Source organism: Ovis canadensis, chromosome 14 (genome assembly GCF_042477335.2).
Source record: "Ovis canadensis isolate MfBH-ARS-UI-01 breed Bighorn chromosome 14, ARS-UI_OviCan_v2, whole genome shotgun sequence".
In the NCBI taxonomy this organism is placed as follows: domain Eukaryota; kingdom Metazoa; phylum Chordata; class Mammalia; order Artiodactyla; family Bovidae; genus Ovis; species Ovis canadensis.
The window spans coordinates 71795605-71867693 of record NC_091258.1 but is presented as its reverse complement, the minus strand read 5'-3'; the positions used below and the strand labels follow the sequence as shown (position 1 = coordinate 71867693).

Here is a 72089-nt window from a genome sequence, read left to right as displayed (position 1 = left end):
TCTATCAGATCTAGGCCCTTAAATCTATTTCTCACTTCCACTGTATAATCATAAGGGATTTGATTGAGGTCATACCTGAATGGTCTGGCAGTTTTCCCGTTTTTTTCAATTTAAGTCTGAATTTGGTAATAAGGAGTCCGTGATCTGAGCCACAGTCAGCTCCTGGTCTTGTTTTTGTTGACTGTATAGAGCTTCTCCATCTTTTGCTGCAGAGAATATAATCAATCTGATTTTGGTGTTGACCATCTGGTGATGTCCAAGTGTAGAGTCTTCTCTTGTGTTGTTGGAAGTGGGTGTTTACTATGACCAGTGCATGGTTACACAGTACTGTGAATTTACTCAAGGTCACTGCATTGTACCCGTGAACTGCATGTTCTGTGTATTTTAACTCAATAATTTCTACCAGAAAACCTGATGGGATATACCCAGGCTGAAGAATTTCCCAGTGGAAAAACTGGGAAATTTTTGAGCACCAAAAATGAAAATTACAGTAATAATTTATCACTGCAAATGAAAAGGAATTCTTGAATTCACAGTCAAAAGATGAAAAACTCTTCATTAGAGAGGAATGGCAATTAATACCCTTATGAGATAGGAGAATGCAGATTTGAAATGATCATTGGAGGATTGCTTCACATGAAATATCTACAGTGGATGCTAGAATAATTTGGTCAAAGTATTTAAGCTGTTCAGGCAACTTTAAGGTTTCACCCCAAGGATTATTTATCAATTACACTGGAGAAAATTCACCTCAAAAAGGAGTAAATCTACTATGCAATCATGACTAAATAATCAAACTCAACACCAATAACAGAAAATATCCCTAATCTGTACCTCTGAGGTGATGCAAAAGACATTTCCATAGACTTCTGGGTGAAACAGTTCTGCTCAAATGTTAAACCTGAGTCTCAAAATGAGGCATAGGATCAGAGAAATCTACACTGAAGTATGCTTTGCAAAACAGTGAGTGTGTATTCTTCAAAAATGTATCACTGAAGGAAAAAAAAATAAGAGCCACAAGTGTTCTAAATTAAAGAAACGAAAGAATAAAGACAATGGAATGCAATTCTCATATCATGACTAGATCCTAGATTTATGAAAGTAGATAGAAAAGACATCATTGTCTTACAGGGAGAAATCTGTGTATGGACTTGCTATTCAATGATACTGTTACATTAGCACTTATTTGTTAGCAAGATGCTAGTATTGATTGATATATAAGATGCCTCTATTGTGTTAGAGAATGACCTTGAAAGAAGAAAGTAAATATTCAGCTATCAAGGGCAAACTATCAAAAGGTATACAATTTATTCTCACATGAAACAACAAGCACATAAACAGATGAAAAAGAATTTGTGATAAAACAGCAATGTTTGCAAAGAAAATAGTAATGTTTGGTAAATCTAGATGAAAAGTATGGTGTACATTCAGGGTTTTGCAGGTCTATATTTCCTGCTGTATTTTTACATTTCCATATGTTTAAATTTTTCAAAATAAAAAGTGATCATTAAGTGAAAGGTGGGAGTATGTGCAGAAAGCAAAAAACAACTAAAGAGCCTCTTGATGAAAGTGAAAGAGGAAAATGAAAAAGTTGGTTTAAAACTCACCATTCAGAAAACTAAGAGCATGGCATCTGGTCCCATCACTTCATGGCAAATAGCTAGGGAAACAGTGGAAACAGTGACAGACTTTATTTGCGGCAGGAGGGGAGGGTGGGGGAGGGGCTCCAAAATCACTGCAGATGGTGACTGCAGCCATAAAATTAAAAGATGCTTGCTCCTTGGAAGAAAAGTTATAACCAACCTAGACAGCATATTGAAAAGCAGAGACATTACTTTGACAACAAAGGTCCGTCTAGTCACAGCTATTGTTTTTCCAGTAGTCATGTATAGATGTGAGAGGTGGACTATAAAGAAAGCTGAGCACCAAATAATTTATGCTTTTGAACTGTGGTGTTGCAGAAGACTCTTGAGAGTTCCTTGGACTGCAAGAAGAACCAATGAGTCCATCCTAAAGGAAATCAGTCCTGAAAATTCATTGGAAGGACTGATGCTGAAGCTGAAACTCCAATACTTTGGCCACCTGATGCAAAGAACTGACTCGTTAGAAAAGACCCTGATGCTAGGAAAGACTGAAGGCGGGAGGAGAAGGGGACAACAGGGGATGAGATGGTTGGATAGCATCACAGACTCAATGGACATGAGATTGAGTAAACTCCAGGAGTTGGTGATGGACAGGGAGGCCTGGTGTGCTGCAGTCCATGGGGTCACAAAGAGTTGGACACGACTGAGCAACTGAACTGAACTGGGAGTATGTTGATACACTGATGCTGGGACATTATTACATTTTACAGCCAGGTGTAAGAGCAGTTTGGCAATTATGCACCCACAGTGAGACTGTGCAGTCGTGGCAGTGAAGCAGTCCCATCCCTCAGAACCACTGAGACAGTCCATGTGTGCACAAGGCAACATGGCCAATGAGCCACATCCCATGATGCAACAGCTGACATTTGACTCTTTAAATGTATAAACAGGGCGTAGAGGTCTCATTAATAATCTCTACTGAAAAAAGAGAAACTTCCTACACTATTCATGTGGATGTAAACTGGGGCAGCCACTGCAAAAAACAGTATAGACAAGCCTTACAAAACCAAAACACAGACTTACTATATGATCTAGCAATTCCACACCTGGGAATATATATTTTTAAAAAGACAACACACACTAATTCAAAAAGTAACATGCACCCCACTGTTCACAGCAGCATTTTTTATAATAACCAAAATAAGGACTCAGACTGAGTTACTAACAGATGAATGGATAAAGAAGAGGTGGTGTATACACAATGGAATACTGCTCAGCCATTAAAGAGACTGAACTTTTGCCACTGTAACAACGTGGATGGACTTAGAAATTACTGTGCTTAGGAATTATTAAGTTTTTAAGTCACAGAAAAGCCAATATTATATGATATTACTGTTATGTGGAATCTAAAAACTGGAACAAACTAGTGAATATAATAAAAAAAAAGAGATTCATAGATATGGAAAATGAAGTAGTGGTTACCAGTGGGTAGAGGAAAGAGGGTAAGGGCAACAGGGGAATATGGGATTAAGAGATGCATGGTGGCACATATACACAATGGAGTATTACTCAGCCATTAAAAAGAATAAATTTGAATCAGTTCTAACGAGATGGATGAAACTGAAGCCGATTATACAGAGTGAAGTAAGCCAGAAAGAAAAACACCAATACAGTATACTGACACATATATATGGAATTTAGAAAGATGGTAATGATGACCCTGTATGCAAGACAGCAAAAGAGACACAGATGTATAGAACAGACTTCTGGACTCTGAGGGAGAGGGAGAGGGTGGGATGATTAGGGAGAATGGCATTGAAACATGTATACTATCATGTAAGAAACGAATCGCCAGTCTATGTTCGATACAGGATACAGGATGCTTGGGGCTGGTGCATGGGGATGATCCAGAGAGATGATATGGGGTGGGAGGTGGGAGGGGGGATTCAGGATTGGGAGCTTGTTTACACTCGTGGTGGATTCATGTCAATGTATGGCAAAACCAATAAAGTATTGTAAAGTAAAAGAAAGTAAAAATAAAATATTTTAAAAAAGAAAGAAAAAAAAGAGAGAGAGAGAGAGAGATGCATGGTTTTTCCAGTGTTCATGTATGGATGTGAGAGTTGGACTGTGAAGAAAGCTGAGCGCCGAAGAATTGATGCTTTTGAACTGTGGTGTTGGAGAAGACTCTTGAGAGTCCCTTGGACTGCAAGGAGATCCAACCAGTCCATTCTGAAGGCGATCAGCCCTGGGATTTCTTTGGAAGGAATGATGCTAAAGCTGAAACTCCAGTACTTTGGCCACCTCATGCGAAGAGTTGACTCAATGAAAAAGACTCTGATGCTGGGAGGGATTGGGGGCAGGAGGAAAAGGGGACAACAGAGGATGAGATGGCTGGATGGCATCAAGGACTCGATGGACGTGAGTCTGAGTGAACTCTGGGAGATGGTGATGAACAGGGAGGCCTGGCGTGCTGCGATTCATGGGGTCGCAAAGAGTCGGACACGACTGAGCGACTGAACTGAACTGAGGATATATTGTACAGCACAGGAACCATAGCTGATATATTATATTAACTATAAATGGAATATAAATTAAAAAATTGTGAACTTCAATGTTTTACCCAAACATACTATAAATCAACTATATTTCAATTTTTAAAATTAACTAAAAATATTAAAGTTGAAACACAAAATTTAAAAATGAGTAAATAAATAAATTCTTCTCTGGAGCATTCTGGAAAACATAAAGATGAAATACAGTGAATAGATTATTGTCTCAATGTTCTCATCAAGGTGGAGTAATAGTATTAGGTAAAATGACACTGCGATTCACTTTAAATGTATCTTACTTTCTAGGTTAATGCTAACACAAAATATATACACAAAGAAAAGATTACAAAGTAGAATTATATTTTAAAACTAATGGAAAAGAAGTTAATACAGATAAAACAAGAAAATAAAATCTATTGATAGACAGTTGTATCTATTATATTAAATGTAAGTAGATGAATTTCTTACTCAAAATTTTATTACTATACACAATAAACTGTGGAAAATACTGAAAGAGATGGGAATACCAGACCACCTAACCAGCCTCTTGAGAAATCTGTATGCAGGTCAGGAAGCAACAGTTAGAACTGGACATGGAACAACAGCCTGGTTCCAAATAGGAAAAGGAGTACGTCAAGGCTGTATATTGTCACCCTGCTTATTTAACTTATATGCAGAGTACATCATGAGAAATGCTGGACTGGAAGAAACACAAGCTGGAATCAAGACTGCCGGGAGAAATATCAATAACCTCAGATATGCAGATGACACCACCCTTATGGCAGAAAGTGAAGAGGAACTAAAACGCCTCTTGATGAAAGCAAAAGAGGAGAGCGAAAAAGTTGGCTTAAAGCTCAACATTCAGAAAATGAAGATCATGGCATGTCGGTCCCATCACTTCATGGGAAATAGACGGGGAAACAGTGGAAGCAGTGTCAGACTTTATTTTTGGGGGCTCCAAAATCACTGCAGATGGTGACTGCAGCCATGAAATTAAAAGATGCTTACTCCTTGGAAGAAAAGTTATGACCAACCTAGACAGCTTATTCAAAAGCTGAGACATTACTTTGCCGACTAAGGTTCATCTAGTCAAGGCTATGGTTTTTCCAGTGGTCATGTATGGATGTGAGAGTTGGACTGTGAAGAAGGCTGAGCGCCGAAGAATTGATGCTTTTGAACTGTGGTGTTGGAGAAGACTCTTGAGAGTCCCTTGGACTGCAAGGAGATCCAACCAGTCCATTCTGAAGGAGATCAGCCCTGGGATTTCTTTGGAAGGAATGATGCTAAAGCTGAAACTCCAATACTTTGGCCACTCTTCATGAGAAGAGTTGACTCATTGGCAAAGACTCTGATGCTGGGAGGGATTGGGGGCAGGAGGAGAAAGGGACGACCAAGCATGAGATGGCTGGATGGCATCAAGGACTCGATGGACGTGAGTCTGAGTGAACTCTGGGAGATGGTGATGAACAGGGAGGCCTGGCGTGCTGCAATTCATGGGGTCGCAAAGAGTCGGACACGACTGAGCGACTGAACTGAACTGAACTGATATTCAATAAATGGTTTTTCAAGAGATATGGTCAAATATTAGGACTAAGGTAGAAAAATGAAAAATGCACTTTATGGAATTTAAAAAAATTAGCATGGCAATAATTTTTTCAGATAAAATATACTTTAAGATTTATAACTGGCCAATATCACTGATGAACATAGATGCAAAAATCCTTAACAAAATTCTAGCAATCAGAATCCAACCACAAATTAAAAAGATCATACACCATGACCAAGTGGGCTTTATCCCAGGGATGCAAGGATTCATCAATATCTGCAAATCAATCAATGTAATATACCACATTAACTAATTGAAAAATAAAAGCCATATGATTATCTCAACAGATGCAGAGAAAGCCTTTGACAAAATTCAACATCCATTTATGATAAAAACTCTCCAGAAAGCGGGAATAGAAGGAACATACCTCAACATAATAAAAGCTATATATGACAAACCCACAGCAAACATCCTCAATGGTGAAAAATTGAAAGCATTTCCCCTAAAGTCAGGAACAAGACAAGGGTGCCCACTTTCACTGCTAATATTCAACATAGTTCTGGAAGTTTTGGCCACAGCAATCAGAGCAGAAAAAGAAATAAAAGGAATCCAAATTGGAAAAGAAGAAGTAAAACTCTCACTGTTTTGATGACATGATCCTCTACATAGAAAATCCTAAAGACTCCACCAGAAGATTACTAGAGCTAATCAATGAATATAGTAAAATTGTGGGATATAAAATCAACACACAGAAATCTCTTGCATTCCTATACACTAATAATGAGAAAGTAGAAAAAGAAATTAAGGAAACAATTCCATTCACCATTGCAATGAAAAGAATAAAATACTTAGGAATGTATCTACCTAAAGGAACTAAAGACCTATATATAGAAAACCATAAAACACTGATTTAAAAAAAAATCAAAGAGGACACTAATAGATGATAAAATATACCATATTCATGGACCAGAAGAATCAATATAGTGAAAATAAGTATACTACCCAAAGCAATCTACAGATTCAATGCAATCCCTATCAAGCTACCAGCGGTATTTTTCACAGAGCTAGAACAAATAATTTCACAATTTGCATGGAAATACAAAAAACCTCGAATAGCCAAAGCAATTTTGAGAAAGAAGAATGGAACTGGAGGAATCAACTTGCCTGACTTCAGGCTCTACTACAAAGCCACAGTCATCAAGACAATATGGTACTGGCACAAAGACAGAAGTATAGATCAATGGAACAAAATAGAAAGCCCAGAGATAAATTCACACACCTATGGACACCTTATCTTTGGCAAAGGAGGCAAGAATATACAATGGATTAAAGACAGTCTCTTTAACAAGTGGTGCTGGGAAAACTGGTCAACCACTTGTAAAAGAATGAAACTAGAACACTTTCTAACACCATACACTAAAATAAACTCAAAATGGATTAAAGATCTAAACATAAGACCAGAAACTATAAAACTCCTAGAGGAGAACATAGGCAAAACACTCTCTGACATAAATCACAGCAGGATCCTCTATGATCCACCTCCCAGAATACTGGAAATAAAAGCAAAAATAAACAAATGGGATCTAATTAAAATTAAAAGCTTCTGCGCAACAAAGGAAACTATAAACAAGGTGAAGTGGGAGAAAATAATAGCAAATGAAGCAACTGACAAACAACTAATCTCAAAAATATACAAGCCACTCCTGCAGCTCAATTCCAGAAAAATAAATGACCCATTCAAAAAATGGGCCAAAGAACTAAACAGACATTTCCCCAAAGAAGTCATACAGATGGCTAACAAACACATGAAAAGATGCTCAACATCACTCATTATCAGAGAAATGCAAATCAAAACCACAATGAGGTACCATTTCACACCAGTCAGAATGGCTCCAATCCAAACTAGTACAGCCACTATGGAGTACAGTGTGGAGATTCCTTAAAAAACTGGAAATTGAACTATCTTATGACCCAGCAATCCCACTGCTGGACATACACAATGAGGAAACCAGAATTGAAAGAGACACATGTACCCCAATGTTCATCGCAGCACTGTTTATAATAGCCAGGACATGGAAGCAACCTAGATGTCCATCAGCAGATGAATGGATAAGAAAGCTGTGGAACAAATGCACAATGGAGTATTACTCAGCCATTAAAAAGAATACATTTGAGACAGTTCTAATGAGGTGGATGAAACTGGAGCCGATTATACAGAGTGAAGTAAGCCAGAAAGAAAAACACCAATACAGTATACTAACACATATATATGGAATTTAGAAAGATGGTAATGATAACCCTGTATTCGAGATAGCAAAAGAGACACAAATGTACAGAACAGACTTTTGGACCCTGCAGGAGAGGGAGAGGTTGGGATGATTAGGGAGAATGGCATTGAAACATGTATACTATCATGTAAGAAATGAATCGCCAGTCTAGGTTCAATACAGGATACAGGATTCTTGGGGCTGGTGCACTGGGATGACCCAGAAAGATGATACGGTGCCCGGATCCAGCATGGGGAACCCCGCCCATGGCAAAGGTCATGAAGAAGGGGCCTGACATGCAAATGCAGGATCAGGCCTCGTGGCCCCCTCCTCCCGGAACTTCTCGAGCATCTACCCCAAAACCAGAATCTGTCTGTCTTATTATTTCATGACTTTCACCAACTCCTCTGACATTAACAGGGGGCTATCCCCAACCACCTTTCTCTGGAAAAAGTTAAATTAGAACTCCAGTTAATAGTCTCCTGCATATAAAAGGAGTGTCTCAGCTCAAACCCCTCTGATGGCTCTCTAACTTGTGTGACAGGTTTACCTGGACTTTTACAACTATGCATGTGATTGTTTACAGCCCCCCAACTGTGAGAGGCACGGGTAGCCTAAAACATAGAGCCTTTCAAAGCGTTAAAAGCTATTAGAATAGTGCTGGTGTAAGATTTCACTGTTGAGCCAATGCTTGCAGCCAAGTTCCCTTAGCTCTTATCCACTGTGCACCTGGGAGTGCATTAGTTAACATAGTTAGAATGTTAACAAGTGTAGCCTTGAAACTAACCACATCAGACCTTTGAGCTAATTGGTTTTTTCTTTGTTGTAACTCACTGCACCTTTGCTTCTTGAAAATGTAACTCTGTTTGATACTTTCTGAGGCTAATATAGACTAGAAATATAAAGAAAAAAAACACTTCAAGGGAAAATAAGTTTTCTGGTTGAGCAGCGTTTATCAAGAGGGTCATAAAATGCCTACAGGCCTCCAAGGCCAGAAGATAATATACTCAACATCGTTTGTGGGAAAGGTATGCAGAAAAAAGCCTGGTCTCAATAAGGGTCAGGGCTGCTGACTCTGCATGACTTTGTATTATCCATTGATCTATATGTACAACTAAAAGTATAAAAGTTTTTCTGGAAAATAAGAGATGAACCAGTTTCTCGGAAATCTGGCTCCCTCTGTGTCAATTCTCTCTCTCTCTTTCTCCCTCTCTCGTCCTTTTCAGGCTGAATTCCTGTCTGGAACACAAAAGCTCACCATGTCTACTAATTTTGCCTGGGCTTCTAAGACCCAAACGGGGAGGCGCTTTGCATCTCCGCTCCTTCGGGAGACTGGGAGGGTGCCTGTGGCCTAACGTAGATGGCGCAAATCTCTTGTCTCGAGACTTTATTGGCTTCTTGTGTAAATCAATGAATCTCAGCCCCTTTTTCTCTAGTACACTATTATCTTCTAATCTCTCTTTATATCTCTAAATAAATAAGTCTCTCCTCGCCAACGCCATCTCCACTTCGAATTACCCTGGATCCACTTGGGCTGGACCCTGACAATGTGGGGAGGGTGGTGGGAGGGGGGTTCAGGATTGAGAACTCATGTACACCCGTGGCAGATTCATGCCAATGTATGGCAAAACCAATACAGTATTTTAAAGTAAATAAATAAATCGCAAATTTAAAAAAAGATTTATAACTATTGTAGTTACTGCTATTTTAAATTTTTATTAAATACAACTTTCCAACATGTTATTGATAAATACCAAACATGACTGACTTTATACATATATAGGCATATATACATAGACACACAAAGATCACAAGCAGACATATATACACATTCTATAGTTAGGTATGTTTGTATATTCTTCTTCTTTTATGTGATCTGAAAGTGAAAGTGAAGTCGCTCAGTCGTGTCAGACTCTGTGACCACATGGACTGTAGCCTACCAGGCTCTTCTGTCCATGGGATTTTCCAGGCAATAGTACTGGAGTGGATTGCCATTTCCTTCTCCAGGGGATCTTCTCAAACCAGGGATTGAACCCGAGTCTCCTGCATTGTAGACAGACGCTTTACCGTCTGAGCCATCTAGTTTGTGGTAAATCATTAAATGTCTCATGAGCAGTATTTTTCTGTGGGGTGCAAGATGTCCATTTACCCAAAATAATTATTTTGTTTTCCAAACTGCTGAATTCTCAATACTTTCATTGATTTCAGAATGTCAATACAGGGAAAACCACAGACAAATCTGTCCTATAACTGAGGCAATATGCACTTTGCTCCATGAAAACTGAGGAGCAACAAACTCAACATACCCAAAATGGAGCCATGTCTTTCCCTTTCAATTGGCTCTTCCTCTGTTGTTCTGAATTTAATGGAAGTCTCCACCACAAACTAATTTCATGACTTTGGAGACATGAGTGTGCACCTGAAAACCTCTTTCTCCCCGAAATGTCCAAGTCACCTTCACAAAAGAGAAAATTCTGCCTTCTACACATCCCAGTTCAGTTCAGTTCAGTCACTCAGTCGTGTCTGACTCTTTGCAACCCCATGAATCGCAGCACGCCAGGCCTCCCTGTCCATCACCATCTCCTGGAATTCACTCAAACTCACATCTATCGAGTCCTTGATGCCATCCAGCCATCTCATCCTCTGTCGTCCCCTTCTCCTCCTGCCCCCAATCCCTCCCAGCACCGCAGTCTTTTCCAATAAGTCAACTCTTCGCATGAGGTGGCCAAAGTACTGGAGTTTCAGCTTTAGCATCATTCCTTCCAAAGAACACCCAGGACTGATCTCCTTTAGAATGGACTGGTTGGATCTCCTTGCAGTCCAAGGGACCCCCAAGAGTCTTCTCCAACACCGCAGTTCCAAAGCATCAATTCTTCAGCACTCAGCTTTCTTTACAGCCCAACTCTCGCATCCATACATGACCACTGGAAAAGCCATAGCCTTGACCAGACGGACCTTTGTTGGCAAAGTAATGTCTCTGTTTTTCAATATGCTATCTAGGTTGGTCATAACTTTTCTTCCAAGGAGTAAGCATCTTTTAATATCATCGCTGCAGTCACCATCTGCAGTGATTTGGGAGCCCCCAAAAATAAAGTCTGGCACTGTTTCCACTGTTTTCCCCATCTATTTCCCATGAAGTGATGGGACCAGATGCCATGATCTTCGTTTTCTGAATGTTGAGCTTTAAGCCAACTTTTTCAGTCTCCTCTTTCATTCTCATTAAGAGGCGTTTTAGTTCCTCTTCACTTTCTGCCATAAGAGTAGTGTCATCTGCATATCTGAGGTTATTGATATTTCTCCCAGCAATCTTCATTCCAGCTTGTGCCCAGCCCAGCGTTTCTCATGATGTACTCTGCATATACGTTAAATAAGCAAGGTGACAATATACAGCCTTGACGTACTCCTTTTCTTATTTGGAACCAGTTTGTTGTTCCATTTCCAGTTTTAACTGTTGCTTCCTGACCTGCATATAGGTTTCTGGTGGTCTGGTATTCCCATCTCTTTTAGAATTTTCCACAGTTTCTTGTGATCCACACAGTCAAAGGCTTTGGCGTAGTCAATAAAGCAGAAATAGATGTTTTTCTGGAACTCTCTTGCTTTTTCAATGATCCAGCAGATGCTGGCAATTTGATCTCTGGTTCCTCTGCCTTCTAAGACCAGCTTGAACATCTGGAAGTTCTACACATCCCAGTCCCATGCAAGTCACATCTTTTTCAACTGTCACTACCACATGATGTTGTTTAAACACATGGTAAAAAGTAATTTTATGCTCTAATTTGCACCACTTCAGTTCAATCTGGCCATTTATGCCTAAAATATTCAAACATGTTCACCTCCTCACAAAATATCATATTTGAAATAAATGTTTTCTCAAGGTATAATGGACAAAACTCAAGACTGGCTGCCAAAAATTTTATATAAGGACTAAATTTCCCCTTCAATACTATTGTTTTCAGTATCAGTAATGACCTTTCTTTCAGACACTATTCAATTCTCACATACCTTGTCTTGATATTCCGTGCCTACCTCATTTCTAGGAAATTTTACAGTGATATATTTAAGTAACACAGCTGCACACTTCTTCATAACATCCAGATTGTTTGAGGACCCAGTGTTTATTATTGTATCTATTCTAAACCTTTCTACCGCAAGCATTAGTAGACCATCTATTAAATGAGTATTTGCACAATAATTACATAATACTTCATTACAATTACTATCATAACTGTGTCTAATTTGAAATTCTTCAACTTGAATTGGGGGAGGGCTTAGTATGGGAATATCTGATATTATACTCAAGGCAGACAGAAATGTAAGTGCCTTGGGCCCCCAATATTGGGACTTGCATGTGAACTGAGGACAGTCTTGTGGAGTCAATTAGTTAGTGTCAGAGTTGAAGTGAGTTATAGGACACCCAGCTGGTTTCCAGAGAGTTGAACAATCTCTTTGCAGACTGGAGAAAACCCACTCTAATCTGGTGTCACAATTGTTGGGAATAAACACAAGTCACTAAAAACAGTGATAGGAAAGGAACACAACAAAACATACTGTGATAGTTACAAAGATGACTTGCAAAATGGAGACAGAAGGTGAAAAGGATGGAAAGTACATTATAGTGACACAGAAAGGTAGGTAACACCTCAACAAGCATTGGAGGAATTATTCCATTCCTCCCATAAAATACACTGAATATACTTTACATGCTGCGTCGAGCACTTGATCTGCTGGCAATGGACAGAACTCCATGAACAAGGCACACAACCCTTGTGCAGTTTATATTTTGTGGGCAAAGAGAAAGTATAGTAATGGAAAATAACCACCTAGAAGACAAGATAGGAAGAACTTCTCTGATATTAATTACAGTAATATTTTTTTGGATATGTCACCTAAGGGAAAAGGAACAAAAGCAATGATAAACAAATTGGACGCCTATTTAATTTTAAGGGGCTTTCCTGTTAGCTCAGTGGTAAAGAATCTACCTGGAAAAAAATTAAAAAATATGCTTTCCATGCAGGAGAAGCAAGTTCAATCCCTGGGTCTGGAAGATCCCCTGGAGAAGGAAATGGTACTCCACTCCAGTATTCCTGTTGCCTGGGAAATCCAATGAACAGAGGAGCCAGAATAACAACAATTAAACTTAAAGGCCATTTCACAGCAAAGGAAACCACTGAAAAATGAGAAGACAACCAATGGAATGGAAATAAATACCTGCAAACGATATGATATCCAAAAGACATGAACAGCTCATATAACTCAATAGTAAAAAACAAACAACCCCTCTGAAAAAATAAGTGGAAGGCCTAAATAGATATTTTTCCAAAGACATACAAATGCATAGCAAGCACATAAAAAGATACTAAACACAGCTAGTCATCAAAAATGCAAGTCAAACAAAAGTGAGATATTACCTCATAGCTGTCCGAATGGCTATCAACAGATATGTTGGCCAGTTTTTACAAGAAAAGAAAACCCTTGTGCATTGTGGTGGGAAATGCAAATTGGTGTAGCCGCTATGGAAAACAGTATGGAAGCTCCTCAGAAACACTCTAAATAGAATTACCATATGATCCAGCAATTCCACACCTGACTCTACATTAAGAAACTACTTCAAAAAGTAACTTGTAGGACTCTACGGCTGGTCTAGTGGTTAAGTCTTGGTGTTGCCACTGCAGAATGGGCATGAGTTTGATTCTTGGTCAGGGAAGTTCCACGTGCAGTGTGGTGCAGGGGAAAAAAAAGGCACCATGCACCCCAATGTTGAAAGTGGCATTTTTTAAATCAATAACCAAGATATGGACACAAATTGAGTTACCAGCAGATGAATGGGTAAAGAAGAGGTGATATATACACAACAGAATACTGTTCAGCTATTAAAGACAATGGAATTTGGCCATTGAAACGACATGGATAGGCCTAGAGGATATAATGCTTAAAGAGATAAATCAAACAGAAAAATAAATACTATACGATATTTGCTTCAGTGAGGAATCTAAAAATAGAATAAACTAAAGAAAGTAACAAAGAAGAAATAGATTGATAAATATAGAAAAACATCTAGTGGTTACAGTGGAGAAGGGGAAGGGGGTAAGGGCAAGAAAAGGTAAGGGATTAAGAGATGCAAACTACTGTGCATCAAATAAATCAGATATGAAGACATATGGCACAATACAGGAAACATGGCCAATCAATACATGAAGTAGAACCTTTAAAAACTGTGAATGACTATTCTGTATTCATCAAACATATAATACTGTAAATCAACTATATTTCAATCTTAGTTAACATGAAAAAAATTTTTAAGTTCAAATAAAGGTAAATTAAAAATTAAGAAAAAAGTAAATAAAACCCTCTTTGAAGCCTTCTGAAAAGAAATATGAGAAAGAGTGGATAGATTATTATCTCAATGTCCTGATAGTATCAGATAAAATGACACTGTGATTAACTTTGACTTTTTACTTTTATTTCATTTTTATAATTTTTACTGGAGTATAGTTGATTTACAATGTTGTGTTAGTTTCACATTATAGCAAAGTGAATTAGCTATACATATACATATATCCTAGCTTTAAAATGTATATAAATTTCTAAATGAAAGCCAACACATAATAAGTACACAGATTTCAAAGAAAAAAATTGTAAGATCGAATTATATTTGAAAATTAATGAATGAAATTGACATAGGTAAAATAAAAAATAAACTATTGATACACAAATGAATAAATTATTATATTAAACAAGTAGACTAATTTATTAATTGAAATTTTGTTATTGTATTCATCTAATTTCTTTAGGTGATATGGACAAATAATAGTATTAAAGTAGGAAAATAAAAATACACTATAAGGAATTCAAGCAGATATATACACATATTTGTAGGTATGTGTGTGACTGTATTTTCTTCTTGCTGCTTTGTGATCTAGTTTGTGGAAAATGTTTAAGTGTCTCATGTGAGTTAAAGATGGTGGTTTCTCTTTGGGGTACAAAGTTCAATCTATATAGACCCATTAGGTCAAAATAGTTATTTTATTTTTAGGCTGTTGAATTCTCAATACTCTTACTGGCTTCAGAATGTCGATACAAAGAAAGCCTCCATCACCTCCAATAGCTTTGATTGAAGTGATATTTCCTAAGGCCCACAACTTCACACTCCAAGATGTCTGGCTCTAGATGAGCAATCACACCATCGTGGTTATCTAGGTCATTAAGATCTTTTATGTTTTGCTACAAATAAAGCTAGTGGAAGTGATGCAATTCCAGTTGAGCTATTTCAAATCCTAGAAGATGAGGCTGTTAAAGTGCTGCACTCAATATGCCAGCAAATATGGGAAACTCAGCAGTGGCCACAGGACTGGAAAAGGTCAGTTTTCATTCCAATCTCAAAGAAGGGCAATGTCAAAGAATCTTTAAACTACTACACAATTGCACTCATTTCACATCCTAGCAAATTAATGCTCAAAATTCTTCAAGACACGCTTCAACTGTAAGTGAACCAAGAAATTCCAGATTTTCAAGCTGGATTTAGAAAAGGTAGAGGAACCAGACATGAAATTGCCAACTTTCTCTGAATCAAAGAAAAAGCAAGAGAATCCTAGAAAAACATCTCCTTCTCCTTCATGACTACACTAAAGCCTTTGACAGTGTGGTAAATTCAAAAAAAACTCTGGAAAATTCTTTAAGGAGATGGGACTACCAGACCACTTAACCTGCCTCCTGAGAAACCTGTATGGAGATCAAGAAGCAACAGCTAGAACTGGACATGGAAAAATGGACTGGTCCCAAATTGGGAAAGGAGTATGTCAAGGCTATGTATTGTCAGTCTGCTTATTTACTTACATGCAGAGTACATCATGCAAAATGCTGGGTTGGATGAAGCAAAAGCTGGAATCAAGATTGCTGGGAGAAATATCGATAAACTCAGATATGCAGATGACACCATCTTTATGGCTGAAACCAAAGAGGAATCAAAGAGCCTCTTGATGAAGGTAAAAGAGGAGAGTGAAAAATCTGGATTAAAACTCAACATTCAAAAAATGAAGATCATGGCATCAAGTCCCATCATTTCATGGCAAATAGATGGGGAAACGATGGAAACCATGACAGACTTTATTTTCTTGGGCTCCAAAATCACTGAAGATGGTGACTGCAGGCATAGAATTAAAAGACACTTGACCCTTGGAAGAAAACTATGACCAACCTAGACAGCATATTAAAAAGCAGACACATTACTTTCCCAACAAAGGTCTGTACAGACCAAGCTATGGTTTTTCCAGTAGTCATTTATGGATGTGAGAGTTGAACCACCACGAAGGCTGAACGCTGAAGAATTGATGGTTTTGAGCTGTGGTGTTGGAGAAGACTGTTGCGGGTCCCTTGGACTGCAAGGATATCAAACCAGTCAATTCCAAAGGAAAAAAATCCTGAATATTCATTCAGTCGCTCAGTCGTGTCCGACTCTTTGCGACCCCATGAATTGCAGCACACCAGGCCTCCCTGTCCATCACCAACTCCTAGAGTTTACTCAAACTCATGTCCATTGAGTCTGTGATGCCATCCAACCATCTCATCCTCTGTCATCCCCTTCTCCTCCTGCCCTCAATCTTTCCCAGCATCAGCGTCTTTTCCAATGAGTCAGCTCTTCTCATCAGGTGGCCAAAGTATTGCAGTTTCAGCTTCAACATCAGTCCTTCCAGTGAACACCCAGGACTGATCTCCTTTAGGATGGACTGGTTGGATCTTCTTGCAGTCCAAGGGACTCTCAAGAGCCTTCTCCAACACCACAGTACAAAAGCATCAATTCTTCGGTGCTCAGCTTTCTTTATAGTCCAACTCTCACATCCATACGTTACTACTGGTAAAACCACAGCCTTGACTAGACAGACCTTTGTTGACAAAGTAATGTCTCTGCTTTTTAATATGCTGTCTAGGTTGGTCATAACTTTCCTTCCAAGGAGTAAGCGCCTTTTAATTTCATGGCTCAATCAACATCTGCAGTGATTTTGGAGCCCAAAAAAATAAAGTCAGCCACTGTTTCCGTTATTTCCCCATCTATTTGCCATGAAGTGATGGGACCACATGAATATTCATTAGCAAGGCTTATACTGAAGCTGAAGCTTCAATACTTTCACCACATGATGTGAAAACCTGACTTATTAGACAAGACCCTACAGGAAAGATTGATGACAGGGCAAGAAGGGGACAATAGATGATAATATGGTTGGATGGCATCACTGACTCAATGGACATGAGTTTAAGCAATGTCCTAGAGGTGGTGAAGGACAGGGAAGCCTACAGGATTGCAGTCCATGGGGTGGCATTCAGACTTGACAGAGGGACTGAACAATGACAGTAAGGCAATACTCACTCTGCACCTTGAAAATTGAGGAGCCACAAACTCCATATGCACAGGATGGATCCCTTTCCCTTTCAAATGGTTCTTCCTCCGGTGCTCTGAATTTAATGGAAGTCTCCACTGCAAAGTAATTTCATAGCTTTGGATATGTGAGTATGCACCTGAAAACCTCTACTTACCAATATGGTCATCTTCACAAAAGAAAGAAAATTCTGCCTTCTACAGATCCAAGTTCCATGCAATTCTCAACTTTTTCAATTATCACAATCACATGATTTTTTAAAATATGGTAAAATATAATTTTATGCTTTCCTGTACACCACTTCACTTCAATCTTGCCATTTCTACTTGAAAAATCCTTAAACACACTCATCTCCCCACAAAACACTGTATTTCATCTAAACAATTGTTGTCATTCTAAGGATAAAATTGACAAAACTAATGACTACCTTCAAAAATCTTTATTCAAGGACTGAAATTCCCTTCTCCATTGTCTTCAGATTCAGTAATGACCTGCCACATGCTCTTCCATTTCCACCCACATTTTCCTAATATTCCATGCCTACTCCATTTCTAGCAAATTTACATTGATACATTTAAGTTACACCCTTCTACATGTGTCTATAAGAAGCAGACTGTTTGAGGACCTGATGTTTATTATTACATAAATTCTCAACTCTTCAATTGCAAGCACTAGTAGAACGTCCATTACAGAAGTATTTACATGATAATTGTATCATACTTCCTTGCAATTACTATCACAACATTGTTTAGTTTGAAGAAGATGCTCACCACATCCTGTTTACCATCCTCTGGTAAACCACTCACATTTTACCTAGGACTCTGAGGGATTCAGTGAATAAGCCAATGAATATAGTGCAAATACATACCATTTACACCTTTCTCTTAAGAGTAGGGGAGTTTGCATTCCTTTTCCCAGCAAAACAGAGCCTGGATACTCTGGAGTCACGACTCATAAGCAGAAAGGGACTGATAGCTGGGAAACATGAAATGACTACTGCAGACATGGTCGAAATGAACAAACCAGCACTGTTGGAAATACCCAAAATAATATAAGAGATGGAGGAAAGTGTATTAAAACTAATAAAAATGCCCATTAGGAGAAGGATGGTTTTAGTGGCTCTGGACTCAGCAGAGGATATGGAGGAGCCATTGATTCTATGAACATTTTGGACTCTTTGCTTGTGCCTGTACAGAGTGAAAACTGTGGAGCCACTGGCCAAGATCATGACCACAAAAGAAAAGACAACAGGCATGGACATCATTGCTGCATATGTTTCTCCATAACGATCATTAGGAACAGCAGAACAATGTTGGAAACTTTTTCTATTTGTGATGCTTTTGTTACTCAATATTCCAGTCACGAAAATAGGATAAATGATATTTAACATCATGTTCACGACCCAGCACAGGATAATTGAAGGAACAACACACTTGAGAGCTTTCACTTTAAGCTCTGCCCACCTGGAGTTCCTGGGACTGATCGTGATGGCCTGGAAGACACTCAAGATGCATGTGATGCCAATGGATGCTCCCCTGCCCACTCCGCGAAGATAAGCAAAAACTCTGCATGCAGACCCACTTTTCAGACAATTCCACCCAAAAGTTGTTATTGGACTGCAGAATCCAGTAGAAAACAGAATGAAGATGTTGGCTACAATAAGGTTCGTCACAATCAAATCAACAGTTTTCAGCCTATCCCCAGTACAACACAGGAAGAGATAACAGTAAAGAAGAGAGAAATTCCCCAGCATTCCAAATACTGCCTGTAATAATAAGATGGATCCTGCTGCCAAATCACCAGTAGCCATGCTCTCAGGTCTCAGTGACTGATGGTTGTCTTCTGAGCTGAAGGTCTTGAATGGGAAGATGAGGCATGGAACATAAATAGCAGGTCAACAAAAATCCAATGTTCTCCACTTATCAGCAATTCCTACTTTAAAAGAGTTAATGTTTTCCTGTCATATCAGTGCTTCCAAGAGTTGAATGAATAACCATTAGAAAACACTTGATTGAATGAATCACTGTTAAGAAAGGCACACAAATGAAAACATCTTTATTCCTCTCACATTCATGAGGCAGACAGTATTATCTCCTTTATAAAGATGAGGGAAACATCACCCAGAGAAGTTAAATGCTTAGTCTATATTCACTCATTGGTTGTGGGCAGATGGCTAGCGAGGATTTGAATCTGGCTGCCCTCGTAACAAGGAAGGTGCATTTGCACCAGAATACATGCAAATGCTAGTGACCTGTGTTCCTCAACTAAACCAGATCTTAGTTTAGTTTTACAACTTGTTGTTTCGGTTTAGTTTGGTAGTATTATATTTGAAAATTTAGGTACTGGGACTTCCCTGCTGGTTCAGTGGTTAAGATTTCACACTTCCATGCAGCATGTGCTGTTTAGATACCTGGTCAGGGAACAGGATCCTGCATACCTCATGGCAAAGCCTCCCAAAAGAGACATTCTAGGGTCAAGTATAAATTTTGAATAAAATTTTATAGATATTCACAAGGAATATAATACTGCTGGCAACTGGCCTGTGTTCAAGTTGGATTTAATGAATACAAGAATGGCTCAATATTAGTGCAGCAAAAAAGACTCATTTACTCTCAATCCAGGAAAAAGCACAACGGCACAAGTCATAGTTTCATGGAACAGCAGACAATGATACCTGATTAATAGTTCACTAAAGAAACAAAATTCGTATTCATATTAATTTCATGTGATATATATATTTATTTAGTAATATCTGCAGTGTTACCTCCAGGAGATCATCCCAACACAGGGATCGACCCCAGGTATCCTACATTGAAGGCAGATTCTTTACCATCTGAGCCACCAGGGAAGCCCAAAAATACTGGAGTGGGTAGCCTATCCCTTCTCCAGGAGATCTTCCTAACCCAGGAATCGATCCAGGGTCTCCTGCATTGCAGGCGGAATTCTTTACCAGCTGCTTTATCAGCTGCTAAAGAACATGCCTCCCAACACAGGAGACATGGTTTTGATCCCCGAGTGGGGAAGATCCCCTGGAAAAGGAAATGCCAAGCCACTCCAGTATACTTGCTTGGGAAATCCCATGGAAAGAAGAAACCTGGCGGTCTACACTGGACGAGGTCGCAAAAGAGTTGGACATGACCTAGCAACGAAACGACAACAAGTACAAGTATTACCAATAAGGCAAGATTTGTGAAAGATATGAAAATACAAGATACATGCAAAATCAACGTTTAGGTGAGCAACTTGTGTATGGTATAAAGAACATGTATTTTTTGAATGAGTATCATAATTTTGAAAAGAAGCAGAAATATGGTATCTGAATTGCATAACGTTCTATTTTTCTTACATGCTGATTCCTTAATTTAAGTGAAAAGGGTCTCTCCACAATCAACAGAGACGCAATAATTTAATCTTCTCAGCAATTCATACAACATCCAGAGTTAGAGGAGACATTTCTACTCCAGCAGTGGCTGCCCAGACACACTGTTACCGCACAAGGTCAGATGATTTCTATAGACTCATCCTACTCTTCATTAGAAGGATGAACTATGTATGTGCTCACCTGTGAAACCTGAAATGTAGGCATAGGATTCCTGGAAAGTAGACTGAACATTGTATTAATTGGGGAAATACAGTCCTTAGTTTTATAAAATAACACACTAGTATTAAACCAGAACAATCTCTGTCAGTGAGTTATATATGCATCACATTAGGATCCATTAGGAATTGGTGAAAGATCTAGCACCCAGTCACTCCTTTCCACCTCAGCTCAGACTCAGGATTTATCCCACCTTCCTGCAGGGCTTTGGTGCTGGATCAGGCTCACACAAGGGAGAATCCCTTTGTCCAATATATTCACTTACATGATTCCTGATACAGATCCTTCCTTTACAGATTCTATCTCCCTGAAAAATACAGAAAAAAACTCAGTGACTTTTTCCTGCTTCTTGGATGGTGGGCTCAGAATGAAAGTCAAAGCAATCAGTATCTGTGCGGGAGGGCTAGCTGGACCCTGAGATATGAGTTTGTGATCCTGTGACCTCACCTCCCCTCAGAACTGCAATTATCATGTCACCTGTAGCAGCGCTGGCAGGAGGAACAGACTTGGGAGCTGTGATTATTTTTGAAAATATTTTTGCAGTCGCTAATTAGCAATGACAATATAAGTTTCTATCTAATATGTCTTAAGAGACTTTGGATTGTTTGTGACAGATGCTTACATGTGAGCGTGCTAAGCCATTTCAGTTGTCTCTAACTCTTTGAGACCCAGTGGAGTGTAGCCCTCCCAGGCTCCTCTGTTCATGACATTCTCCAGGCAAGAATACTGGAGTGGGTTGCCAGGCCCTCTACTTTCCACGATCCCAGGAGGCACACAGGGCTCACATGCAGGGAGCAGGAAGAACTTAGGACTGACGTGTAAGAAACTGGCTGAACATCTATGTCTCAATGGAGGTTTTGCCTCACTGAGAAATTCTACCCAGGACAGTTCTTTCCCAATTTCATACACTGAGCTGGTCCATCAATTAAACTGTGACAAAGAAATGGAATTTGTCCTCATATCTCAGGTTTTCAAAAGGGAAACAAGTAATAAGAAGGACATGATTTCAACAATCTACATTAGACATCAGTGTACTCATTTGTACACATCAGTATCAATGAATATGTAATTTGTTAGGAAAATAAACTTTCCTGATATACACCTTCAGTAATTTTGGAAGCAGATGTAGATACTACCCACAGAAGGAGATATAGCTTGAAAACAGAACCATGCAAACAAAAGAATAAGGATCAGGTGGTTTAACAAGGAGATTCTACTATTTCCATAAATGTTAGATAAGTCAATGCTACTTACTCAATTCAAGACCATAGAGAGGTCAGCACAGTTATCTACACTTACTTTTGTGCAAACTTTTCGTTAAGAAATTAGGATTGCATTTTTAATTAAGAAATACATTGCCATAGGGTCAAGAAAATATATATATATATATATATATATATATATATATATATATATATAATGAATTGAATCTAATTTTTCAGGTTTTCCTTACACATATACTAAATCTTTGATCCAGGTTCATTCCATATTCCCTCTCAATTGTCAAGTCAGTTGTTAGAGCCATAATGGAGGACAATCCATTCTACACAAACACACAGAAACGCTCACATGCAAGCTCATTTACATGCAGGGATGCAAGAATATCCACACACTCAAATATATACTTGCACACATTCAGATATTTAGGCACACACATAATCACTCTCATCCGCATACAGTTTCAACTGCACACTCACAACCATGAATGCACACACTGCACACATGAAAATTACCTCTCACATACACAAGTACTCATAAATCTAAACACACATCAACTCAAAATTACACTCTTTCATGAAACCACAGTCACCACATACGTACTTCAGTAATAAGAAGGACGGTTGTATCTTCAAACTTCTGGATGCCTCAAAATGGGAGCTTTCCTACACTTTACAGTGCTTCCAACCCTGGACAATTACAAAGACAATATTTACTACAATACACAACATCTAAAATAGCAGACAACAGTCCGACCTGTCGTCAAGACACACTCTGGGAACTTGGAGTCCTTGGGGTAGTGACAGTGTGTGGGTGTGTCACTGAGTGGAGTAGGAATAGGCCAGAGGGAAAAGCAGCCATGAGGATAAGAGGGTGACGGCGTGAACCTGGGGCCCAGCGTTATAGAGAGGGCAGGGGAAGAAAGGGGGCAGAGAGAAGAAAGCCACAGGGAGTTTAAAACATTTTTGTGGTCAGATTAGCTAAACAGAGTATGTTAAAAATTCATTTTTATACCAATTGTGATATAATATCAGGTTTACTCCTTTGAAGGGCTTTCCTGGAAGCTCAGTGATAAAGAATCCACCTGCCAAGCAGAAAACATGGGTTCGATCGCTGGGTCAGGCAGATCCCCTGGAAGAGGAAATGGCAACCCACTCCATCAGTTGTGAGAATAAATGGGAATTTTCCCTAATTTTTAAAAAGGCTTTTTCTTTTCAATTTATTTAAGTTGTAGGATAATTGCTTTACAATATTGTGTTGGTTTATGCCATACATCAAGATGAATCAGCCATAGATATACATATGTCCTCTCCCTCTTGAATCTCCCTCCCACTACCCACCCCAACACAACACTCTAGTTTCTCACAGAGCAACAGGTTGGAGCTTATTTTATTGCTTATTATTCTGTTTTTATTGCTGATGTAACAAACTTCCATGAAACTAGCACCTGAAATAACACTCACTCATCTTCTGACAGGTCAGTTAGTCAGAAGGCCAGAATCGAGTGGTCTGCTCTCCTGGGCTCTTAACTGGAGCCTCTCCGTGAGAGTTACTTCCAGGTTGATACATGTCTTTGCAAGAATTCTTCACAATTGCTTCTACATGGCTTCTTCTATCTGAAAGTCAACATCAGCAAAGTGACACCCTCCCCTTCCTCTTTTCAATCTCTTCCTCTTCAGTGGCATCTAACTGGCCTTTCTGTTCTTTAGGGTCATGTAACTACAACGAGTCTACACAAATAATGCCGAATATTTCCCGATTTTAAAGTCATATGATTAATAACCTTACGTGCATCTGCAAAGGCCCTTTTGCCTGTAATGTGACATGAACCACCAAGGGATGATGCCATGGGATAATGAGCTGCCTACAGCTCTACGACAACAGTGGATTCTGTTCAATGAAAAACATTTTTGTGGTCAGACCCAAAAAACTATTGCAAGTGGTCACATCTTGGGATAGTTTCACACAAAAAAAACAAACATTACTTATAACCTTTTCAATACTGTATCAGTTCAGCTCAGTTCAGTCGCTCAGCCGTGTCCAACTCTTTGCAACCCCATGAATTGCAGCACACCAGGACTCCCTGTCCATCACCAACTCCGAAAGTTCACTCAAACTCACGTCCATTGAGTCAGTGATGCCATCCAGCCATCTCATCCTCTGTCGTCCCCTTGTCCTCCTGCCCCTAATCCCTCCCAGCATCAGAGTCTTTTCCAATGAGTCAACTCTTCTCATGAGGTGGACAAAGTACTGGAGTTTCAGCTTTAGCATCATTCCTTCCAAAGAACACCCAGGATTGATCTCCTTTAGAATGGACTGGTTGGATCTCCTTGCAGTCCAAGGGACTCTCAAGAGTCTTCTCCAACACCACAGTTCAAAAGCATTAATTCTTCGGCGCTCAGCTTTCTTCACAGTCCAACTCTCACATCCATACATGACTACTGGAAAAACAATAGCCTTGACTAGACGGACCTTTGTCAGCAAAGTAATGTCTCTGCTTTTTAATATGCTATCTAGGTTGGCCATAACTTTCCTTCCAAGGAGTAAGCATCTTTTAATTTCATGGTTGCAATCACCATCTGCAGTGATTTTTGGAGCCCCCAAAAATAAAGTCTGACACTGTTTCCACTGTTTCCCCATCTATTTGCCATGAAGTGATGGGACCAGTTGCCATGATCTTCTTTTTCTGAATGTTGAGCTTTAAGCCAACTTTTTCACTCTCCTCTTTCACTTTCATCAAGAGGCTTTTTAGTTCTTCTTCACTTTCTGCCATAAGGGTGGTGTCATCTGCATATCTGAGGTTATTGATATTTCTCCCGGCAATCTTGATTCCAGTTTGTGCTTATAGTTATACTTTATTTCTTACGTAAACCGGGTGTTAAATTTTAAAAACTCTATAATTAAGTAAGAGGAATTTCATAAAATCAGTTTGGGGCATAAAAGTTGCTGAATCATAGTACAGCAAAGGGGTCAGGTCTCCTGTTTCCAACACTGGAGCCCAGGACCAGTAAAGAGATGCTCCTGGCAGGTCCACACTAGTCACTGTTCCTGCTCGAAATTTCCAGAGAGGAGTAAAATCCTGATGCTGTGTTATCATTCACCTTCTACCAAGGGACCTACTGTATGTTAAAACATTATTAGGAGGTTTGGGTGAGGGCATTCCATGTGGCTTGCAGGATCTTAGGTCCCTAACTAGGGGCCAAACAGCTGTCCCCTGCAATGAAAGCATGGAGTCTTAACCACTGGACCACCAAGGAAGTCCCAGGAGTATTTGGTATCAGCAGAATTTTAGTTATATGGGGAAAATGGAAAAGATGACCCACAAGGGACTTGTGACTCCACTGAAAATGAGAGTATGAATTGTCGGGGATGAAATAGTGACTCCCAATTTGCCCTGATACGTCCATCCCTTTATCTCTATATTGACCCTAAAATCTACTTTTATCACCCAAAGACTTTCACCCCAGTACTTCCTAGGTCTCTATCCATCTTTTAGCACCTGTCCCATCACCTTGCAAGGCCAGGATTTAAATTTTCTTCTCTAACCTCCACCTGCTCAAAATTCTCCAAACCAGGCTTCAATGAACCAGGCTACATGAACCGTGAACTTCTAGATGTTCAAGCTGGATTTAGAAAAGGCAGAAGAATCAGAAATCCAATTGCAAACATCCACTGGATCATCAAAAAAGCAAGAGAGTTACAGAAAAACATCTATTTCTGCTTTACTGACTATGCCAAAGACTTTGACTGTGGAGATCACAACAAACTGTGGAAAATTCTGAAAGAGATGGGAATACCAGACCACCTGCCCTGCCTGCTGAGAAATCTGTATGCAAGACAAGAAGCAACAATTAGAACCAGACACAGAACAACATACTGGTGCCAAATTGGAAAGGAGTATGTCAAGGCTGTATATTGTTGATTTGTATTTAAGTTATATGCAGAGTACATCACGCGAAATGCTGGGTTAGACGAAACACAGGCTGGAATCAAAATTGCAGGGAGAGGTATCAATAACCTCAGATATGCAGATGACACCACCCTTATGACAGAAAGTGAAGAGGAGCTAAAAAGCCTCTTGATGAAAGTGAAAGAGGAGAGTGAAAAAGTTGGCTTAAAGCTCAACATTCAGAAAACGAAGATCATGGCATCGGGTCCCATCACTTCATGGCAAATAGATGGGAAAACAATGGAAACAGTGACAGAGTTTATTTTGGAGGCCTTCAAATCACTGCAGGTGGTGACTGCAGCCATGAAATTACAAGATACTTGCTCCATGGAAGAAAAGCTATAACCAACTTGGACAGCATATTAAAAAGCAGAGACATTACTTTGCCAAGAGACGTCTGTCTAGTCAAAGCTATGATTTTTCCAGTAATCAGGTATGGATGCGAGAGTTTAACTATAAACAAAACTAAGTGCCGAAGAATTGACGCCTTTGAACTGTGGTGTTGGAGAAGACTCTTGAGAGTCCCTTGGACTGCAAGAAGATCCAACCAGTCCACACTAAAGGAAATCAGACCACCTGATTATTCATTAAAAGTTCCGAATATTCATTAAAAGGACTAATACTGAAGATGAAACTCAATACTTCGGCCACCTGATGAGAAGACCCTGATGCTGGGAAAGATTTAAGGTAGGAGGAGAAGGGGATGACAGAGGTTGAGATGGTTGGATGGCATCACCGACTTGATGGACATGAGTTTCAGTACACTCCAGGTTACAGTGAAGGACAGGGAAGCCTGGCGTGCTGCCGTCCATGGGGTCGCAGAGAGTCGGACACAGCTGAGTGACTGAACTGAACTGAATCTCTACCTGAATTCCATTTCGTCACCCCACCTCCATTCTAGCCCTCCTTGGAATCCTCTCCCTCTGACAACTCTTTACCCTCACAGTCCATGCACCCCAACTGGCTACTTCTTGACTTCAGGGCCTCCCTCTTCCTCATGGGTCTATATTTTCCTCTATCCCACTCACCTCAACCCAATTCCCATTCCCTCTGCACACCATCCTCTAGAAACCTTCCACTGTGAGTCAAATTTCTGGGGACTTTCCTTTAAAGAAGCAAGCTGAATGTTTAGACAAAATACTTTTTCCAAAATCTTCACAATCATGGAAACTTTCTCAGTTTTTCTTGCTTCTCTTGGTGCCAGGGTACATCATCACCAAATTCCCAGACATCATTTAGAAACATAGAACAAAGAAACCGTCCACTATGACCATGTAGGAAAGTGATAATCCAGCGAGCCTCGCTTGCTCAAGCTCTAATATTTGAAAGAAAGACCTGTCTTCAGCATTGCCTCACTCCTGGGAGACAGCCTCTGAAGTCTGGACTATTCTCCTGATAAGAGTGTTTTGATATACTTGAGGCATTGGTCCATACAAGACCAGTGGGACCAGAAAGTTAATCCTAACAATGCCATTTATGGTGAAGAGCTATTTCCGCTCTGGAGGGATAGGGTCTGAGTAGCTGATGTCAGTCACACGGGGCCTCAGGGCTACCTGCATGACCCCCAAGAAAACCCTGCACCCTGGCTTTGGTGAACTTCCTAGGCTGGCAACACTTAATGTATACTGTTACATGTTGTTCAGGGCAAACTCACAACACCCCCATGTCACTCCCCTGGGAAAGGACATGTGGAATCTTAAGCCCAGTTTCTTGTGGACTTTGCCCCATGCACCTTTTCCCTTTGCTTATTCTAACCTGCATCCTTTCACTGCAATAAAAAGTAACCTTGAGTGTAACCACTTCTGAAACTTAGAGTCCTTCTATGATTTATCAACCTTGAGGATGGCCTTGGAGACCCCTGACTGAATCATGTTAAAGAATATAACAAAAAATTCTCTGATGATCACTTTGCTGTGAAACTAACACAATAAATCACCTATACTTAAAAAAATAAAAATCAAATTGAAAAAAATTGAATAAAATTGAAATCAAATTGAAAAATAATCTCCAACTAATAAATAGTGATGATTCAGATAAAATTGTAGATCTACTTTTATTGGACTAAATATAGACCCCTGATAGAGGAAAGAAATTTGATTAGAAAGTAAGTCCATGAAGACAATATTTGTGTAAAAATTTAACCAAAATGGACTATGTTAAAGAATTCATTTTTATGCCATTTCAAGGAAAACTTCAGGGATACTCTAAAACCACATTTTTAAAAAGGGTATACCTAAAGCTAAAGAAAATTATTACACATCAGTATCAAAATGCCATCAGTTGTGGGATGACAAATGAGAATCTTACTTAATTTTATTGTTTGTATATTATTATGTTTCCATGGGAATCAGATTTCTATTATGCTGTAACAAACTGACATGATATCAGCTGCCTAAAACAACACATTCATTTTCTCACATGTCAGTAAGTCAAAAGTCAAAGTGTCTGCTCCCCTGGACTCTTGCTTTCAAACTGGGGTATAGTTGACTTACAATCTTGTGCTGGTTTCAGGTGTACAGTAAGTGAATCATTACATATATACATATATCTTACCTTTTAATGTGTAGTAAAGGACTTCCTTGGGGCTGTCCAGTGGTTAAGACTCCACACTTTGAGTACAGATGGTATAAATTCAACCCCATTAAGGAACTAAGATCCCAGAAGACAGATGGTGCACTCAAAAAAAAAACAAGTATGGTAAATTTCTAGGTAAAAGTTAACACATGGTAAGGAAACAAATTTTAAAGATAAAAATCAATTACTAAATAGAACTACATTTTTAAAGTAATGGAAAAGAAGTTCACATACATGAAACAAGAAAATAAACTTTATTGATATACAAATGTGTCAATTATTATATTAAATGTAAGTAGACTAATTTCTTAATCAAAATTTTGTTACTATACTCAATAAATATTTTTTCAAGAGATACAGCCAAATAATATGATTAAACTGGAATAATAAAAAGTACAGCTTATGAAATCTTAACTAAAAACAAGTACGGCAATATGCTCTTCAGATAACATACATATTAAGATTTATCACTAGTGTAGTTATAGCCATTTAAAATTGTTCTTATGTACAACTTTCCAATAACAAATATGTTTAATTCTATATGTATTAATATATACATACACATAGCTTCAAGAAAATAAATATACATGTTTATAGATATCTGTACATGTACTTTCTTTTCCTTGCTATGTGATCTAGTTTGTGGTAAATATTTAAGTGTTTCAAGTGAGGTGAAAATGTTGGCTTCTCTTGGGGTACAAGGTTCAATCTATATAACCATCAGGTTAAAATAAGTGTTTTGCTTTTAAATCTGTTGAATTCTTAATACTTTCCTTGGCTTCAGAATGTCAATACAGTAAAAAAAAACAATCTCTCCTAAAACTGAGACAAGACGCACTTTGCTCCTTGAAAATCAAGAACCATAAACTCTATACACACAGAATCAATCCACGTCTTTTCTCTCAAATGGGTTGCTCTGAATTTAATGGAAGTCTCCACCACAAACTAACCTCATAGAGTATTCACCTGCAAACATCTTCCATCCGAGTATGTCCAATTCACCTTCACTAAAGAGGGAAAACACTGACTTCTACACAACCCACGTCCATGCAACTCACATATTTTTCCATTGTCACAATCACGTGTAGTTATTTAGAAACTAGTAAAATGTAATGTTATGCTCTCCTTTACGCCACTTCAGTTCAATCTGGTCATTTCTATCTAAAAATATTTAAACATGCTCATCTCTCCACAAAACATCATATTCCATATAATGACTGTCTTCATTCTAAGAATATAATGTACAAAATTCATGACTGGCTTCCAAAAGCATTACTCAAGAACTGAATTTCCCCTCCAGCACTCTCATCTTCAGGTTTAGCAATGACTTGCCACATGCTGTTCCATTTTCATGCACCTTTTCTTAATATTCCAAGCCTACTTTATTTTTGGAATTTTACGGTTATAAATTAAAGTTACACACTCATACAATTCTCTATGACAATGAGATTGTTTGTGGACCTGACATTTGTTATGGCATAAATTCTGAACTCCTCAACAGCAAGCACTAGTAAAACTTACACTGCAGAAGTATTTACACAATAATTATAAAATACTTCATTAAAAGTACACCATGATATTGTTTACTTTGAAGGAGATGCTCACCACTACTGTTTACCATTCTCTGGTAAGCCACTCACAATTTTACCTAAGACTCCTGAGGGAAGTGAGGAAACAAGCCAATGAATATAGTTCAAATACATACCATTTACATCTTTCTCTTAAGGATAGGGGAGTTTGTATCCCTTTTCCCAGCAAAGCAAAGCCTGGGTATTCTGGAATCATGACTCATGAGCAGAAAGGGGCTGACAGTTAGGAAACATGCAGTGATTATTCCAGAGACGTTCAAAATGAACAAACTAGGATTCTTCAAATGACTCAAAACAATATAACAGATTGAGGGAAGGGTGTTAAATTTAACAAAGTGCTCACAACAAGAAGGACAGTTTTAAGGTGTCTCTGGACGCAGGGGAGGATATGGAGGAGACGCTGATGCTATGAATGCTTTGGACTCTCTACTTGTGCCTGTATAGGATGAAAACTGTGGAACCACTGGCCCACATCATGAGCACAAAACATAAGATCAGGGAATGATACCAATGCTGCATATAATGAGTCTCTGATTTGGTCATCACGAACAGCATAACAGTGTCCAAAACATTTTCTGTTTGTGAAGTTTTGTCGCTCAAATTTCCAGTCACATACATAGGATACACAACATTTACCAGCATGTTCACGATCTAGCACAGGATAATTGAAGGAGAAACCAGCTGCAGAGCTTTCACTTTAAGCTCTGCCCACCTGGAGGTCTGGGGACAGATGGTGATGGCCTGGAAGACACTCAAGAGGACAGTGGTGCCAATGGGCACACTCCTGCTCACTCCATGAACATATCGGGAAAATTCACATGTAAAGTCACTGTCCATGATGCGCCACTCAAAATTTGCCATTGTATTGTGGAAGCCACCAGAGAACAGAACCAAGATGTTGGCGACAATCAGATTCTTGACAATCAAATCTATGGTCCTCAGCCTATACCCAGTGCAATAAAGGAAGAGATAATGGAAGAGAGAAATTCCCCAGCATTCCAAATATAGTCTGTAATAGTAAGATCAATCCTTCTGACAAATCACCACCAGCTATGCTGTCAGGTCTCAATGACTGATGGTTTTCTTCTGAGCTAGAGGATTCAGAATGGGAATATGAGGCATGGAATACAGGTACCAGGTCAAGCGAAATCCAACTTTCTACCCTGGATTAATTACCTGAAGTTTTCCTGTCAAGTCAAAGCTTTCAAGGGTTCCACGTACAGCCATTAAAGAATACTTGTGATGTATGAATCACTGCTATGAAAGCCACACATGTGGTAATGTCTTTATTTCTCACAAATTCAAGAGACAGACACTACTATCTTCCTTAAAGTGATGAAGCAAATGTTGACACAGAGAGGTGAAGTGTTTGTTCTAAATTGATTCACTAATTGGGGGCACATGGCTAATAGGGATTCCTTGGCTGAGCTGGGGAATAGTGTGCTTAATCCAAAAAGCACTGAGTAACTAGTTAGTTACGTGTGTTCTGCAAATAAACAAGATCTAAATTTAGTTTTGTGTGTTGTCATTTCAATTTAGGTTGGTGGTAAGTTATTTTAAAATGTAGGTACTGAAAACTTTTGAGTTATTTATGAAGATTTATTATACACACAATTATAAAATCTGAATAAAGCTAAAAATCTTCAATTATCCAGGCCAGAACACTTCTCCAGGGGATCTTCCCAACCCAGGAGTCAAACCCAGGTCTCCCTCATTGCAGGCAGATTCTTTACCACTTGAGCCACAAGGGAAGCCCAACAATATTGGAGTGGGCAGCCTAACCTTCTCCAGCAGATCTTCCTGATTGAGGAACCCAACCGAGGTCTCCTGCATTGCAGGCAGATTCTTTACCAACTGAACTATTGGGGGATCCCTCAGTTCAGTTCAGTTCAGTCCAGTCGCTCAGTCATGTCCAACTCTTTGCGACCCCATGAATCACAGCACGCCAGGCCTCCCTGTCCATCACCAACTCCCAGAGTTCACTCAGACTCATGTCCATCGAGTCAGTGATGCCATCCAGCCATCCCATCCTCTGTCGTCCCCTTCTCCTCCTGCCCTCAACCCCTCCCAGCATCAAAGTCCTTTCCAATGAGTCAACACTTCGCATGAGGTGGCCGAAGTACTGGAGTTTTAGCTTTAGCATCATTCCTTCCAAAGAAATTCCAGGGCTGATCTCCTTCAGAATGGACTGGTTGGATCTCCCTGCAGTCCAAGGGACTCTCAAGAGTCTTCTCCAACACCACAGTTCAAACGCATCAATTCTTCGGCGCTCAGCTTTCTTCACAGTCCAACTCTCACATCCATACATGACTACTGGAAAAACCATAGCCTTGACTAGACGGACCTTAGTCGGCAGAGTAATGTCTCTGCTTTTCAATATGGTATCTAGGTTGGTCATAACTTTTCTTCCAAGGAGTAAGCATCTTTTAATTTCCTGGCTGCAGTCACCATCTTCAGTGATTTTGGAGCCCCCCAAAAATAAAATCTGACACTGTTTCCACTGTTTCCTGATCTATTTGCCATGAAGTGATGGGACCCGATGCCATGATCTTCGTTTTCTGAATGTTGAGCTTTAAGCCAACTTTTTCACTCTCCTCTTTCACTTTCATCAAGAGGCTTTTTAGTTCCTCTTCACTTTCTGTCATAAAGGTGGTGTCATCTGCATATCTGAGATTATTGATATTTCTCCCAGCAATCTTGATTCCAGCTTGTGTTTCTTCCGGGGGATCCCTACACACAAACAAATCTTTGACCCAGGTTCACTATACATCCACTCCCAATTGTTAAGTTAGTTGTCAGAGCCATAATGGTGGACCACCCATTCTACAAACACACACACACACACACACACAAAGTCATTACACAGACATGCAAGCATACACACATGGACATTCACATACTCAAAAATATAGTCACACACATTCACATATTTATGCATATACACACACACATCCTCATATAGTCTCAGTGGACATTGGCACTACTAATGCATGTACTGAACACATGAAAATTCCCATGCATGTATACAAACATTCACAGATACACAAACTTAGCATACCACACTTAAAAACACAATCACCATGCACGTGTGTGTCTCAGTGACATGATCTTCCATAGAAAAACAGTTCTATCTGCAAACTTCTGGATGCCTCTACACTCTCCAGTCCTTCCAACCCTGCAACAATCAAAATCACAATATTTAGTACAATACACAGCACCTAAAATGTGAGGTGAATATTGCCATCTGATGTCAAGACACAGTCTAGGCAACTTGTAGTGTTTGGATGTGTGACAGTAGAGTAGGAAGAGGCCACAGGGAAAAGGAGCCATGTGAATAAGATTGTAGTACAGTGAACCTGGAGGCCAGGGATTGTCAAGTGGGCAGGGGAAGAGAGAGGGCAGAGAGAGAGAAGGTAGAAGGAGTTAAATGTTGATTAAGCATTCAAGTGCAAGCCTCGGGATGAACATACAAGTGGGCAAAGTGGATAAGAAGTCACCATATGGGGAACTTGGTGATATGGGGTAAACAGAACAATAGGGATGAAAATTTCAGTGCGGATGAAGTGAAGTCACTCAGTCATGTCCAACTCTTTGCGACCCCATGGACTGTAGCTTACCACACTCCTCCATCCATGGGATTTTCCGGGCAAGAGTACTGGAGTGGATCGCCATTTCCTTTTCCAGAGGATCTTCCCAACCCAGGGATCGAACCTGGGTCTCCTGCATTGTAGACAGACGCTTTACCATCTGAGTCACCAGGGAAGTCAGTGGGGATGAAACATGGGCAAAAGTGAGCAAAAGTCAGTGGTAGGTGGGTTTATAAAACATGGTGCAGGGAGAAGATGACTTCACATAGAGTAGGCAGGTCCTGGTAGAGATAACAGTCCTAGTGAGATAGTGTGTGGAAAGGGGATGGGTCCGGGGGAAATAGTGGGACCAGGACATGAGAGGCCTGGAGAGGACAGGGGTATGAAGGAGCCCAAGAGCCCAGGACAAAAGGTCAGGACTACAAGGCAGAGGACCATGGATGCCGAGTGTGGACTGGGATTATATGTGGAATCTAAAAGTAATACAAATGAATCTATATATGAAACAGAAAAAAAAAAAACTCACAGACATAGAAAACAGACTTATGACTACCTAGGGGAAATGGGGAAGCAGAGTAAATTAAAATTTGAAATTAGCAAACTACTATGGAAACTCCTAGACACAAAACAGATAAGAAAGAAGGATTTACTGTATGGCATACAGAACTATAATCATTATGGAAAAAGACAATGAAAAATAATTTGAACAATATACATGTAGGAAAAATTGAATCATTTTGTTGTAAACCTGAAACAAACACACTATTATAAATCAACTGTATTTCAACCTACAAATTAAAAAGAATCTCCATGGAATAAATGTGATTTTTCAACAAATTTCTAGATCTATTCCTATGGGACTAAAAATATCTTCATTATAGACCAGTGATTAAGAAGAGCAATTTGATTAGAAAGTAAGTCCAGTATGACAATATTTCTTTCAATACTGAACCAAAACAGAACACTTTAAAAATTCATTTTAATGTCATTTCAGATATACTACTAAGGATACAGGATGCTTGGGGCTGGTGCACTGGGATAACCCAGAGGGATAGTATGGGGAGGGAGATGGGAGGGGGATTCAGGAATGGGAACTTATGTACACCCATGGTGGATTCATGTTGATGTATGGCAAAACCAATACAGTATTGTAAAGTTTAAAAAAAAATTTTAAAAAAAGAACACTCTAAAACTACATTTTAAAATAGAGTGAACTTCAACTGAAGAAAATTGTTACAGCCAAGAGTAAAATGCTATCAGTTACAGGAGATTAAGTGGGCATTTTACCTAATTTTATTTATCATTTATTTTATAATTCTATTCTTTTGGCTGCTGTTACAAACTTCCATGAAATTAGCAGCTAAAAACCATGGATTCATTTTCTCACAGGTAAGTTAGAAGGCCAAAATCAAGTGGTCTGCTCTTTTGGGCTCTTAATGGGAGTCTCTGGGGAAGAATTACTTCCTGGTCAATTCACGTCTTTATGAATTCTTCATAATCTCTATGTGAATCCCTCTATCTTGAAAGCAAGCATTAAAACACTGACCATGACCATCCACACCATTCTCCACTGCCTGGTCCTATTTTTTAATACAAGTATTACCAATAAGGCAAGATTTGTGAAAGATATGAAAATACAAGATACATGCAAAATCAGTGTTAAGGTGAGCAACTTGTGTATGGTATAAAGAACATACATTTTTTGAATGGGTATCGTAATTTTGAAAAGAAGCAGAAATATGGTACCTGAATTGCATAACGTTCTATTTTTCTTACATGCTGATTCCTTAATATAACTGAAAAGAGTCTCTCCACAATCAACAGACACACAATAATTTAATCTTCTCAGCAATTCATACAACATCCAGTGTTAGAGGAGACATTTCTACTCCAGCAGTGGCTGCCAGACACACTGTTACTGCACAAGCTCAGATAATTCCTATAGACTCATCATACTCTTCGTTACAAGGATGAACTATGTATGTGCTCACCTGTGAAACCTGAAATGCAGGCATAGGATTCCTGGAAAGTAGACTGAACATCATTAATTGGGGAAATACAGTCCTTCAATTCAGTTCAGCTCAGTCGCTCTGTCGTGTCCGACTCTTTGTGACCCCATGAATCGCAGCACGCCAGGCCTCCCTGTCCATCACCAACTCCCGGAGTTCACTCAGACTCACGTTCATCGAGTCAGTGATGCCATCCAGCCATCTCATCCTCTGTCATCCCCTTCTTCTCCTGCCCCTAACCTCTCCCAGCACCACAGTCTTTTCCAGTGAGTCAACTCTTCGCATGAGGTGGCCGAAGTACTGGAGTTTCAGCTTTAGCATCATTCCTTCCAAAGAAATTCCAGGGCTGATCTCCTTCAGAATGGACTGGTTGGATCTCCTTGCAGTCCAAGGGACTCTCAAGAGTCTTCTCCAACACCACAGTTCAAACGCATCAATTCTTTGGCGCTCAGCTTTCTTTATAGTCCACCTCTCACATCCATAGATGAGGTTTTGTAAAATATCATACTAGTATTAAACCACAACAATCTCTGTCAGTGAGAAAAGTACATACACTACATTAGGAGCCATTACAGACTGGTGAAAGGTCTAGGACCCCATCTCCCTTTTCTATCTCAGTTCAGACTCAGGATTTATCCCACCCTCCTGCAGGGCTTTGCTGCTGGACCAGGTTTATACACAGGAGATTTGCTTTGTCCAATAAGTTCCCTTACCAGATTCCTGATACAGAGCCTTCCTTTATAGATTCTACCTCCTTGATGAATATAGAGAAAACTCACTGACTTTTTCCTGATGCCTGGATAGTGGATTCAGTATGAAGGTCAAAGCAATTAGCCTGTGTGCAAGAGGGGTAGCTTGACCCTGAGATATGAGTTCGTGATCCTGTGACCTCACCTCCCCTCAGAACTGCAATTATCATGTCACGTATAACAGCTCTGGCAGGAACAGGCTTGGGAACTGGAGTTATGCATTTGTGAAAACATTTTGCCAGTTGCTAATTATCAAGGACAATTATTACTTTCTAGTTAATATGTCTTTACAGACTATTAGAGTGTTTATGACAGAGGCTCACTTTTCATGATCCCTGGAGGCAGACAAGGCTCACATGCAGGGAGCAGGAAGAATTTAGGACTAACATGCAATGGATGGTCAGCAAGTATGTGTCATGGTGAGGAGGTTCTATCTCACCAAGAAATTTTACCCAAAAGAGTTCTTTCCTAATTTCACACAGTGAGCCGCACCATCAGTTCCCTTACGAGCAATGAACTAGAATTTGTCTAAGTATTTGAGAAGGATCTAAAAATAGATACAGGTAACAAGAACATGATGCCAATGATCTACATCAGATATCACTGCACTCATTTGTACAACTCAATATCAATGAATATGTAAACTGTTAGGAAAATAAACTTTACTAATATTGATCCTCACTAGTGATAGTAAGCAGAAGCAGACTAATATCCACAGAAGAGAGAAGGCTCTAAAAGCGTTTCTTGCAAATAAAACTACCAGGATCAGATAGTTTAAAACAGAGACTCTACTATTCCTGTTACTGTCGTGTAAGCCAATAGTACTCAATTTAAGCCTATCAAGCGGTCAATAAAGACTTCCACATTTGCTTTTGTGCAAAATTTTGAGTAGGTAAATATGATTAACCCTTAAATTAAGAACTATAAGGCTTCCCTGGTGGTTGAGAATCACCTGCCAGCGCAGGGGACACGGCTTTAATCCCTAGGCCAGGAAGATTCCACACGCCCCAGGGCAGCAAAGCTCATGTACCACAACTCCTGAAGCCTGTGCACCTATAGCCTATGCCCTGCAACAAGAGAAGGCACTGTTGAGAAGCCCATACCCCACCACGAAGAGCAGTGCCTGATTACCCCAACTAGAGAAAGTGCAACATGCAGCAACAAAGACCCAGTGCAACCAAATATAAAGTAAAAAAAAAAAAAAAAAAAAAATTTTAAGCTGAGCTAGCTAGAATAGAAAGTAGAAAGAATATAGATAAAACAGACCTATATTTTTGTCAGCCACTTTGCTAATTAGAACAACATAAATTCAAGAATATTTCTGGAAAACTTTAAGGGAACTTCCAGTAGATATATAAAAACAAGGTGTGCCTTCTAAACCACTGCATAAATTAAAAGCTAAAAATGTATGATCTAGGTAATAGAAACTATAAAGGAAAATAAACTACCAGGAAACAGAGAGAATTTTAAAAAGAAGTAAAACAGAAGTGGGAGACACACAGTACAGGGTTGGGGCAGCAAATGCAAAGTGCAAAACTACCCATGAAAAGACAGAACTGACTGGAATAAATACAAAGGAAACAAAATCTAGTAACTGACTGGTTCTCAGAGACACTCACATCCTTAAAACTGTCCAGGGAAAATAACCTGTAATAGACAAAGTATATCAGGCCCAGGCAAATGTAGATAATTGGGAATCAAGAGGAATAATAGTAACAGGAACCAGTAAAAGAATTTAAGATGAGATCCAGTCCATCGGATAAAGTAAAAATTCATAGAATAACATGAGTTAGAAGTTACAGTGTGGTTGCTTTATGTAGCAAGTCAAAGGGAACCAAATCACATAAAACAAACACTTAAAAAAAAAAAAAGATGTTTGGCAGGAACACCACTGAGATAGACAATATTAAAAAACCACTGTAATTTTGTGACAATGTAGGAAAATACTGTATACATGGTCTAAATATTAAAACTAATACAGACTTCAGCAATATATCAAAGTAGTTAAAAGATGCACATATTGAAAATAATACATTCTTTTCAATTATTTATGTTTGCCTTAAAAGAGAAAATCATATAGGGAATCACAATGGAAAGTGTGATAAATTCCTCAGGACAGAATTTGGAATAACAAGAAAGACAGCAATCAAAAAGTTTCAAACAAAACAAAATTTAAAATTATCATAAATGCCTCCTATGTGAAGTAAGAACAAAATTAGCAAGTTCTGCCTATTTGTAAAATGACAACAAATATTTAAATGTGAAAAATTATGGTGAAGAAGCATGAATACAATCAGAATCAATGTCATTATTTCTATGATTACCAGGTAGAAACAAGAGGAGGATCATATCCAAGAGATCACTGGCCTACAGGAAAACTAAAAACATGTTCTGAAAGAGAATAATTTAATATTTTACATATATCTTATCCTTATCAAGCAATATACAGTTTTTATGCAATAATAGGCAAAATCTCATAAGCATACCAGTTAAAAATATATTTTAAAAAAGAAAGAAATAGTCCACATGGTTCAACATTCACCAGGTACAAAGGGCATCATTTCCACCTGAGGTCCGTCAGCCACCCAGTTCCTCTGTTCCTACTTTTGTGAATCCTTACAGAGATAGTGTGTGAAAATAGAAGCAAATATCACTTTAGATTTCCTCAAGGTCTGATCATTTGAAAATGCTTTAAATTTCTGTAGGGATGTGATCAAGGCAAAGGAAGACATGAACAAAAGTGTAGGTGTGAGGAGGGGCTTGACAGGAACAGCTGGTGAAATGCTGAAGAACTGCGGGGAGAATGTCACAACACAAAGCTCCTTCCGGTTATACAGGTTGCAAACTCAAACCAAGGATCTCCAGGGAGTCCCTCCCCAATCACGAACCCCACAGGCCTCCCAAAGCAAAGACTTCCATGAGCTCACCTGTCAGTCATGAGAATATGCTAACACCAATCTCATTCCATCGCCTGCCCCAGTAATAGTTCTAAATGCTGACTCCAGTACCCATCAGTGACCCTCCTCCAAGCCCCTAATATTCCTCAACAACTCCATCACTGCCCTCTAATACCTCATCCTCAACCTCTATGAGGTCCCCAGGCCTCCACATTAGTAATACCCACACTCTCCCATAGTAGACTTCAAGGCTCCCCATCACAAACCCTAAGTCCTGTCAGCTACCATACAAACAGCTCTCACAGACTTCCCCATCAGCGACCTCGTAAACGTCCATCCCTCATTCTCCAGGCCCTGACATTTGAACCCGCGGATTCACCATGCCGTCGCTGATCCCACGTTCCCTCCATCACTGAACCATAGATTCACACAATGAAAACCTGCACAGATCACTTATTTCAGCACTCCTGGACAGTCCCAGATTATCCACTAAACAAAAGGCCTATCAACCCAATACACCCGCTTCCTCGACCCTCACAGACTGTTGCCACTGACCCTACCAAAACAACATGCAACGCCACGGAAGTCTCTCCTCTTACCAGGTCTTCTCACTGACGCGGCTGAAACAATAGGCTTCAAAAGTCTACCTTCCGAATCAGGTCGCCTGGCAGCGCCGCAGCGCCTCAGCAGCGAACACTCGGCAGAGAACACTCCAAAACTCCAAACCACCGGAGAGCCAGGAACAGCCACCCGTCACGTGATGAACGGCCAGGAAACCAGATTCTGCAATATGGTGGTCAGCACCTGTGGAGAATCTCTTTCCCAAGTTGTGCTCTCTTTTGAAGCTGTGATCTCTTCAGCCGGACACCTGAGCTCTGAAGCCTCCATTTCCCCAAGTGCCATCAATAGTGTGGCACACGTACGGACTCTGACCATGCAGCCTAGGCTTCTTCTCTGTCAATTAAGTGGGACCAAGACCTAAAATGCCTGTGTCCACCGAGTCTGTCACAGGAGGCTGTAGCCATGTTGAAGGAAGTGGTTGTGTCCATCTGGCTGAGGTCTTTTATACTTAGCAGAGAAGAGTCTGGTCAATAGGCAGACCTTGAGAAAGTTTTTGGCTAGAGAAGGCTCTAGAATTTGACATTCATTTGTTGCCAACATTCAACATTCCAATTTGTTGGCAAATGTCTAATGTCTAATGTATGTCAACATTAGGTTGTTGTCTAGAATGTATGGAATGTGGTCAAACCATCAAAAAGTCTCAACTAACTGTACACCAGAGAATACATACAGGAGAGAAGCCATTATAAATGCCTTAAATGTGGTAAAGCCTTCTGCAGGAAGGCAGAGCTTAATATACACATGCAAGTTGAACGAGAAGTAAAACCCCATGCGTGCAGTGAGTGTGGGAAAACCATCTCCAGGAAGTCTCAGCTCCTTGTACATCAGAAAACTCACACGAGAGAGAAACCCTATATGTGCAGTGAATATGGGAAAGGCTTCATCCAGAAGGGTAACTTCCTTATACATCAGCGAACTCATACTGGAGAGAAGCCCTATAGATGCAAAGAGTGTGGTAAAGCCTTCAATCACAAGCCATGACTCGTTGCACATCAAGCATTTCACACTGGAAATCCTCCCTATGAATGCAGTGAGTGTGGAAAAAGCCTATTTTCAGAAGTCTCATTAGACATCAAAGAGGTCACACAGAGGAGAAGTCCCACAAATGCAATGTGTGTGGGAAAATCTACTCCACGAAGTCCATACTTAGCAGACACCAGAGAGTCCATATGGGAGACAAACCCCATGGGTGCAGCAGCTGTGGGAAAGCCTTCTGCCACAAATCCTCCCTCACTAAACATAAGAGAACTCATACAATAGAGAAAGGTGTCGATTCAGTCAAGGTGGAAAAGGATTCTTTAGAGAGCCATGACTCATGTACCACAGAACCCAAACAGGAGAAAACCTCTCTTGAGGCACTGACAGTGCAGGGGCCTGCTATGGCAGTGCAGGCGTCACTAAACATCCATGGGCTCCTTGCCCAGGGGAATGTGGTTCTTGTGGGAGAGCCTGTGGCCGGACGTGTCCCTTCAGGAGATGGCAGAGAGTTTTCACAGGAGAGGAACCTCATGAATGTTGTTAATGTGGTACTGCCTTCAGTCACCAATTATGTCTTTTATGTCACAGGAAACATGTAAGGAGGAGTGCATTCAATATGGACAAGTCTTTGGAGCAAATTTTAGCTTTTTATGTAGTTGAAAACTGTCACTGAGAGAATGCTAATGAATGTAGCGATAGTGGAAAGGTCAATCAGTCAGTCAGTGTTAGTCGCTCAGTTGTGGCTGACTCTTCGTGACCCCGTGGACTGCAGCCCGCCAGGCTCCTCTGTCCATGGAATTCTCCAGGCAGGATTACTGCAGTGGGTTGCCAATCCCTTCTCCAGAGGACTTTCCCAACCCAGGGATCAAACCTGGGTCTCTCCCATTGCTGGCAGATTCTTTACCATCTGAGCCACTAGGACAGCCCAGTACAAAGATATGTCTCATTAAACATCAGCAGCTCTTAGTAGGTTGAACTGTAGCAAGCTTCACTTTAAAAGCATCATAAATTCACATCAGAAAGAAATTTGGGGAAGGCAAATATGTCCAGTCCATAAGACCACCCTCATGTTTGATTATTCTCTGAAAGCACTGACTTAAAAACTAAAAAACCCCGCCAAAACCTCAAAAACTCAAAAAGAAAAAAAAGAAAAAGAAAAACTCAAAAGCTGATATACTTATGATTACAAGTTATGACAGTGAAAAGTTACAGATTAGCAAGACTAAAAGGTGCTTAAGGCAGACTTTAGGAGAAACCAGGTACATCCATTGTGCTCCCAGTGGAGTTGTATGGACTCCGAGTAATTCTGCCAGCAATGATGTGACAACTCATGTGCATATTGCCAACCAGAGAAACTCACCTGAGCCTTTGTACCCAGGGACTTGAGGGGTCAGTAAGGGTGCTCCTTATGCCAGCATGGAGAAACCACATGACTGACTTTAGCTTTTCAAGCTCTAGCCTTCTTGAAGTCAAACCAATACAGCATGGCCAAGAGACCCCCAGGCAAACAATAGCAAGTGTTCACCAAAAATCATTGCTGGCATAAACTGTATGACATGGTTCAAATCCCAGGTATACAAAGATGCTCTTGGCAGGCAGGCTGTTCCAAGGGCTTAGAGGTTCCCTCTCAGGTGCGGATCAAAAGCCAGGCCTTTATTTGGAATGTGCAGGATCTGAACACCCCCAACCTGCCATGTCACCTTCTAATTTGCACACTAGTGAAAACAATAAGGTTTTTAATAACATTGTTCCTCATCATGTGTCAGAAATAAATGTCTATGGATACATGGAATGTGTAGAACCTTTAGCAGAAAGGCAGCCAATCTCATAAAGGAGATAAGCTTGTGATTGCAGTGGAAATTTGGAAACTTGTTGACGTAAAACTACCCTCATTTTCCATCATATTAACACCCTTAATGTGTGTGTGTGTGTGTGTGTGTGTTTTCATTGTTTGGCTGCACCCCCTATGGCATGTGGAACTTCCCTGACCAGGGATCAAACCCATGCCCTTGCAGTGGAAGCATGGAGTCTTAACCTCTGGACTGCCAAGGAAGTCCTTAATGTGTAGTTTGATAGAGAAGGACTCTTCTTCATTGCTAGGGGATGACTCCATAACTCACCTGATGATGGTTCATAGGCAGCTTCATAATAAGTTCTGCCAATGTGGGGACACTAAAAAGAACAGATAGGCAGAATGAAGATGGAGATGGGCCTTGCTTTTTCCTGTTTGTCTCCCTGCTGCAGAGAAAACAGTTGGTGTTTTCAGTTTTTGTCCAGTCTCAGAATCATCTTCATCCCATGTCCTCACGCATTCTAGCAGCAGCCAGCCATATATTCTCCTCAGAGAGTGGAAGAAGAGTTCCAGGGTGGAGAGGGGGAAGTGAGAGGAGAGCAGTCGGGGGAGAAACTGGGGGAGGGGGGGAAGGGGGATAGTAATTGTTCATCCTCCAGGGTCCTGACTCAGCACAAAGTTTCAAGTGAATAACTGGCAAGCAGTGACCTCTAGCTAAATCCCTCCTATGTAACAAACAAGGTGACATTTCTGAGATTTTCTTAGTCAGGGCCCTCCTCCCATGAGACTGGGTGTTCTCAATGGTACTGGTGTTGTTGAGGAACACCAGGGAGACAGATTTTTAATGTAGGAAAATCCGTATTTTGACACAACCATTCTGAGGTGGGTATCTTAGTACAGGCATAAAGAACTCAACTGGAAAGAGGAATTTGGAGAAGATTTTGGTTAGAGGACAAATATGGGGTTATCTGTACTGGCATAGCTCAGAGATATTCCAGGTTCAGTTCCAGACCTCCACAATACAAGTATTGCATGAAGTTAGTGACATGAATTTGTTTCCCAGAGCGTATAAAAGTTATGTTTACACAAGACTGTAGTCTGTTAAGTGTGCAGTAGCATTATGTCTAAAACATAGTACATATCTTAATTTCAAAATACTTTCTCATTAAAAATTGCTAATCATCATCTGAGCCTTCTGTGACTTGTAGAAGTAACATCAAAGATCATGGATTACAAATCAGCATAACAAACATAATAATAATGAAAAAGTTTGAAATATTGAGGGAATTATCAAAATATGCGAAAGACACAAAGTGAGCAAATGCTGTTGGAAAAAATGGTGCCAACAGATTTGCTCTACACAGAGCTGCCACAAACCTTCAATTCAATTTGGTTTTTTTGGCTCCACCACACAACTTGCAAGGGATCTTAGTTCCCTGACCAGGGATCTAGTCCGGTCCATGCCCACTGCAGTGGAAGCATGGAGTCCTAATCACATGACTGCCAATGAATTCCCTCTTTGGGTAATATTTCTACACAAACACAGCTCATTTTATTGTGCTTTGCTTTATTGTACTTTGCAACATTCATTTGACATTACTTTGCCAACAAATGAATGTCTAATGTCTTAGTTATAGTCACCAACCAGAGTTTGTTGACCCATACGTATGACTTGAATTTTTATAAATGATAGATTCTTAGTCTCCCCTTAGGCCTCAGACAGATTTATTTCATCTAGGATCTTGATTTGTTTTGCTTAGATTTTTGCTTTTTTCCTTTCTATGGATTCTCAAGTTTTTGCTACTCCAAGAGGAAAGCTACTTCCAAGGTGTAGCTGCATAATCTGTTAATATAAATGGGATCATTGAACAGTGTTTAGATTTCATGCCCAAAGATTTTGCTAAACAGTATGTTATTTTTTTGTGAATAGGGTATCAAAGTCCCAAAGCAATTGAAATCTTCAAGTTGAAGGAAGGAGACAAACCATGGATAGAAAGGGGAAATATCTATGATCCAAGTAAGTGAATGAGAAACATCCAGGTAGAAAAGAAGTAAATTCTTATATCTGTGAAGGCCTCACACCTTTAAAATCGTGTTATGGTGACTCATCTTCTAGTTTCTAAACTTTGACAGTATCTCAACAGAGCCTCTGAGGATTCCTCTCCTATGTTAGTATTCATGACTTAATCATTTAGAGGAAAATATTCATGTTTTCACCTCTGGATTTCATACTGATTTATTTCATCTAGAGTCTTGATTTGCTTGGCTTAGACTTTTAAAATTTCTATGGATTCTCAAGTTTTTCCTTCTTCATTGACTGCCATGGTACCACTGCTTATTCCTTCCTCTTACCTTGCTTTGAAAATTCAGTCCATTATTGAAACCCATTCAAGTTTTCTGAGAACTGGAGATACAAAAATATTACAGAGTTTCTGTCTGAGGAATTCATAGTACCTTTTGGAGGGCAGTCAAGTCAGCATGATGGTCTAGAAAGATAATGATCTTCAGTCATCTCTTGTATTGACATGTTGTCTTTTTCTCTATTGGATGCCTTTTGTACTTTCTATTGTTAGTACCACAATGTAGTTGCAATTTTATATTTAATGTATGATTGTTTTTGAGACTGGCGTGGAAGGTGTCCCTGACTGCTATCTGAAGAAGTAACAACTAAGATGACTCATGAGAGAACAGCCATAGTAACTAATATTCTCTCATTGCTTCCTGTGTGCCAAGGACTTCAGTGGAGGGAAAGTATTCACAAATTCTTGGTAGCCTATGAGACCACAAGGTCTTGGAAGTAAGCAGAGTAGTGGAAGAATTAAGTGGGAGGCAGGGAGTAATGAAGATGATAATGGAGAATCTGTTCAGTGTGTGCCTCTAGATAGCCTTAAAAGCATTCTCTTGAGATCTTGCTTTAGTCTGTTATCAGTAAACTAATTAAGGGTTTTGTGGAGGGTATAATAACAAAGATGGTTGCAGTATGGGAAAAGAGGTGGTTGGAGAAGCATTCACTTCTGAGGCTGGTGTGGTGGGCAAATTCAGTAATAATTCATATGAACGGAGTAAAGCAATGAGGGTGAGCACAGGGAGTGATTCTGGGGTTATTTTTGAGATGGTATTAACAGGAATCAGTGGCCAGTGTGATGGTGACACAGGTTATATTTTGGGTTGATCCTCTGACCTTCACATCAACCTACAATCCAGGTAACACATCTCCATTCTTGATTTACTGTGTAGTAGTAACTGCTAGATGAGAAACAAAACAAGGGAAAATTCAATCTGGAAGGGAGAGGGCTTACATTTTACAGTTGTGCACTTTGAGGAGCTTCCAGACTGGAGCAGGCAGTATGTATGCTGTGATGCTATGTTAATCTTTGAGTTTAGTGAAGATTCCATCTCCAAGTCCATACCCCAAATATAATCAAACTTTTAAGTTTTTCTTAATCCCTTCAAATTTTTGAAATGCTTAGTCATGTTTGCCGTAGGATCATATTATGATGAATGCTGTTCTGGAGGTCAATATTTCATCCTTTCAATAAGTCACTTAAAAAATACAGGTAATTCCATAATTGGCTTTTTTATTTATATTATTTTCAGTTTGGCCACACCACATGGTATATGGGATTGTAGTTCCTGGTTCAGGGATCAACCCGCAGGGCTGTACTGGAAGCATAGTCATCACCACTGGACCACAGAGGAAGTCCCTATAACTGGCTTTTTAAAGGTTACTGTAGACTGTTCTGTTGAAGAGATCGTTTAATTTACCAAACTATTCACCTGCTGATTGTACACTCAGGTTATTCCTAGTTTAAAAAAAAAAAAAAATTACCAAACAAAAATTCCTAGCATTGGAAATTCTGCATCAATGAGAGTGAAAATTTTAAATTGTATAGATAATTTCTAAATTGCCCTCTAGAAAGGATGTACAGATAATATCCTCTACTACCCCTCTGTGTAAAATAATGGCTAATATTTAAGTGTTTTATTGGGAATGATGCCAAACACTGAAATACTTTATATCACCATGTAATTATTCGGAATTGCCCTTTGTTTTCTAAGGAAATATTTGCATTTCTTTTAAGCCTCGCCCCTCTCGGTTCGCAGTTGCAAACAGCCACATTCCCAGCCCCCGGTATATGTGTTTACAGTGCTGGGCTCTTCAGCATCGGCGGCTCCGCCCCTTCAACAGGTCTCAAACCGACCTTACTCATTCTCCATCCCCGCTCCACCTCCTTTCCAGATTTCACCCTGTCTTTGACAGCCGCGTTTATAACGTGTCTTCACTCCTACAAACTTCATTGACATTCCAAAGGCGGCTCCTAACGCTAGCTCCTCGTGTCTTTCCGCCGTACGGAACTGCACTTCCTGCAAGATGGCCGCCCCCATAGTGCTTCTGCGTGGTGCTGGCGGGCGCTGCCATGTCTCCGTATGCCCCAGAAAGCAAAATAGAATCCAGCCCGCGCCGCCACGGTCTTGGATAGGGTCCAGCCTCTCAAAACTTGTTCAGCATGGTGCGTTTGACCGACAACAAGGAGGGAAAGGGAAAGAAGTGTCCCACACTGATTTCAGTTCCCGCTCTAAGCCCTAGCCTCTGCGATGACCCTTTCCTCTCGCATCGCTGCAGTGGGCGTGGTCTCGTTACGTCATAGAGCTGGGCGGCAGGCCAGAACTCCAAGACCTCAAAAGGCGCCGGATCAGAAGCGTCCCTAGCGACAGCCAGAGAGGGGGACTTGCGCTCGACAAGATGGTAATGGGAATCATTTTGGAAGTGAATTCAGCCTCTGGTAGCTGCCCGGAGCCTTGAGAATCTCAGTGTCAGGTGGGTAGTGTTTGGGACGTCGATCCGGAGTGGGGCCCTGCGAGGCCAATGGGAGGCCTTCAGGCGGTTTTTTTGGGTTCAGTCACTGGTGAGGCTTGGCTTTAGTCATAAGCCCTTTGGCAGTCAGTGCTATTAAATCTCTGAAGAGAGAAGCGATCGAGGCGCTGACTGAGGGTTTGTGTCTGTGTTTTGAAACCCAGCCTTCCTAAAATCCCTTGCTGACTTTATAATTGACCTCTCCAACCAAAACTTTTCCGTGTCCCACCCTTTTCCCCTCAGGATTGAGGACTATCAAAGGAAAGGGGGATTGAAAGTGAGCTGGATCCTGAAGGGCCCTCTTGGGTACCAAAGGCCCTGTCTATCAGCCCCTTTTCTTGTTTGTAGAAAAAGGCTTTGATCTCCTGGACTTTGAGGGATATCCAAAGAGCTGACTAATTAGGGAAGTGCGAAGTGAGGGAATGCAGAAACTAAGGAAAAACAGGCAAGAAACAATAGTTCACGGAATCTTAGTTCCTCCTTAAGGGATATGCATAGGATCTGATGCATACCTTTGCGTTCTGCAGAAACTCAGACACCTGCCGGGGTGGAAGATGTGATTATTTGCTGAGCACAAGCTTGTAGACCGCAGACTGATTAGAACTAGAAAGTTGATAATGAAGGTTCCTGAAACTGTTACCTCACCACCAACCAATCAGTAGGAAGTCATGAACCCTGCATCCCTCATCACAAATAATTGCTTTAAAAAACCTTCCCCTGAAAGGCATCAGGGAGTTGAGGTCTTCTAAGCCTGAGCTGTCAGTTCTCCCAGCTGGGCCTTGTGGAAAATGCTGGGCTTTGCTTCACAACAGAGTGGTGTCAGTAAATTGGCTTTGCTGCTCAGCGGCTGAGCCGACCCAAGTTTGACTTGATAATGATTTCTGCTCATGAGGCTCAGTGATTAAGAACTGGAGTGGTAGGTGAATATCAATGAATTCAGTGTTTTGTCTAGGTGGGAAATAGATGGGGAAACAGTGGCAGACTTTATTTTGGGGGGCTCCAAAATCACTGCAGATGGTGATTGCAACCATGAAATTAAAAGATGCTTACTCCTTGGTAGGAAAGTTATGACCAACCTAGACAGCATATTCAAAAGCAGAGACATTACTTTGCCAACAAATGTTGACATTCTAGAGCCTTCAACATTAGACATTCATTTGTTGCCAACAACCTAAGGCTGTTGCTTGCCAAGTCTCCCTTGGCAATATCAACTTTGCCAGGTTTAAAGGATGACATCCTGGTTTTGAATTCACAGTTCACTTTGGCTAGGGGTAACTGAATTGATACCAACACACCCCATATGCCACCACCTCAGTATTAGCCCTCTTGTGCTTTTTCCACATACACATTATATGCTTAAAAATTCACCTCCTCATTTCCCCACTTAGTTGAATTCAAGCTTCCTTCATTTGCTTTCTCAGTGGTTCAGCAGATAAAGAATCCGCCTGCAATGTAGAAAACACAGGAGATATGGGTTCCATTCCTGGGTCAGTAAGATCCCCTGGAGAAGAAAATGGCAACCCACTCCAGTATTCTTGCCTGGGAAATCCCATGGACAGAGGAACCTGGGGGACTACAGTCTATGGTGTCACAAAGAGTCAGACACGACTAACCACACACACCTTACCTTACCTTCCTTCATTTATTTGACACAGTAGAACAACTGAAGTGTATCTGTTGGGTTAACATGAGATTATTCCTCTGTACCAATGCATATATCTAACTGGATGAGGACAGTATGCCCTTCCAGTCTCCACATTCATATGAATTCTTACAGTGTATACTTTCAGCCACCGTCTGAGGTAGAAATTTTTGCTCAACCCTTTTCCTCAGACAATGTGTTTTGTTTTTTCCTACTAGTTTCCAGTGACATAAAATAAAATGCAATTGACCACTGAAGGCACGACCACATTCACTGAGTTCATAAGGGTCCTCTCCTGGGCCAGCCCCCGGTTGTCTCCAGTGGGTGGCCATCGGGTCACAGGCTGTCCCACTAAGACCATGCTCCTGTTAGCCAGGAGCCCACTGATGCCAACTGGCGACTGAGGGGCCAGAGGAGGCAGGTGCATTTTCACCGTGTTCAGGTTTTTCTCCTGGAGGACAACACTGCTCTGGGGGGACTTCGCTGAGGGAGGGATTTCCTTGACTGAGTGAGTTCTCAGGTGTTTATTGAGGACCGACTTCCCTCTGAATGATTTCCCACACTTGCTGCATCTGTAGGGTTTCTCCCCCGTGTGGATCCTCTGGTGTATCACGAGCTGTGGTTTCTCGATAAATCCCTTTCCGCAGTGGCTGCATTCAAAGGGCTTCTCTCCTGTGTGAGTCCTCTGGTGCTTGATGAGACCCATTTTCTGGGAAAGCGCCTTCCCACACTCACCACACACAAAGGGACTCGTGCCAGTGTGAATCCGCTGGTGTGCCGTGAGACACGTCTTCTGGCTAAAGCCTTTCCCACACTCGGTGCACGTGTAAGGTTTCTCGCCTGTGTGGATCCGCAGATGGACCACGAGGTTTCCCTTCTGGATGAAGCCCTTGCCACACTCAGTGCAAATAAATGGTTTCTCTCCCGTGTGGGTTTTCTGGTGCACATTGAGCCCTGATTTCTTGAGGAAGGCTTTGCCACATTCAACGCACTCATAAGGTTTGTCCCCCATGTGCATCCTCTGGTGCTCAGTGAGCTGGAACTTTCTGAAGAAGCCTTTCCCACAGAGGTTACATCGATGGGGCTTCTCTCCTGTATGAAGATTCTGGTGATCAGCGAGCCAAGACTTCTTGATGAATGCTTTCCCACATTCACTGCACACATGAGGCTTCTTCATTTGTTTAGTGTGCTGATGCTCCATGAGTTGGGACTTAGTGCTGAGGAGTTCAGGATGAAATGGTTCCCTGTCAGCATGGGGGCAGTATTTCCCATCTGCAGGAGGCTCAGCGGGGCTCTTTATTTCACAGTTCGGACTCTCGGAGAGTAAATTTGAATTTGATGTCACGCGTCTTCCATGTAAGTCAAACACATCATGATTGTGCCTGAACAGAGTTCTGCTCTGATGACCAGAATTGTCCAGTGGGTTCTGTTCTAGTATTTTCTCCACTCTCTTGTTTTGTAAGTGTTCCAGCAGGTGGCCATGAACTTTCCAGACTTCTAGGGAAGAAAAGAAGAATGAATTCCTCTATCTTTTAGATCTGGAATAAAAGGTTTGTTTGTTTGTTTTTTGCCTTGTGGCATGTGAGATCTTGGGGCTTCCCTGATGGCTCAGATGGTAAAGAACCTGCCTGCAATGCAGGAGATGCCAGTGTGATCCCTGGGTCGGGAATATCTGGAAAAGCAAATGGCAGCTAACTCCAGTATTCATGCCAGGAGAATCCGATGGACAGAGGAGCCTGGCAGGCTGCAGTCCATGGGGTCGCCAAGAGTCAGTCAGGACTGAGGGACTAATTCACACGTGGGATCTTAGTTCCCCAACCAGAGATCAAACCTGCACCTCTGCAGTGGAAGTGCACAGTCCAAACCCAAGGGAGTCCCAAAATAAAGGTATTTTTAAAAACACTTCGATGTGAGATATCTTTTTAGTGATGAGCCTACAGTATGAGTGTAAATAAGACTCTGTTTAATATTCTTCATACCCTGGGGGTGGGGGACAAAACAGTCATAATGAATAAAGACAGATTTGGTTACTTTGTAAATAATGTAGAATACAAGCAATGTCCTGTGAGCAGGAGACTGCAGGCTGCAGGGCCACCTCATCTACATTGTGACGGATCATTCAGTCCACAGATCCTGACTGATGTCCACGATGGACCAGGAATGGTGCTAGTGTTGGGGAGTCACAAACGTACTCCTCAGGTGCACAGAGCCTATGTTTTAGTGGGGTCAAACCACTTCACAGGGTAGAGACAGAACACGAGGAAAACAGCTGTAAGCTGTGAAAACTGGTGGGAAGGAGCAATGAAGAGGGAGAGGGGTGGAGGAAATCCAGGCTCAATTTGGAGGAAGATAGGCCTCCCCATGGATCCTGCATTGGGGTTGCCAGGAGGGGAATGAAGAAAATGATACAGCGACTTCCCTGGTGGTTTAGCAGTTAAGACACTGCGCCTCCAGTACAGGGGGCTTGGGTTCAATCCACAGTGTGTTAGTTGCTCAGTTGTGCCCATGACTCTTTGTGACCCCATGGACTGTAGCCCACCAGGTTGCTCTGTCCACAGAATTCTCCAGGCAAGAATACAGGAGTAGGTAGCCATTTCCTTCTCCAGGGGCTCATTCCAGCATCACAAGCAGATTCCTTACCATCTGAGTAAGATCCCATATGTCATATGGCAAAAAAAAAAAAAAAAATTTTAAGGGGGGGGAAAAAAACAGAAAATGACACAGCAGAGAATTGCAACCACACCTAAGTTACATCCTACATCCCAGAAAGCTGCTCCCTTTCTTAAAGAGGAGCCCCAGCTCACACTGGTCCATGACGCAATTAATTCCATCACAGCCCTTTTCACCCCCTGGTCATATTATTTATTTTAAATTTTGATTAAATTGATGTCTCATCCTCTTAGAACGAAAGCTCTCAGGCTATTAGTTTTCTCAGTTGCTGTAACATTGCAGTTTACAACAGATTATCAAAAAAATTCATAGAGGAAGGAATCAAGGAAGCAGTCCCATGTATGAAACAGACTGGGAGGTTTAGGAATAAGACAGAAATCTCTGGGAATAAAATGATCTATCATGATGATCACAGAAAGGAGAATTTTTATGTCATAATAGGGAACATGGTTGCTGCTGCTGCTGCTAAGTCGCTTCAGTCGTGTCCAACTCTGTGCGACCCCATAGACAGCAGCCCACCAGGCTCCCCCATCCCTGGGATTCTCCAGGCAAGAACACTGGAGTGGGTTGCCATTTCCTTCTCCAATGCATGAAAGTGAAAAGTGAAAGTGAAGTCGCTCAGTCATGTCTGACTCTTTGCAACCCCATGGACTGCAGCCTACCAGGCTTCTCCATCCATGCGGTTTTCCAGGCAAGAGTACTGGAGTGGGGTGCCATCGCCTTCTCCGGGGAACATGGTTACCTGGGACTTAATGCTATCAGGATATGAGGGGGGAAAATGAAAGCCTTCAGGAATACAATGTTAAGGTCTACAACAAATGAGAAGAAAGTTCAAAACTAGTACATACACAAAGGAATTAACTAGAAGTAGGCAACAGTTAGGGCTTCCCAGGTGGCTTTAGTGGTAAAGAATCCACCTGCCAGTTCAGAAGATATAAGTGACACAGGTTCAATCCCTGGGTTGGGAAGAACCCTGGAGAAGTGAATGGCTAACTCCATCCAGTATCTTGCCTGGGGGAGCATAACATCAGAAGAGAGATGCACAGAGCCTCCAACCCCTGGCAGCTGTGGCTCTTCTCTGACAGGGTCATTTCCACAGCCTGTCCTCTTGCTGGTCTCTCACTCACCTGAACGGGTTTGACAGTGGATTTCATCATCCATCATCCATGGTTCTCCTTGACCCAATTTGGAGAGTACCTCTGATGTGCTTGCTTGAAAACCTGTTCATCGGAAATGACAGACCATTTAGGCCCAGTGAGTTCGCCTTGGGGTCTGTGAACATGGCAGAATGCTACATGTGAGGCCAAAACAACTTCACAACCTACAGAGTCAAGGGTTTTCTTGCAGAAGAGAGAATACACCCACTTCTCTTGGGCCAGAGAGGACATACGAGCATCACAGACCACCCCAGAGCTTTCAGAAGCTGAGAAAGGAAAGGCCACTGACTGGGGACCTGGTCAGTGACCCAGGGGAGCTGTCCTCACCTGCAGACACCAGGTTGCTATAGTTCTCCAGCATCACGTGCCGGTGCAGGGCCTTCTGAACAGGGGTCAGGAGCTGCCACTCCTCCCATGTGAAGTCCACGGCCACATCGTCAAATGTGAGGGTTTCCTGTAATGAGAGGTGTGTAATGACGATGTCATCTTGATGATATGGAAGAAATGTTAAAGGTGTTCTGCCCATTTCCACTTTACAGGCTGCACTGAGATATCCAGTAGGGCTTTTATTTTAATGTATCATTAGAGAAGCAAATGCTGAATATAATATTTTCTAATTGCGTAGTCAGCCATCCATTCCTTTATCCAATTGGAACTTTCTATATAGTATGTAGAACTAAATCTTCTTGTTAAGCTAGAAACACTACAACCTCACATATATATACACACATATATATATATACGACACAAAAAGATATACAAATTTATACTTTATGGAATAATGAAAGTGATTTTTTACAGGCCTCTAAAAATCCATTAGGGAACAAAGGAAAGAATAAAACAAATCAAAAGTCACCTGGGCCTGGATCATTTTCTTCTGTTCTCTGAAAACACCTGGTACTGTTGATGTGTCTCGTGGATCTGCTCTCAATTTCTGTTCTGAAACTTGTCTTCAACCAAGCATATCCAAAGAAAATGCTGCTACCAAATCTGTAACTTCTTTCTCCTTCAACTGATTATTTTGCTCCTGGGGACTCAGGACCTTGGGTGGAGGAGAAAATTCAAGCTGAGGGTACATTTCCTCTGGGCTCGGATGCTATCGCTGCTCCTGGGTCCTCACCTTAGCCCAAGACCCACAGCATTGCTGGGTGTCCCTTTGTTTGCTGGCCCAGAAGAGTTTATACCTCTGGCCAAGAAGTCTAAGCTTCTCACTGTGCTGGTGATATATTCTTTTATTCTGTGAACTTGAAGTGGTTTGACTGTCAAAGGAGATGAGAGAATCGAGATCCATCCCAGCAGCAGGCCTCAGGGGCATGAGAATCACAAGTGGCTCTGTTATACAAAAAGGGACCACATGGCAGGAGAGGCGCTGAGCACTGTTTTCTTTCAATCCTGTGCACTCAGGGACCTTGTCAAATGTTCTTATACGCCCCGTGAGTACATGCACTCATTTTGAAAACCAATGCACTGGTCAAACCAGAAATGCATTCTTATAAGCAATAATGGTAATATCTTAGGAGGTTTCAAATACATAAAAATTAAAATACAAAATAATTATACATAATTAAAGTTGAAGTGCTCTAAAACTACCATATTGTCCAGAAGAAAGCACAAAAGTACAAATTAACAAGAATTTGACGAACAAAAATTATATGTGCTACATACTCTTCAGTGTCATAATGCACACTAACAACTGTCTTAAAGAACATAGATTGTGGCGCTATCAAAAGAGGGAAGTGTAATAACAAAAACTCATATACAACAAGGTGTGATTCTGACACCAATTTGATGCATAGTTCTTTTCTAACACATCACGGAGCAGGTCTATAACACAGGCTGGGTGTCCTACACTTCAGCTCAATTCTGCCACTATGAACCTGAAGATAATATCAATTGCATGAGTTACAGATTCAGTCCTATGAGACTGGCCTCTACCCTCTGCTTCATGTGCAAACACAAATCCACGTTGTCACCTGTGCTTCTGAGCAACTGGCCACCGATCCCAGGTCCCAATGACCCCCTCCTTGGGCTGATTAATTTGTTAGAGCAGGGAATTCTCTGGTGGTCCAGTGGTTAGGACTCCATGCTTCTGTTGCAGGGGGCATGAGTTTGATCCCTGGTCTTAGGACTATGATCCCACATGCTGTGTGGCACAGCCAAACACAAAACAAACAAACAAAACCAAGACCAAAAACAAAACAAACAAAAATATGCTAGAACACCTAACAAAATGTATAGAAATATTTTAGGTTCTATATTTATTTATAAAAATATGTAACTCGGGAACAGGTAGATGGAAGAGGTTCCCAAGACAGGGTATGTGTGGAAGGGTGAGGTGTGCCCCCTATAGGAGGGTCACTCTCCCTGCATCTCCACATGTTCAAGCCAGAAGCAACTTCACTCTGAAGAATATATCTAAGAAATAACATCCCTCCAAAAATCTAGGTTGAACCAGATGACACTGTCATGAATTTCCATAGTAACATTATTCATAATAAGCCAAAATGTAAACAACACACATTTCATAAATAGTCGGAAAATCATATATTCAATAGAATAATATTGGAAAAGTACAGTCTTTGCTCAGCTTCAAGGTAAAAATGCCTTTTACACTTCTCAAAGACTATAAAACAAAAATAAAGAAGTATACATGAGAGAATGGTGGCATGAAAACCCCAAAATATTTACTATGTGGATATTTAATATTTTCCTGACCCTGTTACACAGGGGGAAAAAAAAAAGTACACCTATGTGCAAAAACATGAATGATTCTCACAAATATTGAACCTGACGTTAAAAAAAAAAAAGCATGATGTGGAGAAAACTCTAATTTGAAAAGATACAGGTATCCCAATGTTCACAGCAGAACTAACTTATAATAGCCAAGACACAAATGCAACCCGTGTCCTTCAACAGATGAACAGATAAAGAAGACGTGCTGTATAAATATAAGCAGTTGAAAATTAAAAAAACTAAATAAACTATAATGAGGAATGAATAATTATAACACCATAAAGAAAAATGCGAAAGAATAAGTTAACATTGAAAATCGGGCCAATATTTTTCAGCAATATCATTATCAACGTGAAATGATACTTATTTGAAAGAAAAAATGCTCCCCTAGAAACCCCAAAGGACATCTACATACATAGCTGGTTAGACATGCCCAAGCTCATTTCTTAGTACTAATTCGGTCACTAGCGATGGGAACTTGAAATACACGATTGACTAAGACCAGCCAGGACTTCCCAATAAACTGGGATATGGGTGGCCATTCCAGAGGTCACCTTGCCAGATGATTAAACAAAAAGAAGATTCTGTTAGCAAATAACAGAGTGTTCATGTATGTCAAGGAGGTAAGTAATGGTGCTCTTGCAACATACCAATATTAGGAGGTGAGTGCAGGTGTTGACAAATATTTTCTGCAAAAAAGAACAGACAGATTTTCAAATTTGCAGGCCAGAATGTCTGTCACAACTATATTCTGCCTTTGCTATGTGAAAGCAGCACAGGCGGTACAAAACATATCGGCACTGCTGGTTCAGCCTCTCGTCCTGTAGTCAGCTCCTCGATTAAAGCTAAACAAGGTCCTACAGTATAGCACAGGGAACTATATTCAATGTCCTGTCATAAATCATAATGGAAATTAATATCAAGGGGAATGTGTGTGTATATATATATGTGTAACTGAATCACCTTGCTGTACAGTAGAAATTAACATACCATTGTAAATCAACTATACTTCAGCAAACTTAAAAACACACACAAAAAAGCTAAAATACAGATGGTTTGGAACTACTGCCCTGGGATGTACAGTCTTCCCTTGCACCAGCAGAAACTGGAACCTCAACGCAACTACCAACGCAACCATCCTTGGCGTCCAAATCTTCAGTCATCACACACCTCTCTGTACCAGACACTGACTACACTACACACTTTCTTATTAACCCAAACCCTGGGCCAGACACCCTCATGTGATGATCCAGTCCCCGCCACCACTGTACCCCAAATTAAATCCCCAACCTGAATCCAACACTGCAATTGTTGTCAATGCCACTGAAGAGGAAAAGTTAAAACTTTACATAACCTCCTGCTTGTTCTGCCTCTGCTTGCTCCTTGCAAAGTCTGGATCACAGGTCACGTCGTCTCAGGAAGTGGGGACTTACAATACTAGGAACTGGAGCTTATCTCACTCACCCTTGTCCTGCTCTTTGCAATTACCCGGCCCCTGCAATCCTGCTTAATCATGCCTGTCCCTGTAAAGGTCAGGCATCCCCCTCCCCGTCTTGACCGCTGTTCCCGCGCGCGCGAAATCCCTTAATTTAAACCACCCTATTAGCAGCTAATGTTGCCTACTATAGTCTGTCTATAAAAACTCTATAAACCCTTTGTTTATGGCTCAGAGCTTGGAGTGTTAACTCCTCTGGGCCCACCTGCTTAATAAACCTGAGTTCTCCAACTCAGAGTGCGGTGCTTGGTTTCTCCATTACTGGTTTCTGCAACACATGTACACCTTGCAAGCCGAGTGATCTACAAAACCCCAAGGCCTGACAACTGGAAGTTTGATCTCTACACAATCTAATTACACTGATTCACAGGACACGCTCCCAATCCAAACCACAGACAAACTCCACGTCTGGTTCTCCACAAATCTGGTACCCACCTGGTTCCCCTTAAATATAACCACCTCGGCATCTCTACCCTCCTCTCTGCCCTCTGGCAATAATCTCATGGGTCCAGACGGCACCAAGTCCATCTATCACCCTGGACGAAACAATACCACCACTGTGATAACAACAAAAGCAACAACAAATTCCAGGGACAAAAACTGCACACTAACCTGATTTTCCTCAGACTGACCAACCGCCTAAACAGCATCGTGCTTCCGTGAACTGCTTTGACCTCCATAACTGTCTACGGAAGCCGAGGTGGATCTGGAGTGTGCAGGAGCAGAGGACCCGACTTCCGGTACGTCCTAGAGAAGCAGTATGTCTGCGCCCAGCTCACAGCGGCCCCGTGGGAGCAGCCATGTTGGCACACCTGACGTACACAACACCCAGGGATGCGTTTGTGCCCCAGAAGCTGGGGATGCCTGGAGGGTGAGAAGCCGCTGAACTTCTCTCATTTCCTGGCACTTCGATTATTGCAGAAAATAGGTACATTTTCAGTCTCAGGCTTCGCGAGACAAAACTGATGCTGACTAAGATGATTTCAAGCCTGCTAGGCAGGGAAGTAGAAGGCCACGGTGTATATTATCCACTTTGTATTAAAAAAAAAAAATCCAAACAGAAAGGTAAGAGTTAAATCGTCCAGTTGGCAGCGGAGATGCACTCCCAGAAAGGGAAAGCAATACGTCTGGTAAACGGATACCACGGAAAGCTTCTAGAGGGAAAACAGTTTGCAGGAAGCTGTTTTTTTTTAAGAACAGAAAATAATTTCCGGGAGCTGTACAGTATGGGGCTTGCCATTAACAGGGAAAAGAGCAGCAGGGACTACCCAAGTTGTGACTGGGGGTGGGGGCTGGGGAAAAGGCCCCCAGAAGTGACGCCATTAATGGTGTGGAGTTGATGGAAAAAGCTCGACTTGAATCCATCCCACTATAATGTAAGCTTGGTGATGGGGAGAGTAACCCAAAATGTAGGGCAAAGAACGTCAAAATTAAGTGTGCCTCAGGCCGTTGTTAAAAATGAGGGGTCCTCATTTGTAGCCCCAGAGGTTCTGGTTTAAGAGCTGGGGGGACATGGCTAGGATATTTGCATTAAGTTTCTCAGAGAATCTGAGGCAGGAAGGTTGTCAAATACAATCACTAGAAACAGTCCTGGAATATTTGCTCATTTCAGTTCAGTTCAGTCGCTCAGTCGTGTCCGACTCTTTGCAACCCCATGAGTCGCAGCACGCCAGGCTTCCCTGTCCATCACGAATTCCCTGAGTTCACTCAGATTCACATCCATCGAGTCAGTGATGCCATCCAGCCATCTCATTGTCTGTCGTCCCCTTCTCCTCCTGCCCCTAATCTCTCCCAGCATCAGAGTCTTTTCCAATGAGTCAGCGCTTAACATCAGGTGGCCAAAGTACTAGAGTTTCAGCTTTAGCATCATTCCTTCCTAAGAAATCCCAGGGCTGATCTCCTTCAAAATGGACTGGTTGGATCTCCTTGCAGTCCAAGGGACTCTCAAGAGTCTTCTCCAACACCACAGTCCAAAAGCATTAATTCTTCGGCACTCAGCCTTCTTCACAGTCCAACTCTCACATCCATACATGACTACTGGAAAAACCATAGACTTGACTAGACGGACCTTAGTCGGCAAAGTAATGTCTCTGCTTTTGAATATGCTATCTAGGTTGGTCATAACTTTTCTTCCAAGGACTAAGCGTCTTTTAATTTCATGGCAGCAGTCACCATCTGCAGTGATTTTGGAGCCCAAAAAAATAAAGTCTGACACTGTTTCCACTGTTCCCTATCAATTTCCCATGAAGTGATGGGACCGGATGTCATGATCTTCGTTTTCTGAATGTTGAGCTTTAAGCCAACATTTTCACTCTCCTCTTTCACTTTCATCAGGAGGCTGTTTAGTTCCTCTTCACTTTCTGCCATAACGTTGGTGTCATCTGCATATCTGAGGTTATTGATATTTCTCCCGGCAATCTTGATTCCAGCTTGTGTTTCTTCCAGCCCAGCGTTTCTCATGATGCACTCTACATATAAGTTAAATAAGCAAGGTGACAATATACAACCTTGACGTACTCCTTTTCTGTTTGGAACCAGTCTGTTGTTCCATGTCCAGTTCTAACTGTTACTTCCTGACCTGCATACAGATTCCTCAAGAGGCAGGTCAGGTGGTCTGGTATTCCCATCTCTTTCAGAATTTTCCAGTTTATTGTGATCCACACAGTCAAGACTTTGGCATAGTCAATAAAGAAGAAATAGATGTTTTTCTGGAACTCTCTTGCTTTTTCCATGATCCAGCGGATGTTGCCAATTTGATCTCTGGTTCCTCTGCCTTTTCTAAAACTAGCTTTAACATCTGGAAGTTCACAGATCATGTATTGCTGAAGTCTGGCTTGGAGAATTTTCAGCATTACTTAACTAGCGTGTGAGATGAGTGCAATTGTGTGGTAGTTTGAGCATTCTTTGGCATTGCCTTTCTTTGGGATTGGAATGAAAACTGATCTTTTCCAGTCCTTTGGCCACTGCTGAGTTTCCCAAATTTGCTGGCATATTGAGTGCAGCACTTTCACAGCATCATCTTTCAGGATTTGAAATAGCCCAACTGGAATTCCATCACCTCCACTAGCTTTGTTCGTAGTGATGCTTTCTAAGGCCCACTTGAATTCACATTCCAGGATGTCTGGCTCTAGATGAGTGATCACACCATCGTGATTAGCTGGGTCGTGAAGATCTTTTTTGTACAGTTCTTCTGTGTATTCTTGCCACCTCTTCTTAATATCTTCTGCTTCTTAATATCTTCTTCTGAAGAGATAACCCATGCCCAAAGTAAGAGAAACCCAAGTAAGATGGTAGGTGTTACAAGAGGGCATCAGAGGGCAGACACACATACTCTCAGAAAACTAGTCAATCTAATCACACTAGGACCACAGCCTTGTCTAACTCAATGAAACTAAGCCATGCCCGAGGGGCAACCCAAGATGGGCGGGTCATGGTGGAGAGGTCTGACAGAATGTGGTCCACTGGAGAAGGGAATGGCAAACCACTTCAGTATTCTTGCCTTGAGAACCCCATGAACAGTATGAAGAGGCAAAATGATAGGATACTGAAAGAGGAACTCCCCAGGTCAGTAGGTGCCCAATATGCTACTGGAGATCAGTGGAGAAATAACTCCAGAAAGAATGAAGGGATGGAGCCAAAGCAAAAACAATACCCAGCTGTGGACATGACTGGTGATAGAAGCACGGTCCAATGCTGTAAAGAGCAATATTGCATAGGAATATTCTCTAGTTACCTATATTATGATGCAGGACTCCCATTAGTACTTAAGTCTTAGTTCAAATTATATCCAGAAAACCTTGGGATGGGGAACCTCCCTATTATTACCAAAGCATCTATGCATGTGTGCTATCTCGCTTCAGTTGTGTCTGAGTCTGTGCCACCCCCGTGGACTGTAATGTAGCCTGCCAGGCTCCTCTGTCCATGGCATACTCCAGGCAAGAATACTGGAGTGGATTGCTGCATTCCTCCAAGGGAAATTCCAAATTCAGGGATTGAACCTGGGCCTCCTGCATAGCAGTAGATTTTTTACTGTCTGAGCCACCAGGGAATCCTTTGCTGTATACTTGAAACTAACACAGCATTGTAAATCAACAATATTCCAATAAAATTAAAATATTAAAAAGAAAATAGAATGGTATTAAGTAGTGGGGCATTTAAGAGGCAACTGGGTCCAAAGGATGGAGCCCTCATGATTGGGAATAGTGCCTTTATAGAAGAGAACCCACCCCCTCTTTGCCCTTTCCCCAACATGAGGATACAGTGGGATGACCATCTTCTATGAACCAGGAGCCCTCATTAGATACCAAGTCTGTCTATGGCTGTAATACCCTGAATATGCTGATCTCATTTGAGCTGAAAAGCTCAGAGGATCAGGCCTGCTTAGTACTTGGATGGGAGATACTAAATCTGCAGGCCCCTTAATCTGGGACTTTGTAGCTTCCAGAACTTGAGAAATGAATTTCTGTTTCTATAAGCTATGCAGGTGATGGTCTTCTCTTATGGTAACTGGAAGGGTCTAAGACCTATTTCATTTAGTGTATGTATTTACATCCTCTTACTATTAAGAGATTAGCTGATGTACTACTTAAAAATAATAGTTATCTCAGAGCTCTATCTGGGAGACCATGGGTTTTCTCATGGGCTTAATCACCACTGTATCCTCAGCTACTAGGACAGGACCCAATAAAAAGGGAAGTATTCGACAAATACTCAGTAAATGAATACAATGACCCAATCTAAGACTCAAGCAAACTGGCTCAATCTAAATCCTTCTGCATAATGTAAAATTTCTTAGAGTTTAAGGTAGACATCCCAGTTTTCAGTCAATCCTTCACCTTGCCCTGGAGAAACAGAACTGATATATATATATACACATGTCCCATAGCCCACCAAACCAGTATTAGCCCTGTTTGTTCACAGGAACCTTCCACATACAAATTGTATGCTTAAAAACTTCACCTACTTATTTCTTCCACTTAGTTGGACTCAGGCTTCTTTCCTTCATTCAACTGACACAACAGAGCAATTGATGTGTTTGTGTTTGAGTTAACATCAGATTATGCCTCAGTATCAATGCATATATTTAACTGGATGAGCATATCATGGGTTCCTGGCCTCAGCATTTATACAGTTTCTCTCAGTATAAACTTTTCAGCCACCATCTGACCTAGAAATTTTTGCCTACACATAGTATGTCTCGAGATTTTTTCCTAGGGGTTTTCTGTGACACAAAATAAAACATAGTTGACCACCGAAGGCACAACCATGCTCACTGCACTCTTAAGGGTTCTGTCCTCTGCAGACCCTCTGTCATCTCCTGCGGGTGCACACCTGCCCACGGGTGGTCCCATTATGATGACGTTCCTATTTGCTAGGAGTTCACTGATGTTGACTGATGGCTGAAGGGCCATGGAAGGCACATGCACAGCCACCAAGTTAACAAGGTTCTTTTTCTGCATGGCATCACTTGTCTGTGAGGCAGGATTCTCCCCCTTGATGGCATCTCCATGTTTCTCTCTTGTGTGTATTTTCTTATGTTTACCAAGGCAAGACATGTAGGCAAAAGCTTTCCCACACTCATTGCAGGTATACGGTCTCTCTCCCGTGTGAGTCCTTTGATGGACAATGAGCTTTTGCTTTGTAGTGAAGGCTTTCCCACAGTCACTGCATTCAAAGGGTTTCTCTCCTGTGTGAATTCTTTGATGTTTAATGAGACCTGACTTCTGGGAACAGGATTTTCCACACTCACTACACACGAAAGGAGTCTTTCCCGTGTGAAATCTCTGATGGGCAATGAGGCAGGTCTTCTGGATGAAGCCTTTTCCACATTCATTGCATGTGTAAGGTTTCTCACCTGTGTGAATTCGCTGATGTACAATGAGATTTCCCTTCTGGATGAAGCCCTTTCCACAGTCACTGCAGATATACCGTTTCTCTCCGGTGTGGGTTTTCTGATGTATATTGAGCCGTGATTTCTTGAGGAAGGCTTTGCCACAGTCAGTGCACTGGTAAGGTTTCTCCCCTGTGTGCGTTCTCTGATGTTCAGTGAGCATGAATTTTCTAGAGAATGCTTTGTCACAAAGATTACATCGATGGGGCTTCTCTCCTGTGTGAATTATCTGATGATCAGTGAGCCAAGACTTTTTGATGAAAGCTTTCCCACATTCACCACATACATGAGGCTTCTCTGTTTTTTCAGTTTTCTGATGCTCATTGAATGGGGATTTGGAGCTGATAAGTTTTTGGCTTTGGGGGAATTTAATTTCAGGATGAAACTGTTCACTGTCAGCATGGCGACAGGATTTCTCATCTCCAGTAAACTCACTGGAGCTCTTTATTTCATAGCTGAGGTTTTGAGAAAGTAAAGTTAAATTTGATTTCATACATTTACCATGTAAACCAAACACATCATGATGCTGCCTGAGCAGAAAATGAGTTATGCTCTGATGAAAAGCATTTTCTAGTGGGTTCTGTTCATGCCATGGTTCTAGTCTCTTCTCCATGCTCTCATTTTGCAAGTACTCCAGCAGGTGGTCATCAAATTTCCAGACTTCTAGGAAAGAGAAGAAAAATGAATTTCCTTATGTGAGGAATCTTTCTGGGGATGTTTTTATAAGTGTAAATAAAATCCTATGTTTAATGTTCCCTGCACATTGGAATAGTGCCACAAACCAGTCAAAAGGAAAAAGCAGTTAGTGTAAAACACAGGGTTGGATAATTCACAATGAAAAAATACAGATTTGAATACCTTCTAAACACTAGCCTTGCAGACATGCAGAGACTGTAAAATACAAGCAATATTCTGTGAGAAGGAGCCCAGAAGTTGCAGGGCACCTCATCCACATTGTGATATGGACTCATCCAGTCCACAGATCCTGACTGCTGACCATGGTGGACCAGGAGTGGTGCTAGTGTTGGGGAGTTACAAACACATTCCATAGGTATACAGAGCCCATGCTGTAGCGGGATAAAACCAATTCATGGGGCAGAGACAGAACATGAGGAAAACAGCTACAGGCTGTGAAAACTGGTGGGAAGGAGTGATGGAGAGAGAGAGAGGTGGAGGAAATCTGGATCAATTTGGAGGCAGACAGGCCTCCCTATGGATCCAGTGTTGTTGGCATGAGGGGAATGAAGAGAATGATACAGGGACTTCCCTAAGCAATTTAGCCATTAAGCCTCTTTGCTTCCAGTACAGGAGGCTTAGGTTTAATCCCCAGTGTGTTAGTCGCTCAGCCGTGTTCAACTCTTTTGTGACCACATGGACTGGAGCCTGCCAGATTCCTCTGACCATGGAATTCTCTAAGCCAGAATTCTGGAATGGGTTGCCATTCCCTTCTCCAGTGCATCTTCCCAACCCAGGGATCAAACCCAGGTCTCCCACATTGCAGGCAGATTCTTTAGCATCTGAGTAAGATTCCACATGTCTTTTGGCAAAAAACTTTTTAAAATAAGGGAAAAAAAGAAAGAAAGAAAATGACACAGCAGACAACTGCAAGCACATCTAAGTTACAATCTGCATCTCAGAGAGCTGCTCCCTTTCCTAAAAGAGGAGCCCTGGCTCACACTGGTCCATTATGCAACTTAATTTCATCACAGGACTTTTCAGCACCTAGACATATTATTTACTATAAATTTTGATTAAATTCATGTCTCATCCTCTTAGAACAAAAGCTCTCGGTCTGCTTTTTCAACTGCTGTGTTTGTGTATGTGTTAGTTGCTCAGTTGTATCCAACTCTTTGCAGTCTCAAGGACTGCAACCCAGCAAGCTCCTCTGTCCATGGAATTTCCCAGCGGGTTGGAGTGGGTTGCCATTTCCTTCTCCAGGGGTCTTTCCAACCCAGGGCTTGAACCTGGGTCTACTGCCTTGCAGGTGAATTCTTTCCCATCTGAGTGGCTTAGACTGCTGTAATGTTCCAGTTTACACTTCACTATCAAAAAAATTCATAGAGGAAGGAATCAAGGAAGCTAGCTATTCCATGTATGGAACAGACTGGGAGGTTTAGGAAGATGAAAATCTCTGTGTGAATAAGATGATCTGTCATGACGATCACAGAAAAGAGAACTGTTTTGTCCTGAAAGGGAATGTGGTTACCTGGTACTTAATGTTATCAGGATACCAGGGGAAAGAAATGAAAGCTTTCAGAAGTGAATGAGATGGTAAGGTCTACAACAAATGAGAAGAAATTTCAAAACTAGTAAATACACAAAGGAATTAACTGGAAGTAGGCAAGAATTATGATTAAGTTGAGGCTGGAACTAAGAATGCAGGATGTTAAAATAACTTTCTAGTTAAAAATTCATCCTGAACAGCTGAGTCCTTTACAGAGGAGAGCTCTGCAAGGGGGGACAGTGGAGGTAAAGTCTGACTAGCCAGGATGGAGACTGCACAAGAGTAAGGGAGACGCTAACTTGTAGGGTTTCCTGGGAGGGAAGATAATCCACAACCAGGTAGTTACTAGGAACTAAGGAGAGCTGCCATCGAGATGAGGAAATTGTCCAGAACCAAGTCTGTGCTGGATCACACTGGGGAGGTAACAACTTGGGAGTTTTCTCCAGTCAGCCAAAGGAATTTGTTAGCTTATTAGAAAGAAGAAAACTTGGAAGGTCAAGAGATCATTGAGTAAGAGGGAAAGCAAAACACTAGTAAAACCTCAGAGCAGAGAGAAGGCCCAGTGAAGACTAGTCTACTTTGGGGCTGGCATCCAATGGGATGGTTGTGAGAAAGGAAATCAATGTGAGCAGTGGAGCAGGAAGGGGCAGTAGATGGCAGCAGACAGAGAGGAATTAAAAGTTTTCTCTGTGGAGGGCTTCACTGGTAACTCAGTGGTAAAGAAACTGCCTGCCAATGCAGGAGACACAAGTTTGATCCCTGATCCGGGAAAACCCGACATGCTGGGGAGCAACAAAGTCTGTGGGCCACAACTATCGAGCCTGTCCTCTAGCACCTGGGAACTGCAACGACTGAAGCTCTTAGCTCTAGAGCCCATGCTCCACAGAGAAGCCACTGCAATGAGAAGCCTGTGCACCAAAACTAGGGAGCCCCGCCCCTTCACTGCAACTAGAAAAAGCCAGCATGCAGCAACGCAGACAAAGCACAGCCAAAAACAAACATTTTTAGAAAAAGTCTGCTCTGTGGCGAGAGGTCCTGGAAGGGGGAATTTCATAGAAAATGAGGTGGAAGAGTATGGAGAAGGAGAAGATATGAAAATGGTAGGAAAAAGAACACTAGGCAAACAAAAATCAAGATGGCAGTAAAATAAAGAAACAGATCCCAGAAGACACAGAATATTTCCTAAAAGGGGATATATTCTTCTCTAAACTACAATACTTTGGCCACCTGATGCAAAGAACTGACTCATTTAAAAAGACCCTGATGCTGGGAAAGATTGAAAGCGGAAGCAGAAGGGGACAACAGAGGATGAGATGGCTGGATGGCATCACTGACTCAATGGACATGAGTTTGAGCGAACTCCGGGAGTTGGTGATGGACAGGGAGGCCTGGCATGCTGCCATCCATGGGGTTGCAAAGAGTCGGACACGACTGAGTGACTGAACTGAACTGAAACTCCTACAAAGAAAAGTTCTCTGATGCCAAGAGAGAAATGCAGGGAGGCACTGTTCACCCATCCTCCAACCCCCTCGCAGCTGCGGCTCTTCTCTGACAGGGTCATTTCCACAGCCTGTCCCCGTGCTAGTCTCTCACTCACCTGAACGGGTTTGACAGTGGATTTCATCATCCATCATCCATGGTTCTCCTTGTTCCAATTTGGAGAGTACCTCTGGTGTGCTTGCTTGAAAACCTGTTCATGGGAAATGACAGACTATTTAGGCCCAGTGAGTTCGCCTTGGGGTCTGTGAAGACAGCAGAATGCTACATGTCACAACCTACAGAGTCAAGGCTTTTCTCACAGGAGAAGAGAGAATACACCCACTTCTCTTGAGCCAGAGAGGACACTGAGCATCATAGATGCTCCAGAGCTTTCAGAAGCTGAGAAAGGAAAGGCCACTGACTGGGAACCTGGCCAGTGACCCAGGGGAGCTGTCCTCACCCGCAGACACCAGGTTGCTATAGTTCTCCAGCATCACGTCCCGATACAAGGCCTTCTGAACAGGGGCCAGGAGCTGCCACTCCTCCCATGTGAAGTCCACGGCCACATCATCAAATGTGAAGGTTTCCTGTTATAAGAGAAGTGTGTAATGATGATGTCATCTTGATGATATGGAAGAAATGTTAAAGGTATTCTGTTCCACTTTACAGGCTGCACTGAGACATCCAGTAGGGCTTTTATTTTAATGTATCATTAAAATACAAAGAAGCAAATGCCTAATACAACATTCTCTAATTGTGTAGTCAGTCATCCATTCATTTATCCAATTGCAACTTTCTATAGTATGTAGAACTAAATCTTGGTAAGCTAGAAACACTACATCCTCACATATATATGTGTGTATATATATAACAGGAAAAGATATATAAATTTTTACTTTATAGAATAGCAAAAATGATTTTTTACAGGTTTCCACAAACCCACTGGGGAACAAAGGAAAGAATAAAACAAAAGTCCCAGAAAAATAAAGCCCCAGAAGTCACCTGGGCTTGGATCATTTTCTTCTGTTCTCTGAAAACACTGTTGATGTATCTCGTGAATCTGCTCTCAATTTCTGTTCTGAAACTTGTCTTCAACCAAGCATATCCCAAGAAAATGCTGCTACCAAATCCTATAACTTCTTCCTCCTTCGACTGATTCTTTTGCTCCTGGGGACTCAGGACCTTGGGTAGAGGAGAAAATTCAAGCTGAGGGTACATTTCCTCTGGGCCCAGAAGCTATTGCTACTCCTGGGTGCTCATCTTAACCCAATGCCCACAGCATTGCCGAGTGTCCCTTTACTGGTAGCCCCAGAAGATTTTATACTTCTGGCCAAAAAATCCTAAGCTTCTGACTGTGATGGAGGTAGTGTTCCTTGGTTCCATGAATCTGAAGTGGGGTGACTGTCAAATGAGATGAGGAACAAGAGATTCACCCAGCAGCAGGCCTCAGGAGCAGGAGAATCACAGGCACTTCAGTTATACAAAAGGGACCACATGTGAGGAGAGGTGCTGGGCGCTGATCCTTTAAACCATGTGTGGTCAGGGACTACTCAAAAATTTTTATACATCCCGTGACTACACACACTTCATTTTGAAAACCACCATACTGCTCAAAGCAGAAACACTTTGTTATAAAAAATACTGGTAATATCTTAGAAGGTTTTAAAATACATAAGAAATTAAAATACAAAATAATCATATATAAATGAAGTTGAAGTGCTCTAAGACTACTGTGTTATCAGAAGAAAGTATAAAAGTACTAATTAACATAAGAATTTGACAAACAAAAATTATATGTCATATGTATTCTCCAGTGCCATAATGAACACTAATAACTCTCTTAAAACACGGTTTGTGGTGCCATCAGAAGAGGGAAATGTACTAACAAGAAACTCATCCACAACACGGTGTGATTCTGACATCAATTTGATACGTAGTTCTTTTTTAACACATCAGGAAGCAATTCTACAACACCAGCTGGATGTCCTACGCTTCAACTCAATTCCGCCACTATGTACCTGGAGATAATATCATATTTCATGAGTTACAGGCTCAGTCCTATGAGACTGGTCTCTACCTTCTGCTTCAAGTGCAAACACAAGTCCAGGTTATCACCTGTGCTTCCAAGCAACTGGCCACAGAGCGCAGGGTCCAATGACCCCCTCCTTGGGTTGATTCATTTGCTAGAGAAGGGAATTCTGTGGAGGTCCAGTGGCTAGGACTCTGTGCTTCTCCTGCAGGGGGCGTGAGTTCCATCCATGGTCAGGAAACAGATCCCACATGCTGTGTGGCACAGCCCAAAACAAAACAAAACCAAGACCAAAAACAAAACAAAGAAAAATATGCTAGAATGGCCCCCAGAACTCAGAGAAACATTTTAGGTATTATATTTGCTTACAAAAAGATGTAACTCAGGAACAGGCAGATGGAAGAGGTGCCTGCCCAGGACAGGGCAAGTGTGGGAGGGTGAGGAGTGCCCCCTAAAGGAGGGTCACTCTCCCTGCATCTCCACACGTTCACTAAGCCGGAAGCAACTTCACTCTGAAGAATACATCTAAGAAATACATCCCTCCAAAAATCTGGGGCATCCCTCCAAAAATCTGGGGCATCCCTCCAAAAATATGGGTTAAACCAGAGGACAATGTCATGAATCTCCATAGTAACATTATTCATAATAAACCGAAATGCAAGCAACACAAATTTCATAAGTAGTCGGAAAATCATATATTCAAACAATAGAATGCTATGGAAAAACAACAGTCTTTGCTCAGCTTTCATGCTAAGAATGCCTTTTACGTCTTTCAAGGACAATAAAACAAAAATAAAGACTTATACATGACAGAATGGTGGCATGCAAACTACAAAATATTTACTATGTGGATATTTATATATTTGCATAATCCTGTTACATGGTGGGGGTGGGGGGAGTACATCTATATGCAAGAAAATAAATGAGTCTCACAAATATTGAACCTGACATTAAAAAAAAAAGTGCATGATGTGGAGAAAACTCTAATTTGAAAAGCTACAGGCATCCCGATGTTCATAGCAGAATTACTTACAATAGCCAAGACACGGATGCAACCCAAGGGTCCATCAATAGATGAACAGATAAGGAAGATGTGGTATAAAAATATATACAGTTGAAAACAGGCAAAACTAAATAAACTGTAATGATGAGGAATGAATAATTACAACACCATAAAGAAAACCTGAAAGAATAAGTTAACATTAGAAAACTGGGCCAAAATTTTTCATCAATATCATTATCAATATGAAAAAAGAGATCCAAGGCCTTACTTCTTTAAAAGAAAAAAATGCTTCTCTAGAAACCCCAAAGCACATTTCTACACACACAGCTGTTTAGAACCGCCCCATATGCATAAGCTCTTTTCTTAGTACTAACTCAATCACTCGCAATGGGAACTCAAACCACATGATTGAGTAAGGCCAGTCAGGACTTCCCAATAAACTGGGATATGGGTGACCTTGCCAGAAGGCACGTTGCCAGATAATTAAGCAAAATGAAGATTCTGTTAGCAAAGAACAAAGTTTTCACCTATGTCAGGGAGGTAAGTAACAGTGTCTGTTAGTTGCTCAGTCGTGTCCTACTTTTTGCATCCCATGGACTGTAGCCCGCCAGGCTCCTCTGTCCATGGCATTCTCCTGGCAAGAATACTAGAGCGGGTTGCCGTTTCCTTCTCCAAAGTAACAGTGCTGTTGCAGTATATCGTTATTAGGAGGTGAGTGCAAGTGTTGACAAATATTTTCTGCAAAAAGTACACAGGGCTTTTCAAATTTGCAGGCCGAAATGTCTGTCACGATATACTCTATCCTTGCTGTGCAAAAGCCGCACAGACAATATAAGACAGATTGGCATTGCTGGCTCGGTCTCTCCTTCTATAGTCAACTTCTCAATTAAAAGCTAAACACCACGATAACCAAGGTCCTACAGTATATCACAGGGCGCTATAGTCAATGTCCTGTCATAAACCATAATGGAAAAGAGTATTAAAGAGAATGTATATATATAACTGAATCACCTCGCTATACAGTAGAAATTCACAGTGTTGTAAACCAATTATACTTCAATAAATTTAAAAAGAAAAACACACATACACAAAAAGATAAAATATAGATGGTTTGGAACTATTGCCTGGGATGTACGGTCTTCTGTCGCTTCCTTATGAACCCGAAACCTGGTACAGACACCCTCATGTGATGACCCAGGCACACCCCGCCATCACTGAGCCCCGAATTAAATCCCCAATCTGAATCCGACACTGCGATCGTCGTCAATGCCACCTGTATACCCTGCAAGCGGAGTGATCCACAGAACACCAAGCCTTGAAAACTGGAAGAAGAGCACTGATCTCTACAGAATCTAATCATACTGACCCCCAGGAGACCTCCAACGCAAATCACAGACAAACTCCGCGTCTGGTTCCCAAATCCAGTACCCACCTGGTTCCCCTTACATATAACCACCTCGGCACTTCTGCCGTATGCCTCTGCCCTCTGAAGATAATCCCAGGGGTCCAGACAGCACCAACTTCACGCATCACCTTCGGCGAAACAATACCACTACTGTGACGACAAAAAAAAAAAAAAGGGAAGACAATCCAGGGACAAAAATCACACACTAAACAGATTTTCCCGAGACTGCCTGGAACCTAAACGCCCCCCTACTTCGGCGAACTGCTTTGAAGTCTAGACCTGTCTACGGATGCCGAGGTGGATCTAGGCTGTTACTGGAGCCGACGAACCAACTTCCGTTACGTCCTAGACAGGCAATATGTCTGCGCCCAGATCACGACGGCCCCCAAGAGGGCGGCCATGTTGGCACACATGACGTACGGAAAGTCAGGGATGGATTTGGAGGCCAGGAGCTGGGATGGCTGGAGGGTGAGGAGCCACTGAAATACTCTCATTTCCTCACATTTCGACTCTTGCCGAAAATAGGTAAGTTTTCAGTCTCAAGCTTCGTGAGGCAAAAATAATGCCGGCTAAGGTGATGCTAGAGGGATTGGGGGCAGGAGGAGAAAGGGACGAAAGAGGATGAGA

General features: G+C 41.3%; 1 protein-coding gene and 1 pseudogene across 1 annotated transcript; one reads left to right on the top strand and one right to left on the bottom strand.

Moving 5' to 3' along the window:
- Positions 1 to 40721: 40721 nt before the first annotated feature.
- Positions 40722 to 41687, top strand: LOC138419605 (zinc finger protein 350-like; annotated as a pseudogene).
- Positions 41688 to 49358: 7671 nt separating this feature from the next.
- LOC138419170 (zinc finger protein 432) lies at positions 49359 to 71808 on the bottom strand. Its single transcript, XM_070289313.1, has 10 exons — positions 71490 to 71808; positions 68028 to 68207; positions 67486 to 67612; positions 67144 to 67236; positions 62646 to 63985; positions 58123 to 58244; positions 54061 to 54154; positions 53532 to 53658; positions 53175 to 53267; positions 49359 to 50874 (listed from the first exon to the last, which is right to left on the bottom strand). The coding sequence occupies exons 2-10, from the start codon at positions 68040 to 68042 to the stop codon at positions 49592 to 49594; spliced, it is 3294 nt and encodes a 1097-aa protein (XP_070145414.1). The 5' UTR covers positions 68043 to 68207; positions 71490 to 71808; the 3' UTR covers positions 49359 to 49591.
- Positions 71809 to 72089: the final 281 nt, after the last annotated feature.

Coding starts and splice junctions, on each gene's coding strand:
- LOC138419170 (XM_070289313.1), bottom strand. Junction 58,245..62,645: donor TTTGTGTCACAGAAAACCCC/TAGGAAAAAATC, acceptor TGTGTACGTCAG/GTGTGCCAACATGGCTGCTC. Junction 50,875..53,174: donor CCACTGTCAAACCCGTTCAG/GTGAGTGAGAGA, acceptor TTTCTTCCCTAG/AAGTCTGGAAAGTTCATGGC.